Source organism: Hyla sarda, chromosome 5 (assembly GCF_029499605.1).
Source record: "Hyla sarda isolate aHylSar1 chromosome 5, aHylSar1.hap1, whole genome shotgun sequence".
Lineage (NCBI taxonomy): Eukaryota > Metazoa > Chordata > Amphibia > Anura > Hylidae > Hyla > Hyla sarda.
Window position 1 is genome coordinate 355,730,506 of NC_079193.1, and position 72,089 is coordinate 355,802,594.

At 45.6% G+C, this 72,089-nt stretch overlaps 1 long non-coding RNA gene across 2 annotated transcripts; it reads left to right on the forward strand.

Annotated features, from left to right (window-relative positions):
- Positions 1-3,480: 3,480 nt before the first annotated feature.
- On the forward strand, positions 3,481-45,093 carry LOC130274392 (uncharacterized). Of its 2 annotated transcripts, XR_008844355.1 has the most exons (4): positions 3,481-4,119; positions 7,222-7,306; positions 10,721-11,140; positions 44,567-45,093. It is a non-coding gene; the product is annotated as an uncharacterized LOC130274392 (long non-coding RNA). The 2 variants fall into 2 exon arrangements; XR_008844354.1 differs by lacking the exon at positions 44,567-45,093 and having other exon boundaries at positions 10,721-11,221.
- The last annotated feature ends 26,996 nt before the right edge of the window (positions 45,094-72,089 follow it).

Here is a 72,089-nt window from a genome sequence, read left to right on the forward strand (position 1 = left end):
TTTCAGAGTGTTCCCTCCCATCGTCGCCATCTATTGTATTGTTGTCTCCGTCTACCGTTCCGGCGCCATCTTTGTGGAGTCCATTCCTATCGCGCGTGCGCCGATTTACGACGCGTGCGCGATGGTGTGGGCTCCCTTACGCTGTGCGCGTGCGCCCTTCTGGACGCATGCGCACGGCCAACAGAACGGCCATCTTTGCGGAGCTATGCATACACACTGGCGGGCGCCATATTTGTGTAGCCCGTTCTGATAGGATGACGCTCTGTGCGTCATCTTGAGACGCCGGAAGTGCAAGTGCCGTCATTTTCTAGCACCGGACCTCCGGCTCACGAGGAGGGTGGCTCTTTTTCCGGCTTACAGGTAGACTAGCATTTTTTACTTGCCCTATCCGTTTTGATCTTTGTAGAACGGTGGGGTCTCATTGGCTCCGATGATTGTCGATCATCATGATCTGCGGGTTCTGATTGGGCATGTTAGCCCTTATATACCTGCCTCTTTTGTGGATTAGGACACGCCCCCTGACGAAGCCCATACGCGAAACGTGCGTTGGGGTGTTGGTGCTTGGTGTTCCTGGCTTGTGGGTATATGACAGGTAGTCTCTTTAGGTATTACTAATTTTGGGTCCCTATTTCTGTCTGTCATACTGCATTGCTGCTCCCCATGTTATACAGATGTATGTTAGATGTTATATCTATATTGTATTATATTAAGAGTTTGCAGCCGTGTCAGTTTTATATTGTATATGCTCTCGACTGAATACCTACATTATCCATACCAGGTTCACTGGCACTTGTTGTCTCCTGCCTAAGGTTATCCTCTGCCTTTTAATCATTTTTAATTGTTTGTTTTATTTTGTCTAATAAAGATTGTCATACTTTTTGAAATATTATTAGTATTGTGGGTCTCTTTGTTTTTGGCTATATATTGGTACCCCGGGACCTACATACGGGGCTTAATGTTTGCCGTGTTGTTGTTTGGCTAAATTAAAACTACAACTCCCAGCACGCCCGGACAACCGTTGGCTGTCCGGGCATGCCGGGAGTTTTAGTTTTGCAACATCTGGAGGTCCGCAGGTTGGAGACCACTGTTATATATAATATTTCAGCATTATCGTCACTTTATTTAATTTACTATATTTGATCTACTATAATTATGATCTAATATTTTAAACACTAATATTTTATTCATTACTATGCACGTTTCACTTTTTATTATACCATTCAGTGTACCATCCCTGTAGCAAGGGCCCTGCTCAGCGACTTGGTTACATCTTACTACTGCATATTTTATACTGTATATTTTATATTGTATATGTGGTGTCCCGGTACCGTATTGCATACCGTACCTTGGTTAGAGGTCCCCAAAGTCAGAGTTCCTAGTAACTGTGGGGTTCTGCTTCTTTAGTCATCCCCTAGTCACCCTTCAAATAGTTAATATTCTAGTAAATATGTAAATGCTGTATATAATATGTATGCTTACCTTCATAGCGTCGCAGGACCTTAGGTCATGTGATTCAGGTTAGAACTCTATGGTAGGTAAAAGGACCTTTAGAGGTTCATGGGTCACATGATTACCCACAATCTTTTGTAAAGCTGATTGACAGATAGTGTGGACCAATCCTAAAATGTCCAGCCCCTGCCCATATAAGGGAGCTGCAGCCAATAGACGCTCTCTTGTTCCTGGGCTGCAAAGCAAGCAGCATCTCTTCTCTCTTGGGTTCCGTATCGTTGGAGAGTCAAGATCTGCGCAACTTACAATGGCAACTACTAGGCCAAAGCACACATAATAAATTTGTGAGCAAGGCAGAAAAACATTTAGATTTTGACATCCCTACACAATTATGAGAAAACTGTCAACTGGAAAAGTTGTAAAAAAAAGAGTCGCAAAAAAAAATTAAGTGCGACATATTTAGAGCAAAAATATAGCCTACATACAATGATAAAATCCCCCTTATTTATAAAGGCCAGCGTGCAGCATTTTGGCTTGTAATTTGCAAAAATAAAAAATGGTACCGATGCCGTACGCCACATTTTTAAGTGTTTTAGTGTCCAAAGAAGGGAGTGTAACTTTAAAGGGGTACTCTGGTGGAAAACTTTTTTTTTTTTTAAATCAACTGTTGGCAGAAAGTTAAACAGATTTGTAAATTACTTCTATTAAAAAATCTTAATCCTTCCAGTACTTATTAGCTGCCGAATACTACAGAGGAAATTCTTCCTTTTTGGAACACAGAGCTCTCTGCTGACATCACGAGCACAGTGCTCTCTGCTGACATCTCTGTCCATTTTAGGAACTGTCCAGAGTAGGAGAAAATCCCCATAGAAAACATATGCTGCTCTGGACAGTTCCTAAAATGGACAGAGATGTCAGCAGAGAGCACTGTGCTCGTGATGTCAGCAGAGAGCACTGTGTTCCAAAAAGAAAATAATTTCTTCTATAGTATTCAGCAGCTAATAAGTACTGGAAGGATTAAGCTTTTTTAATAGAAGCCATTTACAAATCTGTTCAACTTTCTGGCACCAGTTGATTAAAAAAAAAAAAAAAAAAGTTTTCCACCGGAGTACCCCTTTATGGGGGAGATTTATCAAAACCTGTCTAGAGGAAAAGTTGCCGAGTTGCCCATAGCAACCAATCAGATCGCTTCTTAAATTTTTCAGAGGCCTTTTTTGAAAATAAAAGAAGCGATCTGATTGGTTGCTATGGGCAACTCTTTTACAACTTTTACTCTGCACAGGTTTTGATAAATCTCCCCCAATGAGCAGCAGTTTGTGGTGTGAAATCTGGTCGAGGTTACATGTGCCAAGATATATTCGGAGCATCTTCATCCTCGCTTATGACCCCATCCGCCACCACGTGCGGGCTTATTACCCTGCGCACTTTCCATTCTGTTCGTTCCCTCTATAATCCCATTCGTTACTCCGCGCTTTGACTTATGTAATGAAGTCATTACGTTCACTTTGTTTTTCACATTTTTTCCTTTTTTATGATTATGAAATCTGAACCATTTTTGCACTTAAGAAATTCTCCAATAAATCCAGGAAAATGAGTGAACTCAGTTCTGATACTCTATAAAGTGAAATTGCTGTTTTATGGGACAGATGTCTCTTATCCTTGTAAGAACGCCGGATTCGTAATCTGGTGAAGTGAGGGCTGAACACAGACAAGTGTTTGCTGCCCGGCCAATAGCAGATGGCTGGAATATGGAGACGTAATAGAGTCAGTGAGGGAGATTTATTTTACCCTGTGCGGAGGAATAGTTGGCCCGTTGCCCATAGCAACCAATCAGATGGCTCCTTTAATTTTTCAGAAGCCTTTTTAAAAATGAAAGAAGTGATCTGATTGGTTGCTGTGGGCAACAGGCCCACTTTTTTCTTTGCACGATAAATCTCCCCGAATATTTCAACTACAAAACCTGAACATCTCCTCTCCCATCCACCACACTGAGATTCTACTGCAGCGTTTCCCAAACAGAGTGCCCCCAGCTGTTGCAAAACTACAACTCCCAGCATGCCCGGACAGCCAAAGGCTGAATAAAGACCTTTTTGGGGGATTTTTATCTCCCTGCATCACGTAGACAAATCTGCCCGAAAATTTCCAACAAAAGCGCCACATTAGTAAACAGCTAACACACACATAAAAGAAAGTCCACAAATGAAAACCTGACCCTCTTACTAAATGAGGGCCATTATGACCAAGAACTTCATTTTTGTGTACCAAATTGTATTTTTCAATGGTTCCCGTACCCACCTTTAAGAATATTTTATTGTTTATTTTTCCAATGTATCTGAAGGGAAAAATGAATCAGCTTTTGCACAGGTCTTGATTAAGAATTTCCTATCACTTTGCTTCTAAAGCTCCTATGCTGACTGATGTGTCTCCATGGAAACAGAATACAAACACTCCCTGTGTACAATCGGAGGGAGGAGGTCCGCTCTCTTGAGCCCCAGCGTGACTCCAAATAAGTATGAACAAAATGCAGATATGGCAGTGGTAAAGATAAATTCTTTATTCGGATCCCAATAAAAACCGCAAGGAATGCGGAACAGACATTAAAACAGCAACAGAGAGACAGTGTGGACGCGTTTCGGGTTTAACCCTTCATCTATGCACAAAAAGTCTCAGGTATAAGCATGTATATGTAGGGATTCGGAAGTGGAAAGAGCGGAGTTCTAGGATCCAATCCCAGAAATTCTTGCATTTGCTTTTGGGTTATATCATAGTATATATATGTATATATACTTTTGTATTTGAGATCTTCATTTCATCTAAATAAAACACAGCACCGCTTTTCCCATGTTAACGTGTATTTTTATCTGTTATCTTCTATGTATATGATTTGGGTGTTATTGTGTCATAGCATTATTGATATGTTTACTGTGTACAGGTTGTTTCGGTGGTGGAAGGAAGGGGTTAATTTCTTGGATTGTATCCTAGGACTCCGCCCTTTCCACTACCGAATCCCTACATATACATGATTATACCTGAGACTTTGTGTTCATAGACGAAGGGTTAAACCCGAAACGTGTCCGCGCTGTCTCTCTGTTGCTGTTAAAGGAGTTCTCCACTGCCCTGTGTTCCGTAGCTCCGCTCGCAGCGTCCTGAAGTTCATTACTCCGAACGCTGTGTGCGGGCTTCTGTGTTCGAGGCCGCCCCCTTGTGATGTCACGCCAGCCCCCTTCCCATAGACTTTCTTTGAGGGGACGGGCGTGACGTCACGAGGGGGCGGGCATGACGTCACAAGTGGGCGGCCTTGAACACGGAAGCCCGCACACAGCGTTCGGAGTAATGAACTTCCTGACGCTGCGAGCTGAGCTCCGGTATTTATTGGGATCCAAATAAAGAATTCATCTTTACCACTGGTATATCTGCATTTTGTTCAATCCTTGTGTAGTCTGATCCTGCAGTCGTACTCCCTCCCCTACATCCTTGTCAACCTATTGTATGTAAATTAGAAAGTAAAGGATAGATGGAGGGGAGAACCATAAGACTGCAGGATCAGACTACAAAAGATTTGTTTGTACAGTGGTCCCTCAACATACCATGGTAATTCGTTCCAAACGACCCATCGTTTGTCGAATCCATCGTATGTTGAGGGATCCGTGCAATGTAAAGTATAGGAAGCTGTACTCACCTGTCCCCCCCGCTCCGGACCCAGTGGCGGATCCAGGGGGGGGGGGGCAACTGGGCAATTGCCCCCCCCCGAGATTGCTGTCCCCCGCCCCCTAGAATGGTGGAGCCGAAGCTGTAAGCTTCCACTCCACCATTCACTAACCTAGGCAGTCTCACACGCTGTGAGTACACAGCGTGTGAGCTGCGGGGACGCGATTTGGGATTTGGAATATGTGCCACTGTTAAGGGCACTGTATCGGAGGGGGAGGGGGATTCAAAAACTTAGGGGGGGGAGAGAAAGGGGAATTTTTAATGTGAGGTGCTACAGGGCAAAGCACTGGGGGCACTATATGTTAAGAGCACATGACAGGGGGGGCCCCCTGTGCTGTGCCCCTCACATATAATGCCCCCTGTGCTGTGCCCCACACATAATGCCCCCTGTGCTGTGCCCCACACATATAATGGCCCCTGTGCTGTGCCCCCCACACATATAATTTATATGTGTGGGCACAGCACAGGGGGCATTATATGTGAGGGGCACAGCACAGGGGGCATTATATGTGTGGGGCACAGCACAGGGGGCATTATGTGTGGGGCACAGCACAGGGGGCATTATATCATATAATGCCCCCTGTGCTGTGCCCCACACATAATTCCCCCTGTGCTGTGCCCCACACATATAATGCCCCCTGTGCTGTGCCCCACACATATAATGCCCCCTGTGCTGTGTCCCACACATAATGTCCCCTGTGCTGTTCCCCTCACATATAATGCCGTGCTGTGCCCCACACATATAATGCCCCTTGTTCTGTGCCCATCACATATAATGGCCCCTGTGCTGTGCCCCACACATATAATGCCCCCTGTGCTGTGCCCCTCACAAATAATGCCCCCATCATGCGCCCCTCATATATAATGCCCCCATCCTGTGCCCCTCATATATAATGCGCCATCATGCGCCCCTCACATATAATGCCCCCTGTCCTGTGCCCCTCACATATAATGCTCCTGTCATGTGCCCCAAACATATAATGCCCCCTGTGCTGTGCCCCTCACATATAATGCCCCCTGATTGGACAGGACAGGGGGCATTATATGTGAGGGGCGCATGATGAGGGCATTATATGTGAGGGGCAAAGAACGGGGGCATTATATGTGAAGGGCACAGCACGGGGCATTATATGTGTGGGGCATATGACAGGAGCATTATATGTGAGGGGCACAGCATGGGGGGCATTATATGTGAGGGGCACAGCACAGGGGGCATTATATGTGAGGGGAACAGCACAGGGGACATTATATGTGAGGGGCACAGCACGGGGGGCATTATATGTGAGGGGCACAGCACAGGGGGCATTATATGTGAGGGACGCATGATGGGAGCTTTATATGTGAGGGGCAAAGAACGGGGAATTATATGTGAAGGGCACAGCACAGGGGGCAATATATGTTAGGGGCACAGGGCATTATTATGTGGGGGGAACAGGACGGGTCATAATTATTATATGTAGGGGCACAAGATGGGGCATTATTACTATATGTGAAGGCACAGAGTGTTTTGCATTTCAGAAGTATATTGTAGATTATGAGAAATTTCTGGGGTGGTATGTTTTTTATGGGCCACAATACATTTGGGTATTTTATTCAGAGGGTGCACTGCACAGCAAGTTATATTCAGAGAGTGCAGTGTGTGGTAGTGTTAAATTTAGAGGGTACAGTGTGTGGTAGTATTATATTCAGAGAGTGCAGTGTGTGGTAGTATTATATACAGAGGGTACAGTGTGTGGTAGTATTCTATTCAGAGAGTGCAGTGTGTGGTAGTATTAAATTTAGAGGGCACAATGTGTGGTAGTGTTATATTCAGAGGGCACAGTGTGTGGTAGTATTATATTTAGATGGCGCAGTGTGTGGTAGTATTATATTCAGAGGGTACGGTGTGTGATAGTATTATATTCAGAGGGTACGGTGTGTGGCGGTATTATATTCAGAGGGTACAGTGTGTTGTATATTCAGGAGGTACAGTGTGTCAGAATTATATTCAGAAGGTATGTGCCAGTATTATATTCGAAGAATACAGTGTTTGGCAGTATTATAATAATTATTGTTTTCATATAGAGGATCAGAATCCGCTGACATAGTGAGGAGACGTGTGGGCATCAAGTTCTGCAGAGAGAGCATTTAGCTGGAACAATTCCCGGCGGTATGTACATCTGAATTAGATAAGAAAAGACTATAGAGAAGACGTCACCTGTAATCACTGATATCATTGTGTATTCTCTTCACTATAGAGAAGACGTCACCTGTAGTCACTGATATCATTGTGTATTCTCCTCACAATAGAGAAGACGTCACCTGTAATCCCTGATATCATTGTACATTCTCCTCACTATAGAGAAGACGTCACCTGTAGTCACTGATATCATTGTGTATTCTCCTCACAATAGAGAAGACGTCACCTGTAATCCCTGATATCATTGTACATTCTCCTCACAATAGAGAAGACGTCACCTGTAATCACTGATATCATTGTGTATTCTCTTCACTATAGAGAAGACGTCACCTGTAGTCACTGATATCATTGTGTATTCTCCTCACTATAGAGAAGACGTCACCTGTAATCCCTGATATCATTGTACATTCTCCTCACTATAGAGAAGACGTCACCTGTAATCACTGATATCATTGTGTATTCTCCTCACTAGACGTCACCTATAGTCACTGATGTCATTCTGTATCCTCCTGTTTGTGTCCCATCAGAGCTGGAGTCACTGAAGAAGTTCTGCAGTAATGATGGGTGAAACAACAACTCCCAGCATCCCCTTACCACTACTTAGGTCATACTGGAAGCTGTAGTTTTAAATGGTAAAAACTTCTTTAGCACTTTCCCATTCTGTGGCAATTGGTATATTTGATAATTATTCTGACAAGTGAACATGGCCTAAGAGTCTTAAACAAGGTTATGACTGTATAAAACATTTAATAATATTGTAAGTTCCGTAAGCCACACAAGTTTTCTGTCCGCCAACACAAAATACTATAATAGTGCCCCTCCCGAGACTCGACTCTGGATCCGCCCCTGTCCGGACCAGGTCCTCACCGCTCCCGCTGCTGTCCAAGGGGCTCCCGATGCTGTCCCGCTGCTCCGGTGTCTTCTTCGGGATCCTCCGGTGTCTTCCACATCTTCTCCGGTGTCAGGGCCTCGCTTTCTGGTGACGTTATTACGCTGCTGCGCCGGCACGGCGTGCGTAGCGACGTAATAACGACGCCGGAAAGTGAGGCCCGGACCCTGGAGAAGATGTGGAAGACGCCGGAGGATCGCAAAGTGGACCCGGAGCAGCGGGAATAGGTAAGCGAACCTGCTGGGGCACATTACACTGCTATCCGACAGCAGCTTAAGCATTTTGCGCTGTCGGATAGCAGTTAATGCGATGGCCCCGACATATAAAAGCATCGTATCTCGATTTTATCATATGTCAGGGCCATCGCATGTCAGGGCCATCGCATGTCAGGGCCATCGCATGTCGGGGGGTTACTGTAGTCTGTTGCCGCGGAGATACATCCGTCTGCAATAAATTTTCTTAATTTGCTTTTTTTTTTCTATATTTTTAAGTGTCTTGAAGCAATGTTCCCCAACCTGTAGCTCCCCAAAATTTCTATCATGTTAGGCCTCATAGGAGCTGTAGTTTAGCAACAGCTAGTGATACCACATATGTATATGTTTTTTTTTTTATGTCTTATTACATTTGTTAAAAAAAAATAAAAAATTGCTGCCTTTGTTTGTGTAATGGGGCTGGCAGTCATTGTCCACATCAGTGTTTCCTAAGCAGTGTGCCTCCAGCTGTTGCAAAACTACAACTCCTAGCATGAGAGTTGTAATTTTGCAACAGCTGGAGGCCCACTGGTTGGGAAACACTGGTCTACATCCTATGGTGCCCCAATTACTATTGACTATGGCATCCAAGTGGCATCGTAATAGCAGCCCTTTCATGGCTCTGTTCACAATGTACCCGAACCCTATAGTAAAATTTCTCTAAAAACCACTCAAAACATCCAATATTATAGATTTTACCAGAACAGCGACCCGAAAGATCACAAACACTGCAAAACAATCAGAAAAACATCAAATAGCATTTGAACCTTTTGAGAGGACAAAAAGTAAGTTTACAAACACTAGAAGCTTGGAAGAATGGGATCTTATGGGCGTAAAGCTGCTTCACCATCCCAATGGAATTAATATAAAACAAAAACTTAAAGTAACATCTGGCAAAAGGAATTCCAGCAGCAGATACAATAAGAAAACATTTTATGTCAGTTCGGGGATTGAACAGGGAATGTATTGTCAGAAAATAATAAATTATTTAGATCAGGCATAAACATGTATATGTATATATATATATATATATATATATATATATATATATATATATATATGCAGTACAGACCAAAAGTTTGGACACACCTTCTCATTCAAAGAGTCTTCTTTATTTTCATGACTATGAAAATTGTAGATTCACACTGAAGGCATCAAAACTATGAATTAACACATGTGGAATTATATACATAAAAAAGTGTGAAACAACTGAAAATATGTCATATTCTAGGTTCTAGACACCTTTTGCTTTGATTACTGCTTTGCACACTCATTCTCTTGATGAGCTTCAAGAGGTAGTCACCTGAAATGGTCTTCCAACAGTCTTGAAGGAGTTCCCAGAGATGCTTAGTACTTGTTGGCCCTTTTTGCCTTCACTCTGCGGTCCAGCTCACCCCAAACCATCTTGATTGGGTTCAGGTCCGGTGACTGTGGAGGCCAGGTCATCTGGCGCAGCACCCATCACTCTCCTTCTTGGTCAAATAGCCCTTACACAGCCTGGAGGTGTTTGGGGTCATTGTCCTGTTGAAAAAGAAATGATGGTCCAACTAAACGCAAACCGGATGGAATAGCAGCTGCTGCAAGATGCTGTGGTAGCCATGCTGGGTCAGTCTGCCTTCAATTTTGAATAAATCCCCAACAGTGTCACCAGCGAAGCACCCCCACACCATCACACCTCCTCCCCCACACCAGCACACCTCCTCCCCCACACCATCACACCTCCTCCCCCACACCAGCACACCTCCTCCTCCACACCAGCACACCTGTGAAATGAAAACCATTTCAGGTGACTACCCCTTGAATCTCAACAAGAGAATGCCAAGAGTGTGCGTAATCAAAGCAAAAGGTGGCTACTTTGAAGAATCCAGAATATGACATATTTTTGAACTTTTTTGTTATGTCTATAATTCCACACGTGTTAATTCATAGTTTTGATGCCTTCAGTGTGAATCTACAATTTTCATAGTCATGAAAATAAAGAAAACTTCGAATGAGAAGGTGTGTACAAACTTTTGGTTTGTACTGTATATATATATATATATATATATATATATATATATATAAATATATATATATATATATATATATATATATATATATATATATATATAACTTTATTTATTTATTTATTAATTTTTTTTAATCTACATTTAAGTTTTTTTTCTGTCCTTTTTATGTTTTAAAAACTGAATATATGTTTTACATCTTGGCAAAACATAAAAACATTTTATCTTATTTTTATAGAAATCGTGGCTTATACAAAAAGACCACTAGGGGTCCCCATACCCCCCATACCATCCAGAACATAATCCTGCCCGGCAGCAGCAGCATCTTTGTCCCAGCTGAAGCACAGGATGGGACAAAGTCCAAGAAGTGAGGATGCAGGACTGGCAATCCTCTGTGCTCAGACTGCAGCATGTAAACAAGAGAGAAGGAGGTTACAGAGCAGCCTGCAGTGATTGGATGAAGAGACCCGGTGCAGCACAGAAGACTCAGGGAAGAGGTTAATGCATTGTGAGTGAGGGCGGGCTCAGTGATTGCCTCGGACATGCCCCTTCCTGAGCAGTGGATGCCATAATGAGTGAGCAACAGAACAGAGGGATCTGTGAGCCAAATACAGACGCTAGACACATGAAAAGACATGTAAAGCATCTGCATGACCTAGTGAGTAACATATAGAAGCATTATTTTTTTCTGATATTGCAATTTTCACACTGAAACTAGAGCGTATATAATGGGCTGTAATGTTGTTTCCCTGGTTGAACTTGATGGACATATGTCTTTTTTCGACCGTACTAACTATGTAACTATGTAACTATGTTGTCTTTACCGAAAATTGCTTGTCAACTTTACTGTATAGACTAAGGCAGATTAATCAGAGTCATCTTATATCATTACAGGCTACATAAATATTGGTGTTTAGATCTCTATTAGAAAATTAATTAGCTCTGTAAATTTTGATGCTAGAACACAGTGATGTCAAAACTACAATAGCACTGAAGGAACCCTGATGGACCCTGTTGTATGTCCATCAGGTACCTTTTGTATTTGCTATGCCACTCATTCCCAACCAGTGAGCCTCCAGCTGTTGCAAAACTACAATTCCCAGCATACCCGGACAACCTAAGGCTGTCCAGGCATGCTGGGAGTTGTAGGTTTGCAACAGCTGGAGGCACACTGGTTGGGTAACTCTGGGTTATACTATGTGTCCAGCGGATGATGGTTGCAAAAATTATAGAAATAGTCTTCTTATTTCTCAACCAAGTGTCAAGGAGGTGAGGCCAAGTTGCTTTAGTGCCACAGCCTGGCATGCCTCCTCCTTTTTCACCCTTACCTCCCAGCCCCCACTGGACTGGCGTGCGGGGCTCTGTATGTCAATTTTGTCTATTGTTTCTTTAAGGGGTACTCCGGTGGAAAAAATGTGGTCAAGTCAACTGGTGCCAGAAATGTAAACAGATTTATAAATTACTTCTATTTAAAAATCTTAATCCTTCCATTACTTGTCAGCTGCTGTATGCTCCTCAGGAAGTTGTGTAGTTCTTTCCAGTCTGACCACAGTGCTATCTCCTGCCACCTCTGTCCATGTCAGGAACTGTCCGTAGCAAGTGGTTTGCAATGGGGATTTCTTCCCGCTCTGGACACTTCCTGACACAGACAGAGATGGCAGCAGAGAGCACTGTGGTCAGACTGGAAAGAATTACACAACTTCCTCTGGAGCTTACAGAAGCTGATAAGTACTGGAAAGATTAAGATTTTTAAATAGAAATAATTTACAAATCTGAATAACTTTCTGGAACCAGTTGATTAGAACCCTTTATTTATTTTTTTTTCCCACCGGAGTACCACTTTAATTCTTGAAGGTTTCCTCCTGGCATCTTTCAAGAACTAAAATTAAATATTTACAAATTGACATTTGCATAAACTGGAAAAAAAAAAAAGAAGGTCTGAGTGGAGAACATCAGCAGAGCGAGCGGAGATTGGGCACGAACCCCTGGCTCCTACTAAATGACCTGTTGATTGGACTTCGGAGCATTTGACTTCCCAGAAGTTACAGCTAATGGAGGAGACAGCTGAGCTTGTTCTTATAAGACGTACCGCCGCCATAGCAAACAGGAAGATGTTATATGAGTTACCGGATAATATTCTCCTCGATGTTTAGAATCCTATCTAGTTATTATATAACTTCACAATGAGGAAAATGCAGTAAAGTAACTATTCCGAAATGAATTAAATACAAAAATACACAAAAAATAGGTGGCACTACAATCCAGGAAAAAGGTCTATATGTCTGCACAAGAAGATCAAAGTTGATCAAACTCACCCGATGTATGTGGAGGTAACAGAGTTTTAAAGGGGTACTCCGGTGAAAACCTTTTTTCTTTTAAATCAACCGGTGCCAGAAAGTTAAACATATTTGTAAATTACTTCTATTAAAAAATCTTAATCCTTTCAGTACTTATTAGCTGCTGAATGCTACAGAGGAAATTCCTTTCTTTTTGGAACACTGATGACATCACAAGAACAGTGCTCTCTGCTGACATCTCTGTCCATTTTAGCAACCGTGCATAACAGAGGTATGCTAAGGGCAGCATGGTGGCTCAGTGGTTAGCACTGCTGCTTTGCAGCGCTGGGGCCTTGGGTTCAAATCCCACTAAGGACAACAATAAATAAAGAGTTATTATTATTATAATGACATCAGCAAAGAGCACTGTGCTCGTGATGTCATCAGAGAGCATTCCAAAAAGAACAGAATTTCCTCTGTGGTATTCAGCAGCTAATAAGTACAGGAAGGATTAAGATTTTTTAATAGAAGTAATTTACAAATCTGTTTAACTTTCTGCCACCAGTTGATTTAAAAGAAAAAAGGTTTTCACCGGAGTACCCCTTTAATCTCCTCTCCTCCGCTAACACCCCAAGAACCAGTTAGACGTTTTAAATCCACATGAAGACAGAGATAACGGGGAGACAAAGGGAAAGTAACTCATCCTCTTCCTCTACTCATATCCACATACAGTGACCCCTCGACCTACGATGGCCCCGACATACGATCATTTCAAGATACGATGGCCTCTCAGAGGCCATCGCATGTTGAAGGCAGCATCAACATACGATGCTTTTTTATGTCGGGGCCATCGCATAAACGGCTATCCGGCAGCGCATACTGCTTCAGCTGCCACCGGATAGCCTTTTACGGTGCCCCGTGAGCTCCAGGGATGTCTCTTACCTGTCCTCGGGGCTCCGGAGCATCCTCTTCGGGATCCCCTGCATTGTCGGCGCTCTCCATCGTCGTCATCAAGTCGCTGCGCACGCCGTCCCGTCATCCAATAGGAGTGGCGTGCGTAGCAACGTGATGACGGCGACGAAGAACGAAGATGCCGGGGAAGCAGAGGCCTTGTCGGGGACAGCAGAAGCTGATCCAGCACTTGGGTAAAAAGTTGCAGCTTTATTAAGGTCCGAATCCGACATACAAACTTCACACGGTAAAACCGACACCCTCCCTTGTCATACGCGTTTCAAGCGCATGCGCGCTCTTTCTCAGTGACCTTGTCGGGGACACCTCGGGGACGCGGCGACAGCGATGGACGGCGACATCCCTGGCAGCGGTGACGAGCGGTGACGGTCCGGAGTGGCAGGGACAGGTGAGTGCAACTTCCTCTAACAGTGGTCTACAACCTGCGGACCTCCAGATGTTGCAAAACTACAACACCCAGCATGCCCGGACAGCCGTTCGCTGTCCGGGCATGCTGGGTGTTGTAGTTTTGCAACATCTGGAGGTCCGCAGGTTGTAGACCACTGTCCTATACTTTACATTGCACGGATCCCTCAACATACGATGGTTTCAACAAAAGATGGTCCGTTTGGAACAGATTACCATCGTATGTTGAGGGACCACTGTATATGTATGGCGAGAGCGCTGTAAGGTTACCCAGATCCTGTATAGAGGTCCAGTAGTACATAGAAAAGCCAAATAAAAAAAATAAAAAAATAATAGCCCCTGCGCTCTGAGGAGTGGACTGTAACAATATCAATATCACAATCGGGTGTGTAATACACTTACTTCAATTGGGAGGATGCGGAATAAAGTCTACACTTCCTCCCTCCAAGATGGCGTATCATAATCCAGACCAGTCTCACTATATTCATTGGAGTTCCGAGCCCAGCTTCATTAATGTAAGCATTTGTTTAATGTTGCGATTAAAGTAAATTCGATTCGTCACGAACTTCACGGCTCGCCAGTTGATGACTTATCCTGCATAAATTAGTTCAGCCTTCAGGTGCTCCGGTGGGCCGGAAAAGGTGGATACAGTCCTAGGAAAGAGTCTCCTAGGACTGTATCCACCTTTTCCAGCCCACGGGAGCACCTGAAAGCTGAACTAATTTATGCAGGATAAGTCATCAACTGCCGAGCCGAGAAGTTCGTGACAAATCGAATTTACTGTAAGTTCGCTCATCTCTAGTTGCGATGCGTATCCGAGGTAATAGATAACAACCTCCTTCATCAGGCATGAAAAAAATATCACAGAACATACCTTATATATGCTTCTAGCTTGCTGGTGTCCCTTAGTTCAACTTCCCCTCTGCGCCACTCTGGAGATGTCCGGGCCGGACCAGAAGTGGGCGCATCTCCAGACTGGCGCTGAGGTAGTTATATTCTTGTACATAGGGGCAGTATTATAGTAGTTATATTCTTGTACATAGGGGCAGTATTATAGTAGTTATATCCTTGTACATAGGGGCAGTATTATAGTAGTTATATTCTTGTACATAGGGGCAGTATTATAGTAGTTATATTCTTGTACATAGGAGCAGTATTATAGTAGTTATATTCTTGTATATAGGAGCAGTATTATAGTAGTTATATTCTTGTATATAGGAGCAGTATTATAGTAGTTATATTCTTGTATATAGGAGCAGTATTATAGTAGTTATATTCTTGTATATGGGAGCAGTATTATAGTAGTTATATTCTTGTATATAGGAGCAGTATTATAGTAGTTATATTCTTGTATATGGGAGCAGTATTATAGTAGTTATATTCTTGTATATAGGAGCAGTATTATAGTAGTTATATTCTTATATATAGGAACAGTATTATAGTAGTTATATTCTTGTATATAGGAGGCAGTATTATAGTAGTTATATTCTTGTATATAGAAGGCAGTATTATAGTAGTTATATTCTTGTATATAGGAGGCAGTATTATAGTAGTTATATTCTTGTATAAAGGAGGCAGTATTATAGTAGTTATAGTCTTGTATATAGGAGCAGTACTTCTCTTTATTCATACTATTTAGATAGAAACTTGTTATACTTGTAACAAATCCTATACATTACGAGTTGTTATTTAATGTTTTTAATGTATTAGTTAGCACGCACCTGTTCCGTGGGCGTCACCCGGGGAGGTGTGCTCTTAAGGGTGACGCTTCACGGAACAGGTAGGGTCTGAAGAAGCGTGATACGCACGCGCAACAGCTGTCACCCAGCTTCTCACTGATGAGCTAGTCCTACCTTCTGGCGTCCGTGCTCCATGTCTCTGCACTGTTGAAATAAAAAAAATTGCACCGTATCCTGGTGAGTGACGTCCCTCTCTTTCTTTTTTGTGCATACTTTTGTGAATGCTGCATCTTTAAGGGACTTGGAACCACACAGTGTACAGTGCCTGCCAGCACTTTACGGAACTATTGCGGACATATTCAGGAACCAGGTTGCATACACCTTGCTGCTGAAGCACTAAGGGAGGAGCGCTATTTGGGGTAGTGGTGCCAACTATCCACTCTTGCCGAGTTATTATAGTAGTTATATTCTTGTATATAGGAGCAGTATTATAGAAGTTATATTCTATTATATAGGAGCAGTATTATAGTAGTTATATTCTTGTATATAGGAGCAGTATTATAGTAGTTATAGTCTTGTATATAGGAACAGTATTATAGTAGTTATATTCTTGTATATAGGAGGCAGTATTATAGTAGTTATATTCTTGTATATAGGAGCAGTATTATAGTATTTATATTCTTGTATATAGGAGCAGTATTATAGTAGTTATATTCTTGTATATAGGAGCAGTATTATAGTACTTATATTCTTGTATATAGGAGCAGTATTATAGTAGTTATATTCTTGTATATAGGGGGCAGTATTATAGTAGTTATATTCTTGTATATAGGAGGCAGTATTATAGTAGTTACATTCTTGTATATAGGAGCAGTATTATAGTAGTTATATTGTATATAGAAGCAGTATTATAGTAGTTATATTCTACTATATAGGAGCAGTATTATAGTAGTTATATTCTTGTATATAGGAGGCAGTATTGTAGTAGTTATATTCTTAAAGATACAACAGGTGCAGCACAGCTCACTCGGTCGCCCCTCCCGCTCAACGGACAGGACCGGACCACAGTCCATATAATCGTGAAGAAGAAATGGGATTGTCCAGAGCAGGATATCAAGCAATGCGGTTTTTATTCAGCGGTAACGGTGAATGATGACAAGGTGATGCGTTTCAGCCACGCTCAGCGTCCTTAGTCATACAAAACAATAGTGGAAGTGAATTGCTTTTATGGAGGGGAAGATTGGGATCCGCCCTCATGGGAACCTTCCCAGAGCTTAACCCTTTATTCACCTCCACCTAGCATGCATGGTAAAAACGCATGTTAAATGTGAACAATGGTCAAAATATTAAAACACTTGATTCACAAGTGATAATATAGAAAAAGACATTGGTTCTGTTACGCTGAGCGCTCCGGGTCCCTGCTCCTCCCCGGAGCGCTCGCGGCGTTCTCCTCTCTGCAGCGCCCCGGTCAAACCCGCTGACCGGGAGCGCTGCACTGACACTGACGACGGGGATGCGATTCGCATAGTGGGACACGCCCGCTCGCGAATCACATCCCAAGCCACTTACCCGTCCCGGTCCCCGGCTGTCACGTTCTGGTGCGCACAGCTCCGCTCTCTAAGGCGCGCGCGCCAGCTCTCTAAGATTTAAAGGGCCAGTGCACCAATGATTGGTGCCTGGCCCAATCAGTCTAATTAGCTTCCACCTGCTCCCTGTCCATTTAACCTCACTTCCCCTTCCCTTCCTTGCCGGATCTTGTTGCCTTGTGCCAGAGAAAGCGTTTATAGTGTTTGCCTTACCAGTGTTCCTGACCTCTTGCTATCGCCATTGACTACGAACCTTACCACCTGCCCCGACCTTCTGCTACGTCTGACCTTGCCTCTGTCTAGTCCTTCTGTCCCACGCCTTCTCAGCAGTCAGCGAGGTTGAGCCGTTGCCGGTGGATACGACCTGGTTGCTACCGCCGAAGCAAGACCATCCCGCTTTGCGGTGGGCTCTGGTGAAAGCCAGTAGCAACCTAGAACCGGTCCACCGACACAGTCCAGGCCAATCCCTCGCTGACACAGAGGATCCACATCCAGCCTGCCGAATCCTAACAGGTTCTTACTAAACGTTACAAAAGCAAATTACATTATGTCAGATTGCATATGTCTATGTGCGATCTCGTTAAAGTAGACTGAAATAGCCAACCTAAATTTAATTTAATATCATATTATATATATCAAATAGGTTTTAAACACCGATGCGGTTGCATACCCATTCATGGAACATCAACGGCAGCATCAAGTAATCATCCGATAGGATCGCACATAAACATATGGGTATATACGGAAGAATCTAACTATCTCAAATCTCCCACATATAATATGCATGTTATTCAATACTTATTTTATATATATATATATATATATATATATATATATATATATATATATATATATATTATCTAATGCATGTAGAGAGAAATGAGACAGAGATGGACTTCCTCCCCCCATCTAACAACCTATGCGAAAACAGTACATTGGGAATGAAAAATAAACCCCTATAGGGAAACAATAGATTAATAATGGAGAATTACGTTTTGTCTTAAATTCAAACCAAGGGGACATCTGGTTTGAAGTTTAATGATCCAGAAGACTTCTCTGTCCAGTAATTTTTGTTTAATATTACCTACTCTAATATTTTGGGTGACCCTCTCAATCCCCTGGAGGCTGAGACCAGAAAAATCACCCTCATGGTTTTCGGCAAAATGCTTACTAACCATGTAAAGATGTCGAGACTGAAAATGTGGAATGTCTGACAGGTGTTTTCTGGTCCTTGTCTTCAAGGGATTGGAGGTGCAACCCACATACTGTAGTTGACAGATGTTGCATGTCATCAAATACACTATGTGGTTCGTATTGCAATTGATATATTCTGATATACCAAATGTTTCTTTAGTAACTGTGGACATGAAAGTTTTAGAATTCTTCATGATTTTACAACAGATACATTTTAAATGCCCGCATTTAAAGTTACCCTTGGTATTAAGCCAAGTGGGTTTCTTTTCCACACCGGAACTAAATAAGCTTGGGGAGACATATTGGCCGATGGTTTTAGCCCTCTGTGACACAAATTTATACCCGTTTTCCAAAAATGTTATATATTGATTATCGTTGGCTACCATGGGTAAATATTTTCAACTATTTTACATATTTGTTTGAAATCATGGCGGTAGTTTGCGGAAAAAACAAGGGGTTTAACCTCCTTGTCACTCTTGGTAATCTGAGATGATAATTTTTTGCCATATATCAAATCAGACCTGTTTTTTCTCCTGGCAATATCCTTGGCTCGGTCCAATGACCATTTCCGATATCCCCTCTGTTTTAATCTTACTGATATGTCCTCCACTTCATTTTCAAATAACTCCAATGTGGAGCTATTTCTCCTAGCTCTAATCATTTCTCCCACCGGGAGGTTTTCAACCTCGTGCGGTGGATGGCACGATCCTGCTTGCGGTATCGAATTCGTGGCCAGTTCCTTACGGTAAGTAAAAGTGGTGACCGTGGAATTCAATAAATCACCCCTCAATTTCAGATCCAAAAAACTAACCTCAGACTCATCACAATGAAGTGTGAATCTGAAGTTACAAGGATTCTGATTGAGGTACAGGCCAAACTGCTGTATGGTCGGCATAGATGACCCCCCGATAAACAGGAGGTCATCTATGTACCGACCATACCACAGGATGTGCTCCCAAAACGGATTGTCCTGTGAGAAAAGAAAATTCTTTTCCCACCAGCACATGTAAATGTTTGTCAATGAAGGCAAGAATTTAGCACCCATAGACGCTCCGGTGATCTGCAGAAAGTAGTTGCCATCAAACATAAAAAAATTATGTGTGAGTAAATATTCTACTACCAAAATAATAAAATTCTGCAGATCACCGGAGTATGGGGCATAAATGGACAAAAACCACTTTAGGGCAATCAATGCCTCCTTGTGCGGAATCACAGAGTATAAAGCAGTGACGTCAGCCGTTATCCATCTCATCCCGGGCTCACACCGGATGTTGTCCATGGCAACCAGGACATCCCTGGTATCCTGGAGGAAACCCGGGATGAGAGGGACCAACGGCTGAAGTCTGGAATCAACCCACTCACAGAGTCTCTCATTCAGTGAGCCAATTCCAGCCACAATGGGTCGCATCTGGGGAGGGAATACATTTTTGTGGATTTTAGGGAGCGAGTGAAATATTGCCATAACTGGATTAGCTATTTTAATATAGTCTGCCTCTTTGGACGTTAAATGGCCTTCACTCACTCCCAAGTCCACCAAGCTGTATAATTTATTTTTGAATTGTGGTGTTGGATTCACTTTTTAACATTCTATAAGTTTTTATATCAGATAAAATATCCATATTTAATTGTCTATATAATTTGGAATCCAACACCACAACTCCCCCACCCTTGTTCGCTCCACGAATCACTATATCTCTAATGTCAGAAAGTTCTTTCAAAGTTATAGTTATATAGTTATATTCTTGTATATAGGAGCAGTAGTAGTTATATCCTTGTATATAGGAGCAGTATTATAGTAGTTATATTCTTCTATATAAGAGGCAGTATTATAGTAGATATATTCTTGTATATGGGAGCAGTATTATAGTAGTTATATTCTTGTATATAGGAGGCAGTATTATAGTAGTTATATTCTTGTATATAGGAGGCAGTATTATAGTAGTTATATTCTTCTATATAAGAGGCAGTATTATAGTAGTTATATTCTTGTATATAAGAGGCAGTATTATAGTAGTTATGTGCAACACAAAAAGAGAAACACAGCCACACATCCACCGTTTGTAATTTGATCTACTTGCTTCTCAGCATAATTTCAAAAACTAACAGGTTAGTAGTAGACATTTTGATCAAAAAGTACAAGCCCACTCGCCACGTCAAGGCCACCTCGTTATAGTGGGTCCCTAACCTGACACTGGCGTAGCACCCAGCAGCTACCACTGCCTCCGAGACCCCATGCCCAACGGGGGGAGCGATCCAGTGGCCAGGCAGCCCCACTACTGCCCAACCAAGCCCCTGGCTCTGGGTCACTCCACCCCACAGACAAAGCATCACAGAAACAATGGCTGCCACAGAGAACCACACCAGTATGAAACCTACCATGTGCTCACTGCCAGAGGGCTGGGAGAATGGTAGGAGGAAACCCTTATGCAGTTTCCTGCAAATTAAAAAACGCCTGGGCCAAATGGGTGGAGCGGAGTGCTGGCAATGGAAGAAGGGAGAGACTACAAATGTGCAACACAAAAAGAGAAACACAGCCGCACATCCACCATTTGTAATTTGATCTAATTGCTTCTCAGCATAATTTCAAAAACTAACAGGTTGTTAGCATACATTTTGATCAAAAAGTACAAGGTAGTGGACGCCGCCCAGTGCTACGCCATTTTATGCTAGGGTTTGTTAGGGACCCACTCTTAATAGGTGGCCTTGACACGGCGAGTGGGCTTGTACCTTTTGATCAAAATGTATACTAACAACCTGTTAGTTTTGGAAATTATGCTAGAAGCAATTAGATCAAAATGCTAAATTGTGGATGCGCGGCCATGTCTGTTTTTCTACCTGGATTCACATTGTGTATTCTATCACCTCCTATATCCCTGTTTTCTTCCAATTGGCCTAGCCCTCTGCCCCACCCCCTCAGCCCAACCCTATATAAGTAGCACGTAGCTACACTGGGCCCTTTCATTTTTTAGCAGCCTCCCAGTCTGACTGGGAGCCTATGGTAAGTGAGCCTTACACCTTGTTCACACTGGTGTGATGCTGTGCGGCATCCATTGCTACCACGGTGCCGTGTCTGTGGGGGGGATGCGGCCCAGTGACTGATTCGAGTGGCATGGGGGCCGCACTGCCGGTGGGTCGTTCCTCCCTGTGGGCACTGGTGTCGTGGCGGTGGTGGACGCCGCCCAGTGCTATGCCATTTTATGCTAGTGACGTTAGGGACCCACTCTAACGAGGTGGCCTTGACGTGGCGAGTGGGCTTGTACCTTTTGATCAAAATGTATAATAACAACCTGTTAGTTTTTGAAATTATGCTGAGAAGCAATTAGATCAAAATGCAAAATTGTGGATGTGCGGCCATGTCTTACATGGTAAGTGAGCCTTACACCTTGTTCACACTGGTGTGGTGCTGTGCGGCATACGTTGCTGCCGCGGCGCCGTGTTTGTTGGGGGTTGCGGCCCGGTGACTGGTTCGAGTGGCATGGGGGCTGCTCTGCCGGTGGGTCGTTCCTCCCTGTGGGCACTGGTGGACGCCGCCCAGTGCTACGCCATTTTATGCTAGGGACGTTAGGGACGTGGGTGCAGTCTTGTAAGTTACATTTATCGAAAGACTACTCCATGTCCTCTCTGCCTGTTTTCAAAAACTTTCAGTGTCTCCTGATCCTGAAGCTTCCATGTCCTCCATATTAATGGAGTGGATTCACAGGGGCAGGAAAGTTCTTAAAGTAGTAGGCAACCAAACATTATTTAAAGCCGAGCTTCTAGCAAATCACTGAGATAAAGGCAAAACCTGGGGGTGCAGTATATACGTAGAACCGTCGTACAATAATCCCATAAGTAGTAGAGAAAAAAATCTTCACTCACTCACTGTAGTTGCTGGTAGTCACTTTTTAATATCCTTTCATCTGGGTACTGGAGGCAGATACAGAACGTGGAGGGAGCAATGAATAAGCGACCGGTTTTGCACACACGGGCGCTTTCTCGAGCTTGGATACGTTATCAAGTAATTTTCTCCACCATGAAAGTTTTCATCCACATCACACAAAAACGGGCTCTGCCCTATAGTCAGTTCTTGCATTTGAAAAACATTTATAAAAAAGAAAGATATTTTGAGATTCAGGCTCAAGAGTTGTATGGAAGATTACTCATGAGAGGCTACCCCACCAATGAAGCTCTGGGAGAAAAAAAATCCCAAGAATTGATTTAATCACAAAGAATTACAAAAAGAGAAAAAGAATAATAAAACAAGAAAAGAAAGACACACAGAGATTCATGTTCTCATTCAGACATAATGTTATGTCCGATACAGTTAAATAAGTTATAAAAAACAACTGGTTCATCATTGAGAGCTATCCGATTTTTTAAGACATTGCCAGTAAAAAACCATTGATGTCATTTAGAAAGAAAAAGTGTTAGCAATATGCTAGTTAGAAGTACCCTTCCCACTGATAAAAAAAGAGAAGGAATGGTTATCTTCCACAATCCCGGCCAGGAATTTTAAATGTGGACACTGTTTGCACTTTCGTTTATTTTTTCAACAGGTACATTTTACACTTTTGGCGGCTTTGAGATTCAAATCAGAGATTTAATTTGTTGCCGATCCCATTATGTGGTCTATGGAGTTACTTGTCCCTGTAAAAGGTTTTATATTGGATCGACTATCAGACCACTAACAATCTGATTTCGGGGAACACCCCAGATCCGTACATACTGGACACGGCTGTGCACACTTAATAAATCATATAAGATCGGCACACACAGGGAATGCAGAGGTTCTACAATTCTTCGGCATCCAAAGAGTTAAAGAGGCAGTATTATAGTAGTTATATTATTGTACATAGGAGCAGTATTATATTGTAGTAGTTATATATTTGCTCATAGTGGGTGTGCTATAACAGTTATATTTCTGTACATACGGGGAAGCATTATAGTAGTTATAATTTCATCCATTGGTGAGCATTTACCAGGAATTGATTCTGTTAGTAGCCATACACCTGTGAGTGCCTTATATTACCAGGACAGATTTTTATGCACTGAATGTAAACAATGAAGACCTTGAGAACCATGAGGAATTTATAAAGTATATCTGAAACTCATCTAACTTTGCATTACACAAATAAAGTGAGCTCGAGAAATAATAATAAGGGTTATGCTGTTCATGTATAAAAAGTGCAGGGATGAGACCTCTGGACACTTGGATTATGTTAAACAACTTTTACTTTTTACTCAACTCCTTGTACAAATCCGGTATAAAACAGATGCTTCAATAAAGTGTGATATGCTACAGCTTTGTAGTTAGAGGAATGGATATTCGGTCACTGTTCCTTCAGGTAGTGCTTTTATAGTTACTCCATAAACGGTGGTCCCGCAACACAAGACTGGAGGGGCAAGCTGTGCATAACTAGCTTGCCCCCTGACTGGTGAGCAGTAAGAGGTTAAGAAATATACAGGCAAGGTTTTTAGCCCCCTCCCCCGCCTGTAAAACTTGCCAGTGGCTACAGTGGTATGTCCCATGGGTGGGGGGGGGGGGAAGGAGTGCACCAATCAGGGGTTTAATAGTTTCCCGGGCTTTCAGAGGCCCTCCCCTGGGTATTTATAGCTGTGGTGCCTCCCTTCCCCCCTCAATCTGCCCAGGACCCGGAGTTTTGTCTGCCGGTTGGTATGTATCTGCCCCTTATATTATGGCCCGGATGGAGCGGGAGGGTGAGGGCTGGCATGCTCGCTTGTAGCTGAGCTGGCCTCCCCTCCTGTTGCACCCTGGCATTGGGTTCGGGAGGCTGGCGGACCTCTCACCCTCTCACAGTCCCGCCATCCAAACCCTCCATCACCTCCTCGCCCCGATTTCCCAAAAAACCACCACTGCGGCCGCTGCTGTCCCTCTTCCTGAGTCCTCTGCTGCTGGTTTCCCGGCGCCATTCCGGGCGGCGGCAGAGTACCCGCAACCAGGTGGTCTCCAGCGTGCCTTGTCCCACGCCTGCGGTGGTGAAGTGGTTCCTCCAGCTTTTGTGCCTTCTCCATATTCTGGACTTAGCTGAGCGTGCTGTTGCAGGGGGGTGGGGAGGGGGCTCTATTTTCGTGCCTGCCCTTGGTGCTTTGGCGGGCCAGTTGTCTTCAGCTGGCTAGGCTGGGTTGGTGCCCTCTCCTTCCCCGGTTAGTGTGCTTATGGCTGTTCTGGTAGTTTCCGCCTTTTGTTCCTGTGGCGGATATAGGTGTATGTCTATGTTGGTCTCTGGTTGTAAGTTGGGTACGTCTCTTCTTGACGGGGTGCTTTGGTGTGGTATCAATTTCTGCGGTGCACGCTTAGGTGAGTGGTCTTTTGGCCTTACGCTCTGGATGACCGGGTTTTGTGGATTTAGCTCCTGAGGCTTGTTCCTTATTTTGAATCGGTGGCACCCAGTTACGGTTTTGTTTCTTTTGGTTTTCTCCCCCTTTGTTTGGTGTTTCTCACTAGTTGTAGTCCCTCCCCCGCTGCTCTGTTTGTCCTAGTGTATTGTCTGATGTTTTCTCCTGTTTTGCTCCCGATCTCTGGTAGGCATGGGACTCCTGTATGTAGTGCTGGGTGCTTTAGCTGATGTGGCGGTGGGTAGGTTTCGCTTGAGTCTCAGTTTGTCTTTCCTCGTGGGTTCTTTTGTTTGTGGTGGTTTTCCGGAGGGGGATTCTTCTGTGCTCTACGCTTGTTGGGGTGTGTTTTGTTGCAGTCTTCCGCATGCCGCGTTGGCGTTGGTATGCAGTTTTCCTGTGGACGGGGAGTGATTGCGTTTTCTCTGCTTTGGTTTCCTCGGGGCTCGCTAGTTCCGCATGGAATATGGTTTTGGGCGGAGTTTTTTCCTGCAGGTTGTCTCTGGCCGCCGAGGGTGTCTGGTATTTGGGCCCCCGCATATGTGCCCCTGGTACGCTTTGGGCTGACATTTCGGTTGGTTGGGGTTTTTTCAAGGGTCGTGCGGTGGCCTGGCCTGCTTTCAGTTCCCTGCACGGGGAGCTCGCTTTATTCTCGGATGTGGCTGGTTTGGTCGGTTGTTGGTGTGGTGTTTGGTTTTCCAGTGGTGCTGTGGGGGGGTTTACCCCTGGGTCTTGGTAGTCAGTGGGTTTCTGCCATGCTTGGGGTTTTGTTTGTGCTTTTCCCTTGGTGTTGGTTGTGGGACTTTGGGTGCTTGCTTCGGCAGCTCATGTTCTAGACTTGTAATGTTACTGTGTGGGTTGAAAGGCCCCTGCGCTTGGTTGCGCGCTAATTTTGTAATGCTTTTCTTCTTTTCTAGTGTGTGATTTGAGTGATCATGGGGCGTGTTTTCTTCCTGTGCTCTGTTTGTTGCATCTAGTGCTTCGCTGTTTGGAGTTACAATTTCTTTCAGGGCTACACTCCCTGGGGTCGGTATTGGGTGTTGACGCTTTGTCCTGTTTTCTCTGGCTGTAGTTCCGGATGGTTGCTTGTGTGGCCGGCCCATGGGTCATTGGGGAGAGTGGTGTAATTCTTGGTCCGCTTTGGTGGCTCCTGCGACTTGGTCGCACTCACGGTTCGGTGCTTGCGAGTGGTTGGTGTTGGTGTGGAGGCCGGGATGTCTACAGTCGAGGAGGGTCCCGGAGGTTCCAAAGGGTCTGTGGACAGGGGATAAAAACATAAAAAAGTTTTTAAAAAATGAATAAATAAATATTGGTTTCGGTACCTGGAATGCCCCTTGAAGTAACCTTACGAGGCTATAATGTTTGATTTCCTGTTTCGTTTTAATAGGATGTGATAACGGAAGTTATCTGCTGTGTCACCTCTCCAAGGAGGTTCGAGATTTGGGCAGTGTTCTCAGTGTATCCTAATAACATTCACCTACAAAAAAATAAAAAAAATAAAAAGTTGAGTGGCTTTCCCGCTGTGCTGCGATCCATTGGGGTGCGGTTGGTGCACGGCACATGGCAGGGGGTGATTTTCTTTCTGCTTTGTGGGTGGTGTATACCTAGGGGCTGGGCCCGCGAGTGGGTGGTGTATACCTAGGGGCTGGGCCCGCGAGTGGGTGGCCTTGCTGTCGGCGACCGTTTTTTCCTATCGGTTTTTGGGTCGCTTGGTGGCGGCTGCGGGTTTTTGGTTGTCGCTTTTGCGTAGTTTTTCTGATCCGAGATTTTGCGCTAGCTTTTTTCAGGGCTATGTGGATGGGGCACTTTTTCTTTCTCCTCGTCTCCTTCCATGGGACTTGGGTGTCTGTGTTTTTGGGTGCCTATTTTGTGCGTTTCATGGTAAGAGTAAAAAAAAAAAAAAAAAAAAAATTTAAACTAATAAAGGCCTGTCGGTTCGAGACTGTTTAGGCGATCCGGGACACGCAGCTCGTGCTCCATGAGGGTCCGCGAATGACTGTTTTGTGGGTTCGGGCGATCTGCATGTTGTGTTGCTATTTTCGCCAAGTATGATGTTTCCCATGTGTGTTTTTGTTTTGAGAGCGGCTTTCGAGGTGGTGCGAGTGCTGCAGCACTCTTCGGTGTATGGGCGAGTCTGAGAGATGAGTTCACACGGGTTACTTAAAAAAAAAAAAATGGTCCTGGTGGCAGGTACCCGGATTTCCTGGAGAGGAAAAGTGTTGAGCGGATTTCCTGGAGAGCAAAAGTGTTGAGCGGATTTCCTGGAGAGGAAAAGTGTTGAGCGGATTTCCTGGAGAGGAAAAGCGCTGAGCGGATTTCCTGGAGAGGAAATGTGTTGGGTGTGCCGGGGGGCCGAGGTGGCCCCAGGTGTTGGCTATCCAGTATCTCTTGGGTGGGGGTCGGAGCCCAGTGTAGGGCTAACTGGTCTCCTCCGTGGCGGTAAGAAGACGGTGAAAGCGGGGTCAACCCGGGGTACACCTCCACACAGGACGGTGTGGCAGCACCTCTCGGGTTGGTAAGAAGCCAATCGGTGTCTTTGTTACAGTTAAATTGTTATTTAAATAAGTAATTTTATAAATAAAGCTGTGGCCGATCCCCACCCACGGAAAAGTTAAATTGTTGTTGTGTCAGTTATTATTTAATTATTTATTGTAGTAAGGGGGAGGGGTAGTTATAGCCTGCTAGGAGCTAATTGGGTCTCAACAGTCTGGAGGGGCAAGCTGTGCATAACTAGCTTGCCCCCTGACTGGTGAGCAGTAAGAGGTTAAGAAATATACAGGCAAGGTTTTTAGCCCCCTCCCCCGCCTGTAAAACTTGCCAGTGGCTACAGTGGTATGTCCCATGGGTGGGGGGGGAAGGAGTGCACCAATCAGGGGATCAATAGTTTCCCGGGCTTTCAGAGGCCCTTCCCTGGGTATTTATAGCTGTGGTGCCTCCCTTCCCCCCTCAATCTGCCCAGGACCCGGAGTTTTGCCCTCCCTCCCTCCCTTTTTGTTTCTCTGTTTATTGTAAGTCACAGCTTGGCGGTAAGAAGACGGTGAAAGCGGGGTCAACCCGGGGTAGACCTCCACACAGGACGGTGTGGCAGCACCTCTCGGGTTGGTAAGAAGCCAATCGGTGTCTTTGTTACAGTTAAATTGTTATTTATATAAGTAATTTTATAAATAAAGCTGTGGCCGATCCCCACCCATGGAAAAGTTATATTGCTGTTGTGTCAGTTATTATTTAATTATTTATTGTAGTAAGGGGGAGGGGTAGTTATAGCCTGCTAGGAGCTAATTGGGTCTCAACAGTCTTGGATAGATCAAGGAAATTTTCCAGGCAGCATTAACGCCAAATGAAGGCCAGCAAAGAGATTAGTTTAATTCAGTGAGGTCCTTGTTCAGCTTTTTCCTCTCAGATGAAGACAATGGTTTTCCTCTGGGAAACAGGAATCTTGTAGAACAATATCCTCACAGTGTAGACAGTAAAAGGAGCAAGAACAGTGACTTGATTTTAGACAAATTTTACGTAGGTACAATTGGCCTACTGTATGTGTAAGTATTCTAATAACAAACCTTGAACATGTTCACATGGCTCTGACTTGAGCCAGACTAACTGGTGCTAACAGATTTAGGTCTATCCCTCCTCTTGGGATAGAGATATTGGACTAGGGAGATTCTCCTGGCTAGGAGCATCCTGTGACCAAAGCATTATTCTTCTGCATGTATTAAATGCTGTTTTGTTTCTTTTACACTCTGTAATAGCTCAGTATATGCAATAAAAATGTGCATTGCTCATAAACACATTTGCTATAATTCTTCAGTACCTAATACACATTTCATGCAGGAAGCAAACCTTTGACTCTCAGCCACCCGACAATTCTCCTAAGATGGTAGCTGGAATAGTCGTACTACGGGAACACTACACAAAGAATAACATTTGTTTGCTGAAACTATAATTCCCCTTTCATCGTGCTGGTTATTAAAAGCACAGAGAAAAACTTGATTTATTACCATTTAGGGTTCCTGAATCTTTACCAAGTATTCATTGAATGAATATTACCGAGAGGCTTGTAAATGGAAATTTGACAGCTAATACGTAGGTGTCCAGTGTGGATTAACAGATTATAATACTCCTAAATGTAGAACAACAGGGTCATGTCATAGTTGATATTAACACATAGTCCCTTCTGTCAGTCCGGGGGGCTATAAAATGCCAGGTGTCTCTTGTCTCACTAACAATTAAATATAAACTGAATTTACAAATCTATATGAGATTTAGGGTTAGATCTGTCCATGTAATGAGAAACACATGACAATCGGGTCGTGGTGACTGAAGAAAGTCCTACATCCAGAGACATGTAAATAAAGAGGCTTTTAACTGCCTTGTTTATCTCTATTCATGTTCATGTGTCAAAATAAAAGTAACCTCTTAAGAAAACTCCACCTGGATATGAAACTTCTCTTAAGGCATATACATGTGGTGTCCCAGCACCAAAGGCTGTTCTGTGGGCTGCGTATTTTCTTGGGCATGCCTAATGCTCTTGTGTTGGGCCCACTGTTTATTAGTGTTGAGCGGCATAGGCCATATTCGAATTCGCGAATATTCGCGAATATATGGACGAATATTCGTCATATATTCGCGAATATTCGCATATTCGTAATATGCTCGTTTTATTTTCGCATATGCGAAAAAAACGCGCATGCGAAAATTTACATATGCAAAAATTAGCATATACAAAAATTAACATAAGCGAAAATTCGCATAGTATTAGTATTAGAGCCTTTTTTACACCACACAAGTTGGAAGCAGAGAGGGATGATCACTCTGATGTGTACTGTGAAAAAAAAACTAATATTCGTAATTACGAATATATAGTGCTATATTCGCGAATATTCGCGAATTCACGAATATGCGATATTCGCAAATAAAATTCGCATTGCGAATATTCGCGAGCAACACTACTATTTATCATATTCTTTATTATATTTACTGTATTCATTATGTTATTTATTTACTGTACCTTTTAGAGGGAGATGCATTGGTAACTAGGTGACCATGTCTGCCCAATGGGAACCCCCAAATTCTCCTGTAAATAGTGTAGAGGGGAGTAGTTGCCCCAGTTTTAGCCTGAGCTGCAGTGTGGAAAGGAGGTGGAATACTTGTTTGGTGAATCCAGAGGAAATCTGAGGAAAACTCTGAATCAAGTCAGCCACGCCATTATGCAAGTGTTCCAAGTACAGTGGTGAGTGAAGCTCTGGCGGTGTTAGTAATTGGACCTTGTCAGAACCCTTGTTAGTGTGGGATATCTTCAAGTCTCATATCTCAAGTTCATAGAATTCAAGTGGGTGAAAAGCACCATAAGTCCCAGCAAGGCAACAGGGCACCCAAGGCTTAGACTGCATCCCTTCTACTCTACTCTGTAGTGCGTGCTGTACCATCTACACCTGCTCAGTAAAAGACAGTTATCTGTAACCCAATGTCGGTGTGTTTATTACCCCCCCCCCCCCCCCCCCCCCGTGTCTGGCCCAGGAGAAGCTATCTCCACCTAGTACCCTGTATAGGCTAACGGTGCACTGGCATCACAAATTGACAAGAATACCTTGCACCCCAATGCCACCACATACATTCTTATTGTTTGCAGTATTACAGTAGTGTTGTTGTAGTGATCCTATTAAAGAGAAGTGTCCATTAGGACAACCCCTATGCCTCAAGACCAGTTTTAAATAATACCACCACATTTTTCCATCTGTAAGTCCTGGCCTGACTGCAGATCTAATGACCCAAATGGAAAGAACCATAGGGATGCAAAAATACTGGTCTGAAACTGGCCTTTGCCCTATATGAGCATTTGGGCTTGATAGAGGTGGACCTCCTATTGATAAGACCTTCTTTTGACCAGAGCAGAGAGCCACCGCAAAGGATAACTGCCACCCAGGTTAACTCAATCATTGATTACATATAGGTCCCAAATACAGTCAAGAAAGCAAGAAGTACACCCTTTTTAATTCTATAGTTTTAGGTTTCAGGGCATTATCCAAAAAAATCTGGCTATTAGACTTAAAATGAGGTAAATACAACCTCTGATGAACAACAACACATGACAGATTATTGTTTATTTAACAAAAACTAGAACAAAATGCAGAAACAGTGTATTAAAAGCTATACACTTATAAGTCTTCCAGGAATGAAAAAGGGCAAGTTGCAGTTAGGTGCTGCTAATCAAATGCCCTTGATTAAAGGAGTAGTGCAGCAAAAAATTACATCCCCTATCTTAAGGAGGACAGCCGCTGCTCCGATCCCCGCAGGAAGCCGCGGCTGAAACGCCCCCTCAATGTATTTCTATAGGATACATGGAGGGAGCGCGTCGGCCGACGCTTGTGCAGGGGTCGGCACGCTCCTTTCCAGCAGACTGCCGGGGCCCCGTTCAGGAGATCGCAGGGGGTCCCAGCGCTCGGACCCCCCCGCAATCTATAACTTATCCTCGATCATTTTAATAATATGCTTAGGATAAAATATATGGACCCAAATTATGTTTTTAAATCAAACAAAAGGAAAGGTGTGCAAAAAACACCATGTGCCACCTACACCACCAGTATTTATGTGATGCAAAGACCTCTAAAAGGTGGAAGGGAACAACGTATGGTCCATTGTAACCGGTGGGGGTAAAAATTCCCCTGTAAGGCCCTACTGTCGCATTATAAATTCCCTTCTTGGCAAGTGTTACTCGCCCCAAAAAGGGTGGCCCCACACAGGTACCTCTCCCTATTTTCACCTACAAACACTGCCATTTCCCAGGGTTTTTAGGTGGAAATAGAGATTGGTTCCTGTGTGGGGCCACCCTTTTTTTAGACGAGTAACACTTTCCTCAAAAAGGTGGAAGGGAAAAACGTATTGTCCATTGTAGCAAGTGGGGGTAAAAACTTCCCCTGTAAGGCCCTACTCTTGCCCTATTAATTCCATTCTTGGCAACACAGGACACTCTCTATTTCCACCTAAAAACCCTGGGAAATGGCAGTGTTTGTAGGGGAAAATAGGGAGAGGTTCCTGTGTGGGGCCACCCTTTTTAGGGCGAGTAACACTTGTGAAGAAGGGAATTAATAATGCGAGAGTAAAGCCTTACAGGGGAAGTTTTTACCCCCACCGGTTACAATGGACCATACGTTGTTCCCTTCCAGCTTTTAGAGGTCTTTGCATCATATCAATACTTGGTGGCACATAGTGTTTTTTTGTACACCTTTCCTCTTGTTTGATTTAACCCCTTGAGGACTCAGGGTTTTTCCGTTTTTGCATTTTCGTTTTTTCCTCCTTACCTTTTAAAAATCATAACCCTTTCAAATTTCCACCTAAAAATCCATATTAGGGCTTATTTTTTGCGTTGCCAATTCTACTTTGCAGTGACATCAGTCATTTTACCCAAAAATTCATGACGAAACGGAAAAAAAAATCATTGTGCGACAAAATCGAAGAAAAAACGCCATTTTGTAACTTTTGGGGGCTTCCGTTTCTACGCAGTGCATATTTCGGTAAAAATGACACCTTATCATTATTCTGTAGGTCCATACGGTTAAAATGATACCCTACTTATATAGGTTTGATTTTGTCGTACTTCTGGACAAAATCATAACTACATGCAGGAAAATGTATACGTTTAAAAATGTCCTCTTCTGACCCCTATAACTTTTTTATTATTCCACGTACAGGGCGGTATGAGGGCTAATTTTTTGCGCCGTGATCTGAAGTTTTTATCGGTATGATTTTTGTTTTGATCAGACTTTTTTTGATCACTTTTTATTCATTTTTTAATGGTATAAAAAGTGACCAAAATACACTTTTTTGGACTTTGGAATTTTTTTGCGCGTACACCATTGACCGTGCGATTTAATTAATGATATATTTTTATAGTTCGGACATTTACGCACGCGGCGATACTACATATGTTTATTTTTATTTACACTATTTAATTTTTTTTATGTGATTCAAACTTTTATTAGGGAAGGGGTTAAATGACCTTTATTAACACTTTTTTTTTTACTTTTTTTTTTGCAGTGTTATAGGTCCCATAGGGACCTATAACACTGCACACACTGATCTCCTATGCTGATCACTGGCGTGTATTAACACGCCTGTGATCAGCGTTATCGGCGCTTGACTGCTCCTGCCTGGATCTCAGGCACGGAGCAGTCATTCGCCGATCGGACACCGAGGAGGCAGGTAAGGGCCCTCCCGGTGTCCTGCAAGCTGTTCGGAACGCCGCGATTTCACCGCGGCGGTCCCGAACAGCCCGACTGACTAGCTGGGATACTTTCACTTTCGCTTTAGAAGCGGCGGTCAGCTTTGACCGCCGCTTCTAAAGGGTTAATACCGCACATCGCCGTGATTGGCGATGTGTGGCATTAGCCGTGGGTCCCGGCCGTTGATGAGCGCCGGGACCGACGCGATGCGGGGTCGCAGTAGTGTTGTTGTAGTGATCCTATTAAAGAGAAGTGTCCATTAGGACAACCCCTATGCCTCAAGACCAGTTTTAAATAATACCACCACATTTTTCCATCTGTAAGTCCTGGCCTGACTGCAGATCTAATGACCCAAATGGAAAGAACCATAGGGATGCAAAAATACTGGTCTGAAACTGGCCTTTGCCCTATATGAGCATTTGGGCTTGATAGAGGTGGACCTCCTATTGATAAGACCTTCTTTTGACCAGAGCAGAGAGCCACCGCAAAGGATAACTGCCACCCAGGTTAACTCAATCATTGATTACATATAGGTCCCAAATACAGTCAAGAAAGCAAGAAGTACACCCTTTTTAATTCTATAGTTTTAGGTTTCAGGGCATTATCCAAAAAAATCTGGCTATTAGACTTAAAATGAGGTAAATACAACCTCTGATGAACAACAACACATGACAGATTATTGTTTATTTAACAAAAACTAGAACAAAATGCAGAAACAGTGTATTAAAAGCTATACACTTATAAGTCTTCCAGGAATGAAAAAGGGCAAGTTGCAGTTAGGTGCTGCTAATCAAATGCCCTTGATTAAAGGAGTAGTGCAGCAAAAAATTACATCCCCTATCTTAAGGAGGACAGCCGCTGCTCCGATCCCCGCAGGAAGCCGCGGCTGAAACGCCCCCTCAATGTATTTCTATAGGATACATGGAGGGAGCGCGTCGGCCGACGCTTGTGCAGGGGTCGGCACGCTCCTTTCCAGCAGACTGCCGGGGCCCCGTTCAGGAGATCGCAGGGGGTCCCAGCGCTCGGACCCCCCCGCAATCTATAACTTATCCTCGATCATTTTAATAATATGCTTAGGATAAAATATATGGACCCAAATTATGTTTTTAAATCAAACAAAAGGAAAGGTGTGCAAAAAACACCATGTGCCACCTACACCACCAGTATTTATGTGATGCAAAGACCTCTAAAAGGTGGAAGGGAACAACGTATGGTCCATTGTAACCGGTGGGGGTAAAAATTCCCCTGTAAGGCCCTACTGTCGCATTATAAATTCCCTTCTTGGCAAGTGTTACTCGCCCCAAAAAGGGTGGCCCCACACAGGTACCTCTCCCTATTTTCACCTACAAACACTGCCATTTCCCAGGGTTTTTAGGTGGAAATAGAGATTGGTTCCTGTGTGGGGCCACCCTTTTTTTAGACGAGTAACACTTTCCTCAAAAAGGTGGAAGGGAAAAACGTATTGTCCATTGTAGCAAGTGGGGGTAAAAACTTCCCCTGTAAGGCCCTACTCTTGCCCTATTAATTCCATTCTTGGCAACACAGGACACTCTCTATTTCCACCTAAAAACCCTGGGAAATGGCAGTGTTTGTAGGGGAAAATAGGGAGAGGTTCCTGTGTGGGGCCACCCTTTTTAGGGCGAGTAACACTTGTGAAGAAGGGAATTAATAATGCGAGAGTAAAGCCTTACAGGGGAAGTTTTTACCCCCACCGGTTACAATGGACCATACGTTGTTCCCTTCCAGCTTTTAGAGGTCTTTGCATCATATCAATACTTGGTGGCACATAGTGTTTTTTTGTACACCTTTCCTCTTGTTTGATTTAACCCCTTGAGGACTCAGGGTTTTTCCGTTTTTGCATTTTCGTTTTTTCCTCCTTACCTTTTAAAAATCATAACCCTTTCAAATTTCCACCTAAAAATCCATATTAGGGCTTATTTTTTGCGTTGCCAATTCTACTTTGCAGTGACATCAGTCATTTTACCCAAAAATTCATGACGAAACGGAAAAAAAAATCATTGTGCGACAAAATCGAAGAAAAAACGCCATTTTGTAACTTTTGGGGGCTTCCGTTTCTACGCAGTGCATATTTCGGTAAAAATGACACCTTATCATTATTCTGTAGGTCCATACGGTTAAAATGATACCCTACTTATATAGGTTTGATTTTGTCGTACTTCTGGACAAAATCATAACTACATGCAGGAAAATTTATACGTTTAAAAATGTCCTCTTCTGACCCCTATAACTTTTTTATTATTCCACGTACAGGGCGGTATGAGGGCTAATTTTTTGCGCCGTGATCTGAAGTTTTTATCGGTATGATTTTTGTTTTGATCAGACTTTTTTTGATCACTTTTTATTCATTTTTTAATGGTATAAAAAGTGACCAAAATACACTTTTTTGGACTTTGGAATTTTTTTGCGCGTACACCATTGACCGTGCGATTTAATTAATGATATATTTTTATAGTTCGGACATTTACGCACGCGGCGATACTACATATGTTTATTTTTATTTACACTATTTTATTTTTTTTATGTGATTCAAACTTTTATTAGGGAAGGGGTTAAATGACCTTTATTAACACTTTTTTTTTTACTTTTTTTTTTGCAGTGTTATAGGTCCCATAGGGACCTATAACACTGCACACACTGATCTCCTATGCTGATCACTGGCGTGTATTAACACGCCTGTGATCAGCGTTATCGGCGCTTGACTGCTCCTGCCTGGATCTCAGGCACGGAGCAGTCATTCGCCGATCGGACACCGAGGAGGCAGGTAAGGGCCCTCCCGGTGTCCTGCAAGCTGTTCGGAACGCCGCGATTTCACCGCGGCGGTCCCGAACAGCCCGACTGACTAGCTGGGATACTTTCACTTTCGCTTTAGAAGCGGCGGTCAGCTTTGACCGCCGCTTCTAAAGGGTTAATACCGCACATCGCCGTGATTGGCGATGTGTGGCATTAGCCACGGGTCCCGGCCGTTGATGAGCGCCGGGACCGACGCGATGTGATGCGGGGTCGCAGCGTGACCTCGCTTCATATCGCGGGAGCCGGCGCAGGATGAAAATATACGTCCTGCGTCATTAAAGGGTTAAAAAAAAAATTAGGTACATATATTTTTCTCCTAAGAATATTTTTTAAAGTTATGTTTTATGTAATGCATATCCTCAATACTTACTTGTGGTCTGATGTGGAGGAATGTCTGTAAATGGGGAGCAGCACCTTAAATATGTTTGGCACTATCCATATTTGTGAAGTGTTGGTGTGGCACCATGGTCAATCTACTCTCATGCGCCAGGCATTGGTGGGTGGAAATCCTAGCTGATCCATGCCTGATTCATCTTCACAAAGGTCAGTCTCTCTGCATTTTTCGTGGACAGACGAGTTCTCCTTGGGGTTACTATGGCCCCCGCTACACTAAACATCCGCTCTGATGGCACACTACTGGCCGGGCAGGGAAGCTTTTTCAGCGAAAACTCTGCTAGTTGCGGCCACAAATCAAGTTTGGCTGCCCAGAAGTCCAGCAGGTCTCCAATGTAAGTTGGCATGTCATGTCATGCTGCTGATGAGTTGCTTCACTATGAGGGTGAAGAAAGCTACTCATCAGGGACTGTAGACTCAGGCTGCTGCTGATGGAGCTGGTGCTGCCCCTGCCACCCCACCCCTCCCCAGCAGCCATGGCAGAGAAGGGTGAGCGCACAGGGCCCCCCGAGTCAGACCTGCGAGAGAATGGACTATGGTGCAGATAGGCATCGGCCAACTGACTACGTAGGTACGGTGTCCATATTAGGACATCATCAGGCGTCACACAAACCTCCGTCACACCTCAGACAAACTTCCGTCAGCTCTCAGCCAAACCTCCGTCATAGCTCAGACGTCAGCCGGACAGCAGTTAAAGTTTTCCAGCCTCCCTACGCTAACTGGTAAGCGGAGGAAAGCAGAGCATGCACTCTGAGCAGTACGGACAACTGCGCATGTGCAGGGCTTCGCTCCTAACGCTGCCTACTTTAGCCCTACGCTGTCAGCAGAGGGCTGCGCATGCCCCTCTCAGTTTTCTATGAATCGAGGAAAACTTTACATCAGCTGACATCTGAGGCATGACGGAGGTTTGGCTGAGAGCTGAGGGAGGTTTGTCTGAGGTGTGACAGAGGTTTGTCTGAGGTATGACCAAGGTTTGTCTGAGGCATGACAGAGGTTTGGCTGAGAGCTGGGGGCTGAGGGAGGTTTGTCTGAGGTGTGACAGAGGTTTGTCTGAGGTATGAACGAGGTTTGCCTGAGGCATAACGGAGGTTTGTCTGAGAGCTGAGGGCTGAGGGAGGTTAGTCTGAGGTGTGACGGAGGTTTGTCTGAGGCATGACGGAGGTTTGGCTGAGAGCTGAGGGCTGAGGGAGATTCGTCTGAGGTGTGACGTAGGTTTGTCTGACGGCTGAGGTCGGTTTGGCTGAGGTGTGACAGAGGTTTGTGTGACGCCTGATAATGTCCTAATATGAACACCGTATGTAGGATGTCTCTGTAGTAGGTCAGTTTGTCCTCCCTCTCAGTGGGTGTAAAAAAGGCCCACATTTTGTGCCGGTAGCGAGGGTCCAATAAGGTGGAGAGCCAGAAGTCATCCCGCTGCTGAATGTTGACAATTCGACGGTCACTACTTAAGCAAGTGAGCATGCATTGTGCCATTTGTGCAAGTGACTCGGAGAGACTCCCTGCCTCCATCTTCACTGTATACTGCCACGGTGTGTCTGGGTCCTTGGTTTCGCCTTCCTCATAACCCTCCTGCTCCTCTAGCTACTTCAGCTCCTCCTCTCCTGTCAGATGACTAGAAAAAACACCCATCTCGTGAAACGTAAACTGTGCTCCACTGTGCCCCTCCCCCTCCTCCTCCTCCTGTTCAGCCCCCACAGGTCTCATGTGGCCGTGAGATGTAGGCACCATGGGGGACATGTATCATTATTTGTGTATGGTAGAAGCATTTTACCCCTTTTCCCGAATTCTAAATTATGTGCAGAATAGCTAAATTTATCAATCAAGCGCAATGAGCTTCATAAATTGGGGGTAAATATAGTAATCTCCTCAATCCACTCTTTGGAAAATAGAATCAATGATTTAGAGCATCTTGCTACGTTAAGTCCAAGATGGCTTATATTTGCGCAAAAAAAACAGCTCTTGCGGCAACATTTTTGGTGTAAAGGAAAAGTACGCAGTTAATAAATCCATGCGTACTATAGATGTCACTCCAAGGTACCCCATATCACCACATCTGAAGGACATGCTCTACCAAAACGTGCACAAAAAAATGCGCAAAAAAAAGGGCTTGCGCAAAATTTTGCGCAAATAAAATACACACAAAACAGGGGTAAAATCTTTGATACATGTCCCCCCATGTCTCCAGTGCCATGACCAGCCATTGTTCCCAACACATGTTGTAGTAGATGAAGCAGTGGAATTAAGTTGTTCATCCCGTAATCCTGGTGACTTTCTAATAATGTGGCTTCCTCAAAGGGCCAGAGCAAATGGCATGTGTCACGTATGAGCTGCCACTGGTTGACATTGAAGTTTCACAAGGGAGTCCCCCTATCCGCTTGGATCATCAATAAATTGGTGATGGCTTTTATCTGTTCGTATAGTTGGTCCAACATATGGATGGTGGAATTCCAACATGTGGAAAAGTCACAAATCAGACTATGTTAGGGGATGCCGTTCTGACGCTGCAGCTCAAGGCGGGTGTGCTTTGCAGTGTATGAGTGGCTAAAGTGCATGCAAAGTTTCCTTCCCATTGTTAGGATGTCTTGCAGATGGGGTAACACTTCAGAAACCGCTTGACAACCAGATTGAACATGTGTGCCATGCAGGGCGCATGTCTCAGGTTTCCTTGTCGCAACGCAGACAAGATGTTCTTCCCGTTATTGGTCACCATGGTTCCCATTTCCAGTTTTCATGGAGTAAGCTATGATTCGATTTCTTGATAAATGACTTTTAGCAATCCCTCCCCTGTGTGACTGTTTGCCAAGGCAAACCATGTGAAGAAAACCGTGACACCGCCATGCCCTGCACACATGGTATGCTGGAGGGCACTGAGACTTGTCCGTGCAGTGGAGGCTGAGGACAAGGTGGAGGATGAGGAAGCGGAGTCGCACACTGTCGCAGGACCTACAGCCTGAGAGCGTGGAGGAGGGAGCGGCGTGACCTGTCCAAGTTGGTGTTGTGGCTGTGCAGGAACCACATTCACCCAGTGGGCCATAAAGGACATGTAATTATCCCTGACCGTAGTTACAGCTCCACGCGCCAGTGCTGCCGTGCACTTTGGTACACACCGACAGGCTCAAGGACTGGCCCACCTTCTGTTCCACAAAATTGTGTAGGGCTGGTACTGCCTTCTTCACAAATAAATGACGGCTGGGAACTCTCCACCTCGGCTCGGCACAAGACATAAGTTCTCTGAATGGTGCACAGTCCACCACTTGAAAAGGGAGGGACTGCAGCACCTGCAACTTGGACAGGAGCACATTCAGCTTCTGCGCCGTTGGATGAGTGGGCGCATACTGTTGTCTCTTGGACGTGGCTTTGACGATGGATTGCTGGCAGAATGACTGACTTGAAGTAGGAGGAGCAGAAGCATCTGGAGCGACAAAAGATGGGTATAACACACAGCTCCCTTTGGCTGAGGTGGTGGAGCCTTGGCTGGCTAAAACAGGGAGCAGCATGCCACTGGGTGATGCAGCAGGCTGGACCACCACATCGGAGTCATGGTTCTCCCAGGCCGCTTTATGGTGACACTGCATATGTTAACGCAGGGGCCATGGTGCCAACATTGGGACCCTAGCCCCGCTTCACCTTCTGCCCATGCATCTTGCATGTGGCCATGTTAACCTCCTCCGAATGCTTGATGAAAAACTGCCACACCGCTGAGTAGCTGATTTTCCCACCAACAGTCCGCACTAATTGACTGCTACTGCCGCCAACTCCAGGAACCCCTGTTCCACTACCTCCCGGAAAGGTAGGCTGCCGAGAAGCAGGGGGTCTACCCCGGGCACGTTTGGCTCCAGACTTTCCACTTCTGCCACCATGCTGACTGCCAACCATGCTACCACCTTGCTGCCTCACGGGCAACCTGCAGTCCTCTTCTCCTGATGATGATGAATCTCCTTCTGCACTCGGCTCCCAAGTGTGATCGGCTTCAACATCATCGAGATGTGTCTGCACGTCACTGATGTTCTCCTCAGGTTCCTCAAAAGTGTCTGCTTCAGGAGCCTGAATGCTCGCAACACCACCTCTCACGCCACTCTCCTCATCACTACTTGCCTGCCTAGCGGAGGAAGCTGCTCATTGTCCTCTAGTAGATCCTCCTCACTAAATAGTGGAGCTGAACCCACTTCTGTGGTGGAGGGAAAAGCATAGGACAGAGGCAATGGGAGGACAGGGACTGCTCCTGGGCCATGTTAACTGTGGGTTGTGTTTGAGGAACCCACCGACTAGGGGTGTCAGATGTCACTTGTGATGAAGTGGATGACCGTGTTAACCAATGGATGATGGCTGATGGGTTTCTGGTCGAGACACGACCTCTAGCTGATACCGGGAGCTCAGGCCTCTCGCTGCAACTCCTGCTGCAACTCACCCATAGTCTGCTGCGACCTCTGCCTAATGAATTTAGGCAGAATTTGACCTCTGCCACTCCTCTGTGCATGTCCTGGCACTTCTCTGCCTCACATACTTTGTGTGTATATGAGGGGAGTACAATACAATCCACTACGTTTAAAACAGTATTTGTCTACAACACCAGCAGGTGTGTACTTTTGGCTGGCCTTTCACAGTATCTAGGCCCTTAAGACTTTAACAGGAACAAAATAGTACACCACTTAGATGTACATATGTGGTATGCACTTATGGAGGAGGACAATGCGCTCCAGTACGCTTAAAACATTATTTGTCTACAACACTGTCACGCACCCCGCGATCGCTCCGGGGAGGCAGCGGAACCCGGAGCGCTCGCGGCGTGCCTCTACATGCAGCGCTCTGGTCAGCACCGCGAACGCTCCTCCCGTGTCACCGGAGGGGACGCGATCCGAGGCACAGGACATGCCCGCTCTCGTATCGCGCCCCATGTCACTCACCTGTCCCGTCCTCCTTCTGTCCCGTCCCGGCACGCTCGGCCCCGCTCTCTAGGGCGCGCGCGTGCCGGCTCTCTGAAAATTAAAGGGCCAGTGCACCACTAATTGGTGTCTGGCCCAATCAGCGCAATCACCTCCCTACACTATTAACCCACTTCCCCTTCCTGTCCCTGTCGGATCTTGTTGCCTTGTGCCAGTGAAAGCGTTCCCGTGTGTCCTTTGCCTGTGTATCCAGACCCTTGCCGTTGCCCTTGACTACGAACCGTTGCTGCCTGCCCTGACCTTCTGCTACGTCTGACCTTGCAGTCAGCAGTCAGTGAGGTTGAGTCGCTATTGGGTGGAACAACCTGGGGGTTACCTGTCGCAGCAAGTCCATCCCGCTTTGCGGCGGGCTCTGGTGAAAACCAGTAACCCCTTAGATTCCGTTCCCCTGGTACGGCCCACGCCATCACCTCACTGACATAGAGGATCCACTACCTGTGTCTAACCTGCATACCACTTCGGATCCTGACAAACACCAGCAGTTGTGTACTTTTGCCTGGCCTTTCACAGTATCTAGGCCATTAAGAGTTTAACAGGAACAAAATGGTACACCACTTAGATGTACGTATGTGGTATGCACTTATGAGGGGAGGACATTGTGCTTCAGTACGCTTAAAACAGTAATTGTCTAGAACACCAGCAGGTGTGTACTTTTGGCTGACCGTTCACAGTATTTAGGCCTTTTAGACTTTGACAGGAACAAAATTGTACACCACTTAGATGTGCATATGTGGTATGCACTTATAAGGGGAGGACAATGCGCTCCAATACGCTTAAAACAGTATTTGTCTACAACCCAAGCAGGTGTGTACTTTTGGCTGGCCTTTCACAGTATATAGGCCCTTAAGACTTTGACAGGAACAAAATAGTACACCACTAAGATGTAAATATGTGGAATGCACTTATATGGGGAGGACAATGCGCTCCAGTACACTTAAAACAGTATTTCTCAACAACACCAGCAGGTGTGTACTTTTGGCTGGGCTTTCATGGTATCTAGGCCCTTAAGACTTTAACAGGAACAAAACAGTACTCCACTTAGATGTATGCAAAAGTTACACTTAATAGAGGACAATATGTTTTTAGTGCTCTGCTCACCCTAACTGACTGGCTACTATTAGCTTTTCAGTTGTTGTACACACCAGTGCTGCAGCACACAGTCTCTGTGTACTACACCCAAAATTGTACTTTCTCTCTCAATCTCACTCCCTTCCCTGTCAGTGCTTCTAGGCTGGATTTGGGCTTGAGGTGAATCAATGCTGTAATACATCCAGAATTGCGCTTTCCCTCTCAATCTCTCTTCCTTCCCTATCTTTGCTTCTAGGCTGGATTTGGGCTTGAGGTGAATTGCTGCTGTAATACACCCACAATTGCACTTTCCCTCTCAATCTCTCTTTATTCCCTATCAGTGCTTCTAGGCTGAATTTGGGCTTGAGGTGAATCACTGCTGTAAAAAAGTTTTTCTGTGCAACACACTGCTCTCTGTCCCTCTCTCTCTGCAATAGAACGCTGATGTGACTGGGAGGTGAATCGCTGCTGTAAAAATGCTTTTCTGTGCAACACACAGCGCTGTCTGTCCCTCTCTCTCTATCTGCAATGAAAGGCTGAAGTGACTGGCCGCAAGATGGCTGCCGATTATATAGGGCTGTGACATCACAGGGGTGGCTGGCTGCTGATAGGCTGCATGCTGCATGTGATTAAGGGTCATCCCACCTACCCGTCTTCCCAGGATTCCTTGCCCCATGTCCTCACATGTGGATCCGCCATTTTAGATACCCTGGAGCCTGGACAGCACTAAACGGAGTTTAATTAAGCGATTCACGCTATCGAATCTTGGCGACATTCGCATTCATTGCAAATCAAATTTTTCCTGATATTCTGATTCGTCAGATTCGATTTGCTCATTCCTAGTTATACGGTCATGTACAAACAATTTGATATTCATTATTCTACAGTGAGAAGGACTTTTTACAATTGTGATATGAGCATAGGGAGTCAAATAATACAACTACAAAAAGATGAAATAAATGATATAAACAATAACATGTTGTATTTTGGGTGCAGTGGGTTCCCTGGGGCCACCAGATGAGATAATTCTGACGACTATCTACCATCTATACAGAACATGTATGGGTCTATTTTCTAATTCAGATGTAATGTTATCAATTAGATCTCATAGGTTATTTGTGAATTTCCTCCATAACAAATAAACCCTAGAGATAAGCAATTGGCCCCAAACTCACCACCAAATAATGTTTTCTTCTACTGGATCTTTGTAGTCTATTTTTTCTATTAGTCTTTGACCAACATAAGATGTTCCTCTCCTCAGATGGGTCTGTCAGACCTTGGGTACATACATGTCTCTTGTAAAAGACAATCGTGGACAATGTCAGAGTTCTTTGTAAATGTAACTGAAAAGGTTGCACAAAATTAAAACAATATCGATCATTCCTTCCAAAAATAGCGCCACACCTGTCTACAGGATGTGTGTGGTGTTGCAGCTCAGCTGTATTCATTGTATAATGCAAATCATATCCAAATCAGAGCCAACCCATGGTTCAGCCATGTTCTTCTTATCGTACCCCTTTAAATTGGTACTCTGCCTCTAGGCATCTTATCCCCTATCCAAAGGATAGGGGATAAGATGTCTGATCGCATGGGTCCTGCCGCAGGGACCCCTGATATCTCCACGCAGCACCCAGCATTCTGAACGAACGCTGGGTTCCAGCGACAGTGGTCGTGATGTCACACCATGCCCCCTCCATGCACGTCACCCCCCCCCCACGGCAGTCACATCCCCTCCCATAGACATGCATGGAGGGGGCGTGGCATGACATCTCGAGGAGGCGTGGCATCATGACCACTGCCGCCGTAATCTAGTGTTCATTCAGAACGTCGGGTGCTGGGCAGAGATAGTGGGAGACCCTGTGGTGGGACCCCCACGATCAGACATCTTATCACCCATCCTTTGGATAGGGGATAACATGTCTAGCAGAGGAGTATCCCTTTAAGTGAATCAGCATTGTTAATGTCTCAAGGATGGGTCTTGTTGTTCTCGCCAGTTCTGTTAATATGATCTCCTTCCTACTTTGACATGCGTCCACAAACACGAGCCTCGGCTCTGCTTGTCTTTCCAGGAACTTTCATGTAGTGATTCCCATATTGGCTGAAGATTTCAGCTCATGAGGAACACGCCTGTGTTTTTAAGGTGAAAATGTTAGACTTGACTATGTCCCCGGTGTTAGTATAAGGGTAATTAATTATTCATTTACCATACAGGAAAATTCGGTCCAGCTGTCCTGAGGATTTTTCTTCCTAGAAAACCTAATTGCATCATTGGACAAAACAAAGTAAAACCTCAAAAGAAAAGCGTTGCTGTGAGAATTTATTGGAAATCTTCTGGACTTCATTTTCGCTCTTTTTATGTAGTTTAATAAAAAGTGAATTAATTAAATGCAGGATGGGAATAATCTGCCACAACCAGTGCGAAGGGATTGTGTTACATTACATTACAGCAGACTGGCCCGTCAAGACATGGATTACCTGTGGTTATACAGTACATAGGGATCTGAGGAAAGGGATCAGAGCAACGCTTATCCAACCACCTAGGAAAGCTGAGTACCTTGGTCAGGAACCAAAGCGAAAAAGGCAGTCCCGATTATTAAAACAGGATTGCTTGATTTATTGGAATTTGGATTGACAATGCGTTTCAAACACACAAACGTATGAACACTCAATTGAGCTAAACATTCATGTGTAAGGGATGGATAAAAGAAATATAGTTGTCAACCACAAAATTGTTTGCCCAACAGTTATTGAATGTGTATGGATACCTTACTCTTTTTTTGCCTTGTGTGGCATAATTGACACCATAATCTGAACCCATTTTGGTCTTTGTTATGGGTTTTTCTCTCTGGTGATGAGCACTAGCCTAAATGTAGCATAGGCCTGACTCTAACATAGTACAGTGAAATCTGAGCAGACACCTCCCAATAGGGGACACCTCCCAATAGGGGACAAAACAGTCTCAATAGGGACAACCAGGCTTATGTGCCAGCCCTACCTTGTAAGGGGCCCAGGCCCCCACTGCACCCCCCTGCAGAAGACCCAGCACAGAAGCAGAAGACCAATGTTTAAACAGTGATCTCCTGCTTCTGTACATCCGCCGGCCACATCATTCACCCCATCCTTCCCTGATTCCCCCGTGCCACTTTATTCTCCTGTGCCAAATCATCCCTTCCCCTTATTACCCCCTGTGCCACATAATTTCCTCTTGAACCCCCCCCCCCGTGCTATTTCATTCCCCCTTTATTGCCCTCTGTGCAAATTCATCAACCCCTCCTTACCACCCCCTGTGCCATTTTATCCCCCTTTATCCCCCTGTATCACTTCATGGAGTGGGGGGTTGATGAATTTACACAGAGGGTAATAAAGGGGGAATGAAATGACACAGAGGGATCAAGGAGAAATTATGTGGCGCAGGGGGTAAGAGGGGATAATTTAGAACAAGGCACAGGGGAATACAATGGCACAGGGTATAAAGGGGGTTGAAATGATACTGGGGAGGGAAAGGGGAGATTAAACGGCACTGGGGAATTCTACTGTTATATTGCTTTTATCATGTTTTACAGGTAATTACACTCAGGATTTTGAGCCTTTTTCCCAATAAGGGACATCTCTCAATAGTGGACACTTTTTTATTCCCTGTGAGTGTCCACTATTGGGAGATTCTACTCTATAAAGAAGATCCTATTCAGTGGTCTTCCTTTTATAACTGAGACTAATCTGCTCAACTTTTATAGGTGATCCATTAGTTATTTCCCACAAATGCAATAAAACTTCAAAGATACTGGGCTTGGTTGATAACTAACCATGTAGCCGGAGGACAATTGTGCCTCATGGTCTTTGCAGGTCTATTGATTTATCATTATTATTGGTCTATTGTGGAGATCTCCAGTCTGGGACCTGAGGACCATCCGTAGGTCTGCAACAACTGGAGACCAATTGGCCACAACCTTATATATCTGCTAGGGGACAAGATATCAAATTATAGAAAAGTATATTAAACTAATTTTTGAAACCTTAAGGAACAGAACCCAAAATATCCTACTATAATTCTGTGTTTTTAATTATATGAATTTCCTAACAGTTTTTTCCCACTCAGTCTTCTTCCCTTGTCTTCTGAAATCCCATAAAATATCATAGTTCTGTGCTTAAAACAAGTGCCAGATGCTGCAATCTTACATCGGACTTTCCATCAGGTGCCCTGCCATGATGTCACAAGTGTGTTTCTGTCAGGTATGACATCACAAATGTATTATGTATTTCTGTCCTGTCATATTCCATTTATGTTTCAGTCAAATAAACTACTCTGAAGCTGAAGCTGGTTTCAGTCTGGTTACTTAAAGGGGTACTCCGTCCCAGACATCTATTCCCCTATCCAAAGGTCTCTGCAGTGGCACCCCGCCATCATCACTACAGAGGAAACTGGCTCTGTGCGTGATGACGGGGCGATGCAGGGGACGGAGTATCGTGATGTCACGCCCAGGGGCGTACCTAGAGCATTTGGTACCCGGGGCGGACCCTTTGTTTGGCACCCCCCCCCGCCCACCACACACACGCACCCCCCTTAATTATACCCCCTCCCTCCCCTCCCCCCAGGAGCGGACTGACAACACTCGGGGCCCCCGGACCAAAAAAAAGGCAAGGGCCCCTGCTAGGCTCTGCAGCTCGTCAATCTTCTGCCACGCTCCTATTCCACCCAAATCCCACACACAATAAATAAATAAAAATTTATATATGTAAGAAACACTTTAACATAAGTAAATTTCCATGACCAATAATACCAGTATACAAGGAGTAAATATATACCACCACACAATAACTGGATAATACCGTAATACTGTACTGAATAAAACCACTATACACAGACCAGTAAACTATAAGGAATCTGTATACAATATAAGTGATTATATACAGGACCATATGGCGGTAGATATCAGCTGTACACAGGATGTGTATACCATATAAGCGATTACAGTTACATTTTGGGACTCACAATTACGTGTTTTCTGATCAGCGGCATCCTCTTTCCTTTTCTTCTCTGTCCGGATAAGACATCTGCAGGAAAAACATGTCAGACTCTGCATATATTCAGTGCCCTCCCCTCCTCCACAATCTTCCCATCCATAGGCCCACAAACTGCAATAATGCCCTCCTTGGTGTCCTGCACAGTAAAAGGGCAGGTAGATAGCCAGGAAACCCCCTCTTTCCCATAGGTAAATGCAGAGTTACACCCCCCCTCTTTCCCATAGGTATATGCATAGGTATATGCAGAGTTACTCTCCCCCCCCCCCCCCTCTTTCCCTTAGAAAGTAGTGAGTACAGCTCTGGAGTATAATACGATACTCTGGGTCCTAAGGCAGTGTTTGCCAACCCAGGCGCCTCCAGCTATTGCAAAACTACAACGCCCAGCATGCCAAGACAGCCAAAGGCTGTCTGGGCATGCTGGCAGTTGTAGTGTTGCAACAGCTGGAGGCTCCCTGGTTGGGAAACACTGGGTTAGGCCTTAAAGGGGTAGTCCAGTGGTGAAAAACTTATCCCCTATCCTAAGGATAGGGGATAAGTTTGAGATCGCGGGGGGTCCGACCGCTGGGGCCCCCTGCGATCTCCTGTACGGGGCCCCGACAGCCCGCGGGAAGGGGGCATGTCGACCTCAGCACGAAGCGGCGGCCGACACGCCCCCTCAATACATCTTTATGGTAGAACCGGAGATTGCCGAAGGCAGCGCTTCGGTTCTGCCATAGAGTTGTATTGAGGGGGCGTGTCGGCCGCCGCTTCGTGCGGAGGTCAACACGCCCCCTTCCCGCGGGCTTTCAGGGCCCCGTACAGGAGATCGCAGGGGGCCCCAGCGGTCGGACCCCCCGCAATCTCAAACTTATCCCCTATCCTTAGGATAGGGGATAAGTTGTTCACCACTGGGTCACCACTGGACTACTACTTTAAGGCAGTGTTTGCCAACCCGGGCACCTCCAGCTGTTGTAAAACTACAACTCTCAGCATGCCTAGACAGCCAAAGGCTCTCCGAGCATGCTGGGAGTTGTAGTTTTGCAACAGCTGGAGGCTCCCTGGTTGGGAAACACTGGGTTAGGCCTTAAGGCAGTGTTTGCCAACCCGGGCGCCTCCAGCTGTTGCAAAACTACAACTCCCAGCATGCCTAGACAGCCAAAGGCTCTCCGGGCATGCTGGCAGTTGTAGTGTTGCAACAGCTGGAGGCTCCTTGGTTGGGAAACACTGGGTTAGGCCTTAAGGCAGTGTTTGCCAACCTGGGCGCCTCCAGCTGTTGCAAAACTACAACTGCCACCATGCCCGGAGAGCCTTTGGCACAGAGCGCGGGCGGCGGCAAAGTGTTTAAAAAAAAAAAAACTTTCATTTTGCGGCGGCGGGTCAGTCCGCCCCTGGCACCCCCCTTGAGAGTGGCACCCGGGGCGGGCCGCCCCCCGCACCCCCCCCTAGGTACGCCACTGGTCACGCCCCACCCCCTTAATACAAGTTTATGGGGGGGCCCCATGCCCCCTCCCATAGACTGGTATTGAGTGGGCGGGACATGCCATCACGGGGGGCTGAGCCATGACGTCACGATGCTCCTTCCCCTGCATCGCCCTGTCATCACGCACAGAGCCAGTTTGCTCTGTAGTGATGATGGAGGGGTGCCACTGCAGCGGTAGGATCCCTGCGAGCAGACATCTTATCCCCTAACCTTTGAATAGGGGATACGATGTCTGGGGCAGAGTACCCCTGTAAGGGTGCATTCACACTACAGAACTGCTGCATGAATTTTAAAAGGAACTTAAAGGGGTGGAAAACAATTTTTTTTCATATCAACTGGTGCCAGAAATTTTAACAGATTTGTAAATGACTTCTGTTAAAAAATCTTAATCCTTCCAGTACTTATCAGCTGCTGTATGCTACAGAGGAAGTTGTATAGTTATTTTCTGTCTGACCACAGTGCTCTCGGCTGACACCTCTGTACATATCAGGAACTGTCCAGAGCAGGAGAGGTTTGCTATGGGGATTTGCTCCTACTCTGGACAGTTCCTGACATGGACAGAGGTGTCAGCAGAGAGCACTGTGGTCAGACTGGAAAGAACTACATCACTTCTTCTGGAGCATACAGCAGCTGATAAGTACTGGAAGGGTTAAGATTTTTTTTACATAAATAATTTATATAACTTTCTGGCACCAGTTGATTAAAAACTGGAGTCCCCTTTTAACACTTGTGGGAATGGTTTACTGTTGACCTGTTCACACTTCAGAATTATATGCAGATTCCTGACACACAGAGAAAGAATAAACATGTTTAATCCTTTGGCGGAATTCCATGCAGACTGTATTGCCATCATTGAGGTTGACTTTGCTAGTGGCGGCAGCTGCACTCTGGAGTCTCTCTGAGCACATATTCTGTAGGTGTCAATCAGGTAAGCTTTATCTATCTTGAAGTATCAGCACCTTTCAACCCACAGAGGGGAACTTCATCAAGCAAAGGTCAAAACGTTTCTATGTATGTATGTGGTGTCCCGGTACCGTATTTCATACGTTACCTTGTGGTGAGGTCCACAAAGACAGAGTCCCTAGGAACAGTGGGGGTCCTCTACCTTAGCTAGTCCCTCGTCATCTCATAGTTAGTTAATATTTATGTAAATGAATATGTAAATATGTCTATTCCTACCTTGTTTGCGTCGCAGGACCTGCGGGTCATGTGACATAGTTCAGAACTCTATGGTTTGCTGAAGGACCTTTGGTGGTTCTCATGACATGTGATCACCCACAATGCAATGTAACGGTGAGTGACAGCTGATTGGACCAATCCAAAACGGCCAGCCCCTGCCCATATAAGGGAGCTGCGCCATCTTGATTGTTCTCTTGGGTTGTTGACTCTGGATGAGGTAGGACCTCCGCACCTTACAAGACAAATTACTAGGCCTAAGCCTTGCGGCCTAAGCCTGCGCTAGAGACAGATAGTTCATACAATTCCCTGCTATCTCAGCAAGATCTCCGGACCTAATCAAACCCCTAAATCCGGTGGGTCTATGCAAATATAATCCTCTAAAGCTAAAGAGAACTTTCCGGTCCTAAGCATCTGTCAATCACTGCTATGCTGTTACAATAGACTCTGTTATATAGACTGTTACCATTATTGCAAATACAGAAAATCTTAAGTAAAGATTCCGCAAGTTTTAAGTTCAGCACTGCTGTGGACAATCTATTTATTTCACACTCACCTATCGCTCTTGGGAAGGGTGGCGATAGGCCCAGCATCACTACAGAGTTTTAACCCCCACCCTGGCATCACGAGTGACAAGGGTTAACAGCACCCTTTCAGTATCTAGAACAGCAACACCCCAACTAACCTACACCCCCACAAGGCTTTTCCACACAGTTCCTCACCACATGTACAACACAAAGAGAAAAATAGCCACACATCAACCATTTGTATTTTGATCTATTTGCTTCTCAGCATCATTTCAAAAACTAACAGGTTGTTAGTATACATTTTGATCAAAAAGTTCAAGCCCACTCGCCACGTCAAGGCCACCTAGTCAGAGTGGGTCCCTAACCTTACACTGGCGTAGCGCCGGGCGGCGACCACTGCCACGAGACACCATGCCCACAGGGGAGCAGCCCAGCGGCCAGGCAGCCCCACTGCTGCTCGACCAAGCCCCAGGGCCACCCCACCCCACAGACCAAGCATCACAGAAGCAATGGCCGCCACAGATAACCAAACCAGTGTTAAACTTACCATGTGCTCCCTGCCAGAGGGCTGGGAGAATGCAAGGAGGAAACCCTTATGCAGTCTCCTGCTAATTAAAAATGCCTGGGCCGAATGGGTGGAGTGGAGTGCTGGCGATGTAAGAAGAGAGAGACTACAAATGTACAACACAAAAAGAAAAATAGCCGAATATCCACCATTTGTATATTGATCTAATTGCTTCTCAGCATAATTTCAAAAACTAACAGCTTGTTAGTATACATTTTGATCAAAAAGTACAAACCCACTCGCCACATCAAGGCCACCTAGTCAGAGTGGGTCCTTAACCTGACACTGGCGTAGCGCTGGGCGGCGAAAACTGCCTCCGAGACACCATGCCCACAGGGGGAGCGGCCCAGCATTTCTGTGTATTGCATATGTCTATATAGATGTCACTGTTAGGTAAGGCTAGGTTCACACCGCATTTTAACTTTCAATCACAGGCATCCATCAGCATCCCATCAAGAATGCTGACATATACTGTGGCAGAGAGCTGCAGGTGACGTTCATTTGGTCACTGCTGTTTCTGTCGTCTTATGGAACATAATCATTAAGTCAAGCATCCTATCATGATATCTCAAAAATGGTTATAGTCAGGTGCGGTAAAATTAACATTTGGAAATCAATATAACAGATTGATTAGACTACACAAGATTTGGCTACGATCCGTGACCATAGGTACACATACGTCTTCATAGAAACTGTATACACAAAACGGTAGATCTGTAGTCAAGACTGTTATTCTTAAAGTAGTAGTGCAGTGAAAAATAACATCCCTGATCCAAAGGATAGGGAAAAAGTTAGAGATTGCGGGGGGTCCAAGCGCTGGGACCCCTGCAATCTCCTGAATGGGGCCTCGGCAGTCTGCCAGAAACGGCCGTTCCAACCTCCGCAGGAAGCCACAGCCAACACACCCCCTCTATTTATCTCTATGGGATACATAAAGGGGGCGTGTCGGCCGGTGCTCTGTGCAAGGGTAGGCAAGCCCCCTTCCAGCAGACTACCGGGGCCCCATTCAGTAGATTGCGGGGGTCCCAGTGCTCGGACCCCCCACGATCTATAACTTCTCCCCTATCCTTTGGAAAGGGGATACGTTTTTTTTTTCACTACAGAACTCCTTCAAAGGGGTATAGGCACCTGGGATGTTTGATGTGCCATAAATGTCTGATAAATGTGTACAGCAGACCGCTCGCTGTTTTCATTTTCCAAGATCCTTTCGGACCACCGTAAGCAGTCCAGATGAGGCCTTGAGATAGGTGCTGGTCCCAGAAGTGAGATCCGCATCTATCAGCCTCTTATGGCATATCCTGTTGATACGTTCTTAATGTCCTAGATGGGAATAGCCCTTAGATGTACCCACTCACCCATCACACATTCCGCCTACTTTCTGGTTATTATATCCATACATGCGTCTTGTCTGTTCCTATTTAATTTGTATATTTGAATTTACACACAGGGAAATTATATATTTTTCTTCTGACAAGATGATTGAATATAATTCAGTAAAAATATATATTTCTCCTGACTACTTGGATTATCACCGCGACTGTTTATCCGCTGGTATCTGGGTCAGCGCACAAATAAACATAGAGATGTGATCATAAGGAAACCGCATTTATTTTATCAGTTTTAATTTGTAAATTGCCATCATTTTGTAAAATTGAATGTCAGACTGCCAGCTGTATCACGCGTCCCATAGGATGGAGGAAAAGGGTGGTTTTTCTATCCACATCTGCCGGAAATGTTCTTGTACCACAAGTTTAGTCTTTGGGATACATTATTCCTGATAATATCCACCTGCTGCAGAACCACTTTCCATCTTGGAAAGTGGTTCTGCAGCAGGTAGTCAACCCCTGGCCATTGCGGTGATGTGATGACCACAATGATGTTACAGCTGGGGACCAAGGAAACATTGGCGTGGGAGCTAAGGGGATTGGAAAAGTAAGTATAATATAGTGAGCTGATTAAATAAAAGCGGCTAATAAACTCCATTAAGGTGATAAATTACTGGCTCTAATCCCTGTCGTCTGCCAGCAGCACAATGACGGGGAGCAACTCTGAGCTTCCAGGACCTTAGGATAATTTTAATAAAAAACAACCTGAGTAACTAGAGCCCCTTCCCTCACAAGGGGATATAAGGCTCCCTGTAACCGCTCCCCCTGAGTAACTTAAGCCCCTCCCCTCACAAGGGGATATAAGGCTCCCTGTAACCTCTCCCCCTGAGTTTTTTCTGTCCTGTGAGAAGGACTATAGGACTAACTCAGCTCTGCTGTGTGTTTTTGGTGCACTCCTTGCTGTTAGAGCCGGAGGCAGCATTGCTGAATGTGGTGCTATGCTTGCTGCGCTGTGCCTTTTATCTGTCTCTGGCTTGGGCAGGATTTGCGCCACTTCTGTACAAGGAATTCTCCTGTATTACTGTTCGCAGTAGTCGTGATGCATTTTACTCGCTCCCCTGCGTATATATAAGCATACACTGGGGGATATACCTGCTGTTAGGCTGCATTCACACCACGTTTTTGCAATAAAGTTCCCATCACTGGTTTTTGATGAAAAACGGATTCCTCAAAACAGGACTATTCCTGTCCGGTTGCATCTGTCTTTAAGTTTTTTACCTTTTCACTCTATTATGAATAAAATTTCACTTGTTTGATTGAAATTCCATGAAAACAAACTGTTCTGTACGGTTCCCATTGACTCTCATGTTAAAAAAAAATGTACAGTGACCCCCCGACCTACGATGGCCCCGACATACGATAATTTCAACATGCGATGGCCTCTCAGAGGCCATCGCATGTTGAAGGCAGCATCAATATACAATGGTTTTGTATGTCGGGGCCATCGCATAAATGGCTATCCGGCAACGCTGACTGCTTCACGGTGCCCCGTGTACTCCGGTGATGGTCTCCTACCTGTCCTCGAGGCTCTGGAGCGTCCTCTTCGGGATCCCCTCCATCACCGGCTCTCTCCATCGTCGTCATCGCGTCGCCGCGCACGCCGTCCCGTCATCCAATAGGAGCGGCGTGCATAGTGACGTGATGACGGCGAAGTGAGAGCGACGTACCCGGGCAGCAGAGAAGTTCCGGAGTGGCGGGGACACCATGGGGACGCGGCGACAGCGATGGAGCGCAACATCCAGGGCAGCGGTGACAAGCGGTGACGGGTCCGGAGCGGCGGGGACAGGTGAGTACAACTTCCTATACTTTACATTGCACGGATCCCTCAACATACGATGATTTCAACAAACGATGGTTCATTTGGAACGGATTACCATCGTATGTTGAGGGACCACTGTATACGGTTTAATACGGTTTTTCACCCAGACCAAAAACCACTGTAGGCTATGGTTTTGGGTACGGGAAAAAAAACCAGACAAATCTGTACATAAGACACAACCAGATGCATCTTTTGGTATACGGTTTTCAATGGAGAGTCAATGCATACGGTTTTCAATACGGTTCCGTACGAAAACGTATACGGGAACTTTATTGCAAAAATGTGGTGTGAGTGCACCCTTATCTGGAGCGACTTCCTGTAGAGGATCAGCTGACTGAGGATCTGCTGACTATAATCACCTGACTGATCAGCTGACTGCCGTCTCTCTGCTGGATAAAGATAAACTGTAGCTCTGTGGTCGTTCCTCCTGCTATATCCTTTTTTTTTTTTTTTAAATAGATCAGACTATAGATTTGTGATGTATATTATATGTACATTAAATTTTTGTTATTATTACTATTATTATTATTTTTAACCTCTTTCAGGAGAGGTTTATATCTGCTTCCTCGTGGCCTCTATATATGTCAGGATCCGGGTACTGTGACTGGTGGTGGATCCTCTGTGTCAGTGGGGTGATGACATGGGCCGTACCAGGGGAACAGAGTCTAAGGGGTTACTGGTTTTCACCAGAGCCCGCCGCAAAGCGGGATGGACTTGCTGGGGCAGGTAACCCCCAGGTCGTTCCACCCGATAGCGACTCAACCCCAACTGACGGCTGAGATAGGCGCGGTACAAGGGATTAGTCAAGAGCAAGGTCGGACGTAGCAGAAGGTCAGGGCAGGCAGCAAGGATCGTAGTCAGGGGCAACGGCAGAAGGTCTGGAACACAGGCTTGGGACATACAAGGAAACGCTTTCACTGGCACAAGGCAACAAGATCCGGCGATGCTGGGAAGGGGAAGTGAGGTAATATAGGCTAGGGCACAGGTGTATACACTAATTGGGCCAGGCGCCAATCAGAGGCGCACTGGCCCTTTAAATCGCATAGAGCCGGCGCGCGCGTGCCCTAGGGTGCGGGGCCATGCGCGCCCGATTGAACTGGCGGAGGACAGGTCGGGTAAGAAGACTGGGATGCGAACCGCAAGCGGGCGCGTCACGCTTCGCAGGTCGCATCCCCGCCAGAGACACTAATGCAGCGCTCCCGGTCAGCGGGTCTGACCGGGGCGCTGCGACAAGATGAACGCTGCGAGCGCTCCAGGGAGGAGCATAACAATATAAGGAGGCTGGTTCAATCTATAGACATGTTATGCATGTTATAGTGCAGTATTATTATTATTACTATCGTATATACTCGAGTATAAGCCGAGTTTTTCAGCACGGTTTTTCGTGCTGAAAGCACCCCCCTCGGCTTATACTCGGTGAACTCTCCGCCTGTCAATCCCTTCTCAGTGGTCTTCAACCTGCGGACCTCCAGATGTTGCAAAACTACAACTCTCAGCATGCCTGGACAGCAAACGGCTGTCCGAGCATGCTGGGAGTTGTAGTTTTGGTAGTTTTGAAACATCTGGAGGTCCGCAGGTTGAAGACCACTGCAGCCTTCGTCATCATCCAAACCCCTCCCCTCCCTTTTGTTTTCTACTCACCTCCCCTCTGCGGGAAGTTAGGGTGAGCTGGTCTGGGCCATCTATGCTGCAGGGACCGTCCGGTGGGGAGGGTTAGTCTTCTCCGCTCCGGGCCCGGCACCGGACTAGTGACGTTGCCTTGACGACGACGCACGGACGCTCTCCTAGGGAGAGCAATACAGGTAAGATCAGACAATATGGTCTCCGTGTTTCACATAAACAAACAAGGAGGCACCAGATCTCAAGTCCTCCTCCTCGAGGTGGGGAAGATCTGTGGTTGGATAGTGTCCAGGATAGGGAGGTTATCTCCTGTCCATATCAGGGAGTGCAGAAGGTTCTAGTCGATTGCTTGAGCAAGAATATGACAATTCCAAGAGAATGGTCCTTGAATCCAGAGATCTTCAGCCAGATCATACTCCACTGGGAAGTACCGGAAATAGATCTTATGGACACTCACTCAACCCCTTAAGGATGCAGGGTGAACGGGTACACCCCTGTTCCCGAGTCCTTAAGGACTCAGGGCGTACCTGTACGTCCTGTGTCCCGGTAACAGGGTTTAAACCGTTCTCACAAGTGGAGAACAGGTTAAACCCCGTGGGTCCCGGTTGCTAATGGGCAGTCAGGACCCATGGCTAATGCCAGGCACCGCCGATCTGGCCGATGCCCGGCATTAACCCTTTAGATGCCGCGATCAAAGTTGATTGTGGCGTCTAAACTGAAAGTGAAACTATCCTGGCAGCTCAGCGGAGCTGATCTGGACTATCGCGACAGAATCGTAATGTCCTGATCAGCTTACTGAACGACAGGAGGGTCCTCACCTGCCTCCTCATCGTCCGATCAGCGATCTGCTGCTCCAGCAAACTGCTGCTGCGCAGCCGGCTAGAGAAGCAGAGCGCCGGTAACACTGATCAATGATTGCATCAGAAGATTGCATAGTATAGGGGCTAAAAAAAAAAAAGTGGTAAAAGAAATAAGAGAATACATGTGAATAAGCCCCCGTCCCAATAAAAGTTTAAATCGCCCTTCTTTTCCTATTTTTTTTAAATAAAATAATGTAATAAAAAAAAAATTCATATGTGGTACCACCACGTGCCTAAATTTCCGAACTATTAAAACATAAGGTTAGCTAAACTGCACGGTCAATGGCGTACACGTAAAAAAATACCAAAGTCTAAAATAGTGAATTTTTGGTCACGTTATATTCCATAAAAATATTAATAAAAAGCGATCAAAAAGTCCCATCAAAACAAAAATGGTACCGATAAAATCTACAGACCACGGTGCAAAAAATAAGCCCTCATATAGCCCCATACACGCAAAAATAAAAAAGTTATAGGGGTCAGAAGATGACAATTTTAAAATACAAATTTTGGTGCATGTAGTTATAATTTTTTTAAAGTAGTAAAATAAATAAAACCTACATAAATTGGGTATCCCTGTAACCGTATGGACCTACAGAATAAACATAATGTGTCATTTTTACTGAAAAGTGCACTACGTAGAACTGGAAGCCCTAAAAAGTTGCAAAATTGCATTTTTTTTTCTTCATTTCACCCCACAAATAAAAAAATTTTCGCCTTAGATTAGGTTATAATATAAGTAATGTCATTACAAAGTACAGTTGGTGACGCAAAAAACAAGCCCTTATATGGGTCTGCAGGTGCAAAATTGAACGCGTTATGATTTTTAGAAGATGAGGAGGAAAAAACGAAAATGCAAAAACCAAGATTGTTTTGAGTCCTTAAGCTGAAAATGGGCTGAGTCCTTAAGGGGTTAAATAACAAACTAAAGACCTTCTGCTCCCTTTATTTAGTGGACTACCCTTTTGTTTTATACGCAATGTCCATATCTAAGACATTCCAACTAGCATATATTTCTTCACTAACTTCAATAATACCAAGGGTATTAATAAAGATTCAGCAGGATCCAGTGAATCCATTTTGGATCCTACCATTTTGGCCCAAAGAGTCATAGTTCTCTCAGCTCATGTTGATGAGCCGAGGGATGTATTGGAGGCTTCCTGTACAGCAGAACCCGGTGTCTTAGGACACACAGCTCTGCCACAACGTCTCTGATAGGTCCAGATTAGAGATGAGCGAATTTAAAGTAAATTTGATTCGTCATGAACTTCTCGGCTCAGCAGTTGATGACTTTTCCTGTGTAAATTACCATATTTATCGGCGTATAACACGCACTTTTTAGGCTAAAATTTTTAGCCTAAAGTCTGTGTGCGTGTTATACGCCGATACACCCCCAGGAAAGGCAGGGGGAGAGAGGCCATCGCTGCCCGCATCTCTCCCCCTGCCTTTCCTGGGGTCTAGAGCGCTGCTGTCGGCCCTTTTCACCCCCTGGTTATCGGCGCCGCTGCCCGTTCTGTCCCCCTGACTATCGGTGCCGGCGCCGATAGCCAGGGGGAGAGAAGCGGCGCCGACAGCCAGGGGGAGAGAAGGGGCAGCGGCACCCATTGCCGGCGCCGCTGCCCCGTTGCCTCCCCCCATCCCCGGTGGCATAATTACCTGAGTCCGGTCCGCGCTGCTCCAGGCCTGAGTCCGGTCCGCGCTGCTGCAGGCCTCCGTCGTGCGTCCCCGGCTTCATTGCTATGCGCTGAACGGCGCGGCGCATGACGTCAGAGCGCCGCGCCGTGCATAGCAACGACGCTGGGGACGCACGACGGAGGCCTGGAGCAGCGCGGACCGGACTCAGGTAATTATACCACCGGGGATGGGGGGAGGCAACGGGGCAGCGGCGCCGGCAAAGGTGCCGCTGCCCCTTCTCTCCCCCTGGCTGTCGGCACCGCTTCTCTCCCCGCCGGCACCGATAGTTAGGGGGACAGAACGGGCAGCGGCGCCGATAACCAGGGGGTGAAAAGGGCCGACAGCAGCGCTCTAGACCCCAGGAAAGGCAGGGGGAGAGAAGCGGGCAGTGACGGCCTCTCTCCCCTTGCCTTTCCTGGGGGTATATCGGGGTATACACGCGCACACACGCACCCTCATTTTATCATGGATATTTGGGTAAAAAACTTTTTTTACCCAAATATCCTTGGTAAAATGAGGGTGCGTGTTATAGGCCGGTGCGTGGTATACCCCGATAAATACGGTAGTTCAGCCTTCAGGTGCTCCGGTGGGCTGGAAAAGGTGGATACAGTCCTAGGAAAGAGTCTCCTAGGACTGTATCCACCTTTTCCAGCCCACCGGAGCACCTGAAAGCTGAACTAATTTATGCAGGATAAGTCCTCACTCAACTGCCGAGCCGAGAAGTTCGTGACGAATCGAATTTACTGTAAGTTTGCTCATCTCTAGTCCAGATTTAAAGCCAAGGTTTTTTTTTCGGACCAAATTTGGAATACGCTTTCCCACTCTAGGAGTGAGGCCACCAATAAGACATGTACAGAGTCATAAGGATTTTTCCCTCCTGATGTTCTTACAGGAAGATTGATTTATCTTCAACCTTCTGTTCCGTAAATACTGGAGTATCTACAAGATGGCTGACAAGGGCCTTTCTCCAAGTACAATAAAGTACAGCCGGCTGCTAGATCTGCATTATTTGCAGGTAGCTTTTCCAAATCCCAGAAATAAAGAATTTTCTAAAGGCCCTGACAGGACTACAGTTTAGAAGGCCAGAGGCCCCTGGGTTTATCTGTGCGGTAAAGCAACTGTGTGCTTCTCTATATTTGAGCCTCTTAAGAAACAAGCTTCTTCCAGGAGCCTGAACAACTTCTTAAAGGGGTACTCCGCTGCTCAACGTCTGGAACAAACTGTTCCGAACGCTGGAGCCGGTGCCTGGAGCTCGTGATGTCATAGCCCTGCCCCCTCACGACATCACGCCCCGCCCCCTCAATGCAAGTCTATGGGAGGGGGCGTGACGGCCGTCACGCCCCCTCTCATAGACTTGCATTGAGGGGGCGGGGCGTGACATCATGAGGGGGCTGGGTTATGACGTCACGAGCTTCCAGCGCCGGCTCCAGCGTTCGGAACAGTTTGCTCCAAAAGCTGAGCAGCGGAGTACCCCTTTCAGGTTGTCTATTCACGAGCTGTCACTTCTGCCAAAAGAGTGGGAGACCTACAGGCCTGTCGGCTAGAGAACCTTACACTAGGTTCTGTCTGATAAGGGTTTACTGAGATTTTTGCCATATTTTACTCTGAAAGTCTCTCCTTTCACTAATGGTACCCAGAGGATAGTTCTTCCACAGAACATACAGTACCTGAGGTCTCTACTGGTAAAGATAAGAATGTGAAAACCTTGAATTTCCTCAGATGTCTTAAAACATTTATCTTCAAAGGATAAATCCCTTTTAGGAAGGAAACAAAATCTCTTTGTGGTATAACAGGGCAAAACGCGTGGTAAGGAAGTTTCCAAACCCACAATATCCAGATGGTTGTGATTGAATCTCTTCTCACTAACAGCTGACATGAATCTGCCTGTATCTACGAATGCCGCTCTACCTGAATGGTCGCTGCCTCTTGGGCTAAACGAGGTTCAGCCCCTTTGAATTTGTTTTTTAACATTACAGACTTGAGGATTTATATTCCGAAAATCTCACTTTCCAATGACTGCAATAGATTCTGTTATATTATATTCCAACCCTGGGGTTATGCTATGTAAATCCCCATCATTGTGCTGCTGGCAGACGACAGGGAAGTGTAAGATTTAAGTAGTTAATCTTGTTTCCCTTAGTCTGACATTAGCACAAGCTTCCCTCCCTCTTAATGTTGTTTTTTTGTTATACGTTATAATTAATCAGGGGGAGCGGTTACAGGGAGCCTTATATCCCCTTGTAGGGGGAGGGGCTCTAGTTACTCAGGTTGTTTTTTATTAAAATGATCCTAAGGTCCTGCAAGCTCACAGGGCCGGAGTTACTCCCCATCATTGTAGAGAGAAAAAGTGGGGGCTCAACCAGACATAAATAATATGTTTGGGGTGCTACTAACAGCGAAACCAACTAGATAACAGCACAAAAGAAAAAGAAGTCGCTGCATAAAAGTGCACACCCACTAAAGGAATATTGAATATATAGATATCTTTATTGTATACAAAAACAGACAAATACAGTAAGTAGAGTTAGATGAGACAACAGGGACATCTAAATACAATTAAAAAGCTCACAAGTGAGCAAACCACAACTTGGGGAGGGGCCATGAACCCACTACCCAACTTGTCCTGCAAGGATCACAAAAACCAGCCTGCTACTACAAGTATGCACACTAAAGACAGTCCGGATATACAATAGAACACAAATAATAAATACCCATGTACATGCAGAATAATAAGCAAAGAGATAAATAATATTAGTGGCAAACCACAGACGGAGGAGCAGTTGTATGCATGTGCAGGATAGGACAGCCAGGACCCCACGTTCCGTCACTCCATAGTATGCCATCTAGAATGCCATCATTGTGCAGCTGTCAGACTAAGGGAAACACGCTTGAATACTTAAATCTTATATATATATATATATATATATATATATATATATATCTGCTTCACAAGACAAATATTCTCTTTAGGCAGGAGACTGGAAAGGCTGGGGAAATACTGTGAGCCCTACACTTTGTACTGCCTGCCACCCAGCTTTTCCATTCTGCAGAAGAGAATATTTGCCTGGTAAACCAGCCCTATTTGAGCTCTTTAGGAGACTGAGAAAGCTGGGTAACACACGGTACACAGAGCAGGGCTCACATTACTTCTTCAGCTTTCCCAGCCTCCTGAGGAGAATATCTCTTTGGTAAAGCAGACATTTTGGAGGTCTTCAGATAACTGGGAAAGCAGTACTGCATGCCGCACAGCTTTCCCAGTCTCCTGGAGCCGCAGCACTGATAGGCTGCTCGTCCTCCCTGCATTCAGGGCTGCCATGTTGTCTCCCTTCCCCCGTACTGATCACTTCTCTCACCCCTTGCTCTTTTCTTCCCTGCTCACCCCATCCCCTCTCCCTGCCTCCTCACTATTCTCTGTACCTGCCTGCCAGACAGTAAAATCATATTTTATCATGAAGTTGGTCCGGCAGCAGGATGTTTAAAACTACCAAGCAACCTATACAACCCGAGAGTAATAAGATCAGGAGATGTACCAGTTACCCACCAGTTACTCAGCATGGCCATTACACAATTTATGGGTCTGTCTGCTTCCTGCTATATATATATATATATATATATATATATATATATATATAAAAATGTGCATAAACAGCTGGCCAGTGGGATGCCGGGTGTTGGATCCCCACCCATCATATATTGAGAAGATGACCTATACTACGTCTAGGCCAAATTGTTGTCCGGAGATTCAGAGTGCAAATGATTCAGTCAGCGCCAAGATCAAGCGGACATTGCTGTCTTCTTGACAACAATGTCTCTGGCGTGGATTCCACCAACAGAATGATATGTATAAGCATAAAATACTCTTAAAGGGGTATTCCGGTGAAAAACTATATTTTCCATATCAACTGGCTCTAGAAAGTTAAGCAGATTTGTAAATTACTTCTATTAAAAAAAATCTTAATCCTACCAGTAGTTATCAGCTACTGAAGTTGAGTTGTTGTTTTCTGTCTGACCACAGTGCTTTCTACTGACACCTCTGTTTGTCTCAGGAACTTTCCAGAGCAGGAGATGTTTGCGATGGGGATTTGCTGCTACTCTGGACAGTTCCTGATACAGACAGAGGTGTCAGCAGAGAGCACTGTTGTCAGAACAACTCCACTTCAGCAGCTGATAAGTCCTGGAAGGGTAAAGATTATTTAATAGTAGTAATTTACAAATCTGTTTCACTTTCTGGAGCCAGTTGATTTGGAAAAAAAAATTTTTCACTGGAATACCCCTTTAATTTATTTTTTATTAATAAATGTTTATAGGTTGCATTAAAAATGTATTTCCCAGTATATAATACCACACACACAAGTTCCTTGCCATGACTGACCTTCAGGTTGTGTTATTCTTGGCGGTCAGTCATGTGTCAGTGAAAACATCTCAGGTCACACTTTCTTTTTAGGGCCTGACATTAAGTACCAGGAAATGTCTGACCTCCAGGGCAGTAGGATTTAGGTAATCCCCCATTGTCATTGTAATACAAGAAGCCACAGATAGACACATATGGAAGAAGACACCTAATATAGTGGTAGTTCAGACTATATTTTGTCAGTTCTACACAATTAGACCAGTGTTTCCCAATCAGGGTGCCTCCAGCTATTGTAAAACTACAACTCCCAGCATGCCTGGACAGCCAACGGCTGTCCGGGCATGCTGGGAGTTGTAGTTTTGAAACAGTAGAGAAGGCATACTGATTGCAAAACACTTCTCTACTACAGGTTTAATATTATTGTATGTTTTAGTTTATAGTATTAGCTGTCATATGTTGTATATTTCATTAAAGGGGTACTCCGGTAGAAAACTTTTTTTTTTAAATCAACTGGTGCCAGAAAGTTAAACAGATTTGTAAATTACTTCTATTAAAAAATCTTATTCCTTCCAGTACTTATTAGCTGCTGTATACTACAGAGGAAATTATTTTCTTTTTGGAACACAGACCTCTCTGCTGACATCACGAGCACAGTGCTCTCTGCTGACATCTCTGTCCATGTTAGGAACTGTCCAGAGCAGCATATGTTTGCTATGGGGATTTTCTCCTACTCTGGATAGTTCTTAAAATGGACAGAGATGTCAGCAGAGAGCACTGTGGTCATGATGTCAGCAGAGAGCTCTGTGTTTCAAACGGAAAAGAATTTCCTCTGTAGTATTCAGCAGCTAATAAGTACTGGAAGGATTAAGATTTTTTTAATAGAAATAATTTACAAATCTGTTAAACTTTCTGGCACCAGTTGATTTAAAAAAAAAAAAAAAGTTTTCCCCCGGAGTACAAAAAAATAAAAAACTAAAAAAAAAACTAAGGGGGATTTATCAAAACCTGTCTAGAGGAAAAATTGCTGAGTTGCCCATAGCAACCAATCAGATCGCTTCTTTCAGTTTTCAGAGGCCCTTTAAAAAAAAATGAAAGAAGCGATCTGATTGGTTGCTATGGGCAACTCAGCAACGTTTCCTCTGGACAAGTTTTGATAAATCTCCCCCTAAATATTTATTATTTATTTATTTATTAATTAATAATTTTTTCATCCTTTTTATAATACTTATTGTATCACTAAATATGTAAAAAAACGTATAAGCCCTACCTAATTAATGCCTTTACAACAGACAACAGGAGGGGATTTATCAAAACCTGTGCAGAGCACAACTTGGCCAGTTGCCCATAGCAACCAATCAGATCCCTTCTTTCATTTTCCACAGGCCTTGTTAAAAATGAAAGGAGCAAACTGATTGGTTGCTATGGGCAACTGGGGAAAAGTTTCACAAGTTTTGATAAATATCCCCCATTATGCGTGCCATATATATTATAACGTAATTGTAGGATATGCTTAATACAGATTGAGGGGTACATTAGGGGAACATAACCCCTTAATCTGTATTAATCATAATGTATATTTTTAAAAAAATGTAAAAAGCTGCCGAGATAAGAAGTTTCTCGTAATGCCATCCCTAGAATGTGTCTGACAGCGGCGTGCACGAGGGCGATGACAATTACCTCTATGTGTCAAAGAAAAAAGAAAGTGGGTAGTTAAAGGGACAGCTAACCTTTCGGTGTGTAGGGGCAGCCATCTTTAATAAGAGCTTTGCTGTGCGATTCTGCGGAATGCCGGCGAGTTATGTTAAGTGGGACGCTCGCTCGCTGCATCATCGTGTTTGGACTTATTTAAAACCCTGAAAATGTTCCAAGGCCATTATTTCCCAGCCGTTTCGCTTCTCCAATGAATTTTTCTGCAAATACAATAACTTTCTTGTGTTGTTTGAAAGCGCCTTTTTTTTCTCTCTCTCTCTTTTACTTCTTTATGGGGAACGCGGTGATTTACACGTGACGTCGCTGTGAGATGAAACAAACCACTGATTCCTAAATGGCATAACATTTAGTACATCTGGAAATCGGCACAACAATCCTTCTTTTATTACCCGGCAACAGAATTGTTCTTTTGTGTTGTGCGTCGTGTTTTCGCCCCCTTTTTGTGATGGTTAGGACGGAGACGTCTTGAAGGCTTTACAGGTTGGCAGATGGGTCTTCTTGGCTCGTCGGAGTCAGCGCTCGGGGTGGTTTTGGCTTCTCAGATATTTCTTCTCCCGGACTTGTTTCGACATCTAGCTCAGTCTTGAAAAGGAAGGGGGGGGGGGGGGGGGGGGCAGCCTCTAGGGATGAGGCCAAAATGCTGTTTCATCACTTATCCTGCTATGCTTATAGGGAATCTGAAAGCTGATATTAATAACACTGTCAGATAGGTGACAGGATAACAATATCAAACAGAGTTCTGTAAGTTTATGGGTTTACCGTAACTTATAAAATAATGAATTCTTCCCAGGTCCAAGTGTCAAAGAGGTGGAGTCAAGCTGCTAAAGTCCTTTCTCAGACCCCCTTACTGTCCTGGATGATTGACATACAAGGTGCCGTGTCTTGTGCAATACTGTGACATTTTAGAAGCTCATCCCTCCTTGATACTTCAACCCAGATAGAAAAATCATAATTTTAAGATTTTAGGTATGTTTGATATTGTAGTCCTGTCAGAGGCCCATATCACACACTTTATTAGCATGACTGAAGGAACTGAGCAACTGTATGCTCTGTATCTGTAATATACATTGTCAAACAAATGGGAAGCTGTAGTACCAGACATGGCCTGTATAGAAAAGTGGCTCTGTTATTAAAAAAAAAAGAAGATATTTCTAATTTTATACAATTCTTTTGAATATATATATAAAAAAAGAAAGAAAATGGCAGCAGCACACTTGGTCAACAAAATGGAGGCTCTTAGCGCACTTTTTGATCAAAATGAGTCCCCCCCATCCACCATGCGGAGGTAGCCTCATATAGGATGGGACCCTAACATTCACTCACCTCAGGCTGGGCGACATGCTGGATCCACTAACAACCTAAAACCACCTCCTGTGAAAATAGGGGAGGTGATGCACGGCTACAGAGGGAGCCACTCCTCCCACATTGCACAGCAAAAACTAAATGAAACAAAAATGTAGCCAGCACCTAGCCCAATACACGGGTGCACGCTGCTGTGGCAAGTACAAGACATGTAAAAATGCACCCGTGTATTGGGCTAGGTGCTGGCTACACCTGCTGTGCAATGTGGGAGGAGTGGCTCCCTCTGTAGCCGTGCATCCCCTCCCCTATTTTCACAGGAGGTGGTTTTAGGTTGTTAGTGGATCCAGCTTGTCGCCCAGCCTGAGGTGAGTGAATGTTAGGGTCCCATCCTATATGAGGCTACCTCTGCGTGGTGGATGGGGGGACACGTTTTGATCAAAAAGTGCGCTAAGAGCCTCCATTTTGTTGACCAAGTGTGCTGCTGCCATTTTCTTTTTTTTTTCATGTCTTGTACTTGCCACAGCAGCGTGCACTCGTGTATTGGGCTAGGTGCTGGCTACATTTTTGTTTCTTTTGAATATAACCAATCCCATATCTATCTATCTCATATCTATCTATCTAAAGCAGAAGGAGAGCAGCACATCCCCAATATAAGGTGCACGGGTGCCGTCAGCATAGAGCCCAGGTTCAGGGGTCCACAGAATAGCAGCAAATAGGCAGCAGCAACTCCATTAAAGTGCAAAAAGTAGATTTTTATTCACACAACGTGAGGTGACGTTTCGGTTTGCTCACCAAACCATTTTCTATCTATCTATCTCATATCTATCTATCTATCTCATATCTATCTATCTATCTATCTATCTCATATCTATCTCATATCTGTCTATCTATCTCATCTCTTCTCATCTCTCTCTCTCTCTCTCTCTCTCTCTCTCTCTCGCCTATCTATCTAGATATACATACGTTCAAATTGCTGCCCAAATGTCACAATTTGGCATGCCTTCTGGCTCCCCCTCACTTTCAGCCCTATTTGTGACCAATTATCAGTCAAGAAGGGACTGGGAAGTAAGGATGAGCCAGGAGGAGTGCTTGTGGCACTTAAGCAGCTCAGCTCCACCTTTACATATATGCGTTATCAGTTTTTTCCCTCCGGTGTTGCAGAAAATGCACCAGAGGGAAAATGAAGCAAGAACTGATCCCATTCATTTGAATGGGACAGTTCACAATCATCGGGCATCTCAGTTTGGTTGCCGGATGATCATACTCAGTGGACCGGCACAGACAGAGGAACACATCTTGCTGCCTTCCCCTGTCTAGCGATCACAAACAATGGACACTGGATGATGCACAACTGATGCCAACTGATGCATTTCTGGCATCAGTTGTGGCATCAGTTATGGCAATTTTTGCCCAGTTTTGCCGGATCCGGTCATCGCATATGTGTGACTCTAGCCTTAAGCCTTCCAGTTTTTTTGATTGAAAGAGCTTTATTTTCCGTTCAGTCATTACAAGTCGTACAATAAATTACAGTCACACAAAGCATGATAGTACAATACACAGCAAAGGTTCCCTAAGCTATACATCGCACACCATGCTACTCTAACATTCAGCTCAATCCTGCAATATAAAGGCACAAGAGATCGAACAAAAACCAAATAATACAATCTGTGATCGGGGTAGGGGTGTGGGCGACTATGTGGGGGTAGGGAGGGGGCGGATCACAGGGCCAAACTGCAGGGCTGTATCTTCAGGTAGACGTGGGAGAAGGAGAGGGTTCTTCACTCCTCTTCTTCCTCATCAACGGCCGAGCTGTCCAAGATGGAATAGTCTCTAAGCAGGTTCTTGATGAACCTGCGGCAGTCCCGGACGGACATGTTTTTCCTGTTGATCACGAGGCGGTTCCTGGCAAGCCACACTGCGTCCTTAAAACAGTTCATAAGGCGCCAGGCCTCCTGGATGGCCTCCACGTCGTGGGTCCCAAGGAACAGGCCGTAAAGCACCGAATGGTACGATAGGCAGCTCCTGGGCACTGAGTCTCTGAGTTCATGTTCTAGGGCGTCCAACAGACCCTGTGCAAAGGGGCACTGCCAAAACACGTGGAAAGATGTTTCCTCCACGTAGGGGTAACGGGGGCAGTACCCGGTCTTGCACAGGTCGCGGGCATGCATGAATGACCTGAGAGAGAGACCTCCCATGACGGCCATCCTTGTGTCCATTGGTAAGCCGCTTTGAGGCCACATTGTTCCAAACTGTCTCTGCAGTGGCTGCGGGGAGTCCCGGAACCAGCTCGGTCAAGTCCTTAGCTCGGATGAGCTTGTGGATTGTCTTCGGCTTCCATAGGTCCTTCCAGCTGGTGCTCCCTCACAAACCGGACAACATCCCCATAGAACCAGGGAGTGTACCAGTTGTAAGGGATGGAGCTGTCCCACTTGTCCCAGCCCAGCTGTCTCCAGAGGGGCATGAGAAGCAAGCGAGACATGGACCTGCCCGCTGAGCCAGTCTTTTCAACAAGAGTCCGCTGCACCGTGACACATGCAAAGGAGGCCCTCAGCAGAGCGGGGATGTCGGGTATTCCCTTCCCACCCTTGCGGGGCTCCTTGTACATCACGGTCCTCTTGACTCTGTCCATTTTGCCCCAGACGAAGCCAAACACTGTCCGGGTGATGGCCTTGCAAACGGTTGTATGGGGAGGCCAGGCCTGTGCGGTATATTGGAGCACAGGCAAAACTTCACTCCGCAGGACAAGTGCCTTGCCTTCCATCGTGAGCTTTCTGGAGCTCCACAGTCCGATCTTCGAGTTTATCCTTCCTAGTCGGTCTTGCCAAGACTTAAGGGCCGCTCCTTCCTTCCCGAACCAGACTCCAAGAATTTGAATGAAGTCCGGCTTAACAGTAAAGGGGAAGGGGGCGGAAGAAGCCAGGTGCCATTCCCCGAAGAGCATGGCCTCCGACTTCCCGCAGTTGACTTTTGCCCCCGAAGCTCTGCCGAAGTCCTCGCAGGTCTGGACGAGTGCAGTCACCGAACGCTGGTCAGCGCAGAAGACGGTCACGTCGTCCATGAAGAGCGAACACTTGACCTCGTGGCGATCTGGTCCTGGTGCGGTGATCCCTCTGATCTCTCCATTCTGCCGGATAGTCTCAGCGAAGAGCTCTATAACGCAAACAAAAAGAAGAGGTGAAAGAGGGCAGCCTTGTCTAACCCGTGAAAGAATCGGAAAGGGGTCAGTCTTCCAGCCGTTCACCAACACCGTGCTGTAAATGTCAAAATACATAACGTTAACAAAAGAGCAGAACATCTTCCCCAGACCCAGCCTGCGCAAAACCCTGTCCATGAATGCGTGGGAGACACGGTCGAACGCCTTCTCCTGATCTAAGCTGACCAGGGCGGCGCGGCCCCCGCGGTCCTGGATGTAATGGACAGTGTCTCTCACAAGGGCAAGGCTGTCAGCAATCCTGCGACCAGGAATGCTGCAGGTCTGGTCCGGATGCGATCTGCCCCATGACAGGTTTCAGCCTGTTGGCCAGCGCCTTGGCGAGGATCTTGTAGTCCACGTTCAGGAGAGAGATGGGACGCCAGTTTTTCAGGTCACATCTCTCCCCCTTCCGCTTATACAAGATCGTGATCATCCCTTCCCTCAACGACGGAGGCATTCTGCCCCCCACCACCATCTCCTCGTACACCTCCAACAGGTCCGGACAGATCAGGTCACCCAGCGCTACGTAGAGCTCGGCCGGGAGACCGTCACTGCCCGGGGTCCTGCCGGGCTTAAAGGATCTAGCGGCAGAGAGCAGCTCCCCCACCGTCAAGGGATCGTCCATAGCCGCTGCACCTGCGGGATCAACAACGTTAGTGACACCTGACAGGAACCTCTCGGCGGCTTCGGGGTCAGATGACTTGGGGGCGTAGAGGTTGCTGTAGAAGTCGGAGACGACCCCCATCACTTCCTCCTTGCCACTCCTCATGTGTCCGGTCTCATCTCGTAGCTCAGTCAGGGGCGTGTGGCCGGCATGGAGCTTCCTGAAAAAGAAAGAGTTACATTTCTCACCCTTCTCCAGGTTCTCCACCTTGGAACGAAAGACGATTCGCTTGGATTCCTCCTCAAAGTGCCTTTTCAAGCTCTTTTTGGTCTCCTCCAGCTCCTCCCTGACGTCCCAGCCACACTGGAGCAGGTCCTGCAGGGACCGCAGCTCGCGCTGCAGTTTCCTGAAGTCCCACTTCTTCGCACACGCCTGTTGTCTGCCTTTTGCCTGAAAGAAACAACGGAATTCGACTTTAACATATTCCCACCAATCGCTGATGCACTTAAACAGACATTTGTCATTTCGCCATACAAGGTACGCATCCCTAAATTCCTCCATGACTTCCCTCTGCTCCAACAGGGCACAATTCAACTTCCAGGAGCCTGGGCCAGGTGGGAATCCATGGCCCAGAGTCCCCCGGAATCGAATGGCCCTGTGGTCAGAGAAGAAGCAGGGGACCATAGAGTACGACACCTTTCTGACTGCTCTCGAAGTGAAGATGAAGTCTATCCGAGAACGGAGCGAGCCATCGGGGCGGCTCCACGTATAGTTTACGGAGCCGTTCCCGACGGATCCAACAACGTCCTGCAAGGATGCCTCCGTCACCATCTCAATCAGCAGTTTAGACGTCACGTCCAGGTTGGCGGAAATGCCAGAACTGCGCCCGTCCACCTCAATGGGGCAGTTGAAGTCACCACCCAACACCACTGCCCTAGTAGTGGCGAGTTCAGCCCGCAGGGCCTGGAGAACCTCCAGTCGGACATCCCTCTCAGGGGAGGCATACACGTTGATGAGCCGCACGGGCTCACCCGCCCAGGAACCGTCTGCGACAAGAAGTCTGCCACAGACGAGCTCCCAGACGGAATCAAGTGCAAAGTTACCCCCCTTGATCAGGATGGCCACCCCCGCAGACCTATTGTCGCCCCCACCAGACCAGTAGGAATGGCCGTGAGGCCACTGCCTGGCCAGATGGTTGTAAGACCTAGAAGCAGACAAAGCACATTCCTGCAACATGTAAACATCACACCTCTGGGAATCTAAGAACGTAAGAACAGTCTGAAATCTAAACCAAGCTCTAATACTCCTCACATTAATGCAGAAGATGTTGAGATCAGCCATGGGAATAAAAAGAGAGGTTAGTTCAGATACTAGTTACCAGGTCGGACGGGTCCTCTTCTCTGGCGCCTGTCGGCTCCTGTGGCTTCTCGTAGCGCCCTTCCAAGAACTCGGCGTAGACCGTGTTGGACGGAGTGTCCAGGATTTTCTTGACCTCTGGGTCCTGCAGCAGCTCCTCCATAGATTGAGCTTGGACTGGCTCTGCTTGGACCTGCTCCACTTGTTGTATGCTCCAGAAGAAGTTGTGTAGTTTTTTTTTGCCAGGCTTACCACAGTGCTCTCTACTGACACCTCTGTCCATGTCAGGAACTGTCCAGAGCAAGAGCAAATCCCCATAGCAAACATATCCTGCTCTGGACAGTTCCTGATATGGACAGAGGTGTCAGCAGAGAGCACTGGGGTCAGACTTGAAAGAACTTCACAACTTCCTTTGGAACATACAGCAGCTGATAAGTACTGGAAGGGTTAAGATTTTTAATAGAAGTAATTTACAAATCTGTATAATGTTTTGGCACCAGTTGATTAAAAAGCATTTTTTCTACCAGAGTACCCCTTTGAAGGGGTACTCCGTCCCTAGCATCTTATCTTCTATCCAAAGGATAGGGGATAAGATGTCTGATCGCAGGGGTCCCCCCACTGGGAACCCCGGGGATCTCCGCTGCAGCACCTTGCTTTCATTACTGCACAGAGCAAACTCGCTCTGTGCGTAATGACCGGCGATACAGGGGCCAGAGCATCATGACGTCACAGCTCTGCCCCCTTGTGACGTCACGGCCCACCCCCGCAATACAAGTCTAGGGGAGGGGGCGTGGCGGACATCACGCCCACTCCCATAGACTTGTTTTGAGGAGGCAGGTGGGACATCACGAGGGGCGGAGCCGTGACGTCACAATGCTCCGGCCCCTGTATCGCGGGTCATTACGCACAGAGCGAGTTTGGAGATCCCGGGGGTCCCGCCATTGGGGGTCCCACCTTTGCATAGGGGATAAAGTGCTAGGGGCGGAGTACCCCTTTAAGTGGTTAGTAAATAATGTATAAACTTCTACTTATATACTGTAGAGTAAATGTATAGAACATATTTCATAGTAATCCCCGGATCTGCCTACATGTCCATTATTTTACATCATTC